At 38.4% G+C, this 72,089-nt stretch overlaps 1 protein-coding gene and 1 long non-coding RNA gene across 3 annotated transcripts; one reads left to right on the top strand and one right to left on the bottom strand.

Moving 5' to 3' along the window:
• Positions 1 to 12,874: 12,874 nt before the first annotated feature.
• LOC120323335 lies at positions 12,875 to 14,330 on the bottom strand. The gene is made up of 3 exons (XR_005563675.1): positions 13,550 to 14,330; positions 13,409 to 13,467; positions 12,875 to 13,256 (listed from the first exon to the last, which is right to left on the bottom strand). It is a non-coding gene; the product is annotated as an uncharacterized LOC120323335 (long non-coding RNA).
• On the top strand, positions 14,040 to 54,484 carry LRIG3 (leucine rich repeats and immunoglobulin like domains 3). 2 transcript variants are annotated; one of them, XM_039381709.1, is made up of 19 exons: positions 14,040 to 14,465; positions 21,575 to 21,646; positions 21,914 to 21,988; positions 34,571 to 34,705; positions 35,336 to 35,479; positions 36,717 to 36,860; positions 37,176 to 37,319; positions 37,737 to 37,880; positions 39,142 to 39,258; positions 39,925 to 39,996; positions 40,360 to 40,431; positions 42,986 to 43,149; positions 45,863 to 46,183; positions 46,728 to 47,009; positions 47,474 to 47,926; positions 48,130 to 48,288; positions 49,365 to 49,508; positions 49,594 to 49,869; positions 52,269 to 54,484. In XM_039381709.1, the coding sequence occupies exons 1-19, from the start codon at positions 14,284 to 14,286 to the stop codon at positions 52,511 to 52,513; spliced, it is 3,345 nt and encodes a 1,114-aa protein (XP_039237643.1). In that variant the 5' UTR covers positions 14,040 to 14,283; the 3' UTR covers positions 52,514 to 54,484. The 2 variants fall into 2 exon arrangements, with proteins under 2 accessions (XP_039237643.1, XP_027586521.1); XM_027730720.2 differs by having other exon boundaries at positions 39,178 to 39,258.
• The last annotated feature ends 17,605 nt before the right edge of the window (positions 54,485 to 72,089 follow it).

Consider the following 72,089-nt stretch of genomic DNA (forward strand, 5'->3'; position numbering starts at 1 on the left):
AACAGTGTTGTCCTTGATTATCTTAAAGCAGAGATAAACTCTCTTTGTCTTTTTTTCTGAGAGTGACTTCATTTTATTCATCACTTTAAGTATGTTTTTCTTTTTTTTTTTTCCCTTTTAGTTTTTTGGAGAGAAAGGCAGGAAGGAAAGGAGGGAGAGGAGGACATCAGTAGTTCCCTTTCCAGATAATTTTGCAAATACAGATTTTACTTTTCTGTACATAAAATTTTGATGAACTTGTAACATCCATTTTGCCTGATGCTAAGACAGTCCTTTCTGCTTATGTAAGGGAGAAAACTGAGACTTACTGGATTTGTCTACAGACATCTATAGTCTTTCCATGACCTTATGCCTCTTCACTCTGTGGAAGCTTCTACCTTTGGATAACACAGTGTTTTGGAGATGGAAAGCAGGAGAGGGAATCCATCCGCTTTCAAGAGTCACAAGAGCTTCCCCTGACGACCTCTAACATTTCCAGTTGGAAATCCAAATAAGAGTTTATGACTGCTTCAAAACATGAGGCTCAGATAACTTCGATTTCACTCTACTTGGCTGCAAACCAGAGCTGCTGGCCTCCTTAGCATACGGCAGCCAGTAAGACTAGGGTCTAAACTGGACACTAGCTTTTCTCATTCCTGTGAATTAAAGAATCACAAAATAATTCCCTATGTCTAGACACAAACAAAGCACAATCTTCTATTGTTATTGAAACTTGACAACGTTATTCCAAGAATACTCACGCCTCCACAAGCAATGTGATTCTCAGAGAGCTCTATGTCACTGCTCTGTAAGACCTGATTTATTATACACAGGTATGAGGTAATTACCCTATTTATTACTTATTATTTTATTATGTGTTTATTTTGGAGAGGCAATAAACTATCTGCAATTCGGTTTGCAACCATTACAAAGCTCTTTTTTTAAGCTGTTTTATACCTTTGACTTGTTTTGGCTTGAAAATTACCACATTCATTCTGCAGGCAATGAGGAATGAGTCTTGTTTAGTTTGAAAAAAATATGTTTAGCATTTCAGTTACTGAATTTCAACTCAGAAACAGCACAGGAAGTTACTTTTCTCACTTATTTCATTAAGAAGGTAAAATATATGTTTTGTCCAGCTTTGACAAGTTTTCTATGAAATCAAAAGCCTTACTCCAACCATGAATTCCATCCTTTCAAAAGTCTGAGAAGTCACAAAATCTGCATGAAGTAAATGGGCATCTGGCAATTCACAGTTCATCCTTCAGGCTCAGGTTTATGATCGGTTTTCTATTTCTTTCACAGGCATTGTCCACTGTCTGACAGATAGGCTATTTGGTCATAAAACAAGGAAATAAACTAGTTAGAACTAAGCACTGCAAGTTCCTTACTGGTACCCATTGTTGTATTTGAATTGTGGGGTTTGGTTTTATGCTTGTTTGTTCATTTGTTTAGGTGTTTGTTTGATTTGGTTTGTTTTTTTTATAAATTATTCTCTTATGAAAAGTTTGTGTGTTCTATTTTTCTTTATTTAAATGCAAAACTTTATTCCCCTAAATGAAGTGTTCCCTTTTTGGTGGTAGAGTGTTGAAAAGTGAAACATTTGATTAATATATTCCTTGGTAATTTCCCACCAGCATAACCAGAGATAGGATTGCTTTTCATAATAATCTTTTCCCTCAATAACTCTTACCAGAAGTACCCTTTAAACCTATCACAGCTGAGCTCTTGCAGTCCTCAAGTGCAATTGGTTTTATTACGGTTCCTTCAAATGCAGTGGTTTTAATTATATTTTGCTATATTCCTTAAGGGGAAAAAATTAGAAATTTAAGCTTTTAAAAATTCTAATAGCAAGAATCATCCCATTGTGTTTCAAAATTTTCTGAGTCTAATTTCCTCCTATTTCCTTTCAATAACTTGTAATCATCCTAAATTAATTTTAAAATTAAATAACATCTAAAAAGTGTTAAAAGGGATTTTTTTCCCTCCTTTCTTAAGCAATAAACATCTTGAGATTTCACAACAGGTCTCTCAATTGTTTCGTTAAAACACGTCTTTATTACCTCTTTCAGCTAACACAAAAAGGTGGAAGTATTTCGCCATACTAAAAGCTTCTTTCTGTGCCGAGTCGGAGGAATAAACAAACTTGAATTTGCCAGTGATGCTCTTAAAAAGTAATTACCAAGGGGCTTTCTAGAAGGATTAGTGTCCTCTAATATGCTGATCAATCAGCTTTTGAACAGTGAATTTGTAAAATCAAAAGTAGTTAATATCTGAAGCGTGTTTAATTGTACGAACTGAATTTTTTTTAGAAAGGAAAAAGTGCTTGGTAACACCTTTATTGCCTACCTATTCTCTCTGGCCGGACACTTAATTTAGTGGGTTTTTTATCCTGCCAGGAACGGGCAAAAAACATCCCATGGACTCCAGGGAGAGCGCGGCCGGACTCTTTCGGCCCCCGACGACGCCTCAGGGACCGCGACATCGCTCAGTGCGCGGGCCAGACCCGCGGAACCGCACCCGCCCCGCACTGCCCCGGGCACCGCAGTGGCCCCGCGCCGGGGAATTAAGAGCTAATCGGCCTCCTCTTTCATCTCCAATTAGTGCTATGCATTGGAAATGGCTCCTGAAAGTTCCTCAATCGAAGGAAACCTCAAAAAGCAAACAAATAGCAGAAAAACACCTTTTTAAAAGCTCAGTTAGAATTATTATTCAGTGTAACATAGGAATGACCTCCCTCTTTTCTAAAAGCAAACCTAATAATTTGCAAAGGCTTCTTAAGAGGATTGTCACACCCACATCTTCATAGGAAGTTAATGAAAGGAAAATGTCAAATGTCCCGTTGGGTGAAACGGGATCGAACCTTTCCTCTGTGCTGCGGGTCAGCTAAGCAGTGCACTTCCCTGGTCTGCCGCTTGTACACCTACTTTTGTCTTAATTTTCTTGCATTCTAAGTAGTCTCCTTTATTGTAATCTGATTTCAAAGTTCACTTCTCTATATGTATTGATTTAACATTTTGTACAATTAAACTTCAGAAAACACCGTGCTTACCTCTTTCGTGACTTTAGATATGGGAGTAGTCTGCTGGAATTAAAAGACCACTCACACTCCTGAAATTAAACAGGTTTACAATTATTTGCAGAACAGAGGCCTAAATTACCTCATCTGTATTTCTAATATCTACAAGTTTCATTTATTGTTTGCTGTTATCCATTGTGTTTACAGTCTTTACCAATTATAGATAAACATAAAGCACTTTTTTTTTCTTGTTCTTTAAGGTCAAAAATGAAAACAAGGAATACAAGCCTTGACATCAGGAGTTGGATTTTGGTGATTGTTGTGGGCCCCTTCCAACTCAGGATATTCTATGATTCCATGATCCTACAGGACATTTTTCTCCAGTGTTTATCCAGACCTTTGTTTGTCTTTCCTGAAGTTTCCAGCTGAAAATTTGATCTGTGACAGATCAATTACAAAAAAAAAATAAAAAATCAGATTTAGTGATGCAATGCATTGAGCGCTCTATTTAATTTCCCAGAAGGGACCAAATATGTTCCCAAAATAATTCACCAAATCCATGGCATCTGTAGAACTATGTTAAGGTCACTCTAAGATAACATAAGGCAACACTGTACTATTAACTGTGGGGCAGAACAGAATCTTTCTGATGGCAGAGAAATGCCAAGCCTTTTCTTTCATGTAGAGAAATGCCAGCCTCTTTAAAACCATGCAGTAAAACACCCATTAGGCTCAGTGTTATCCTCCTTACTTGATGGTTGTTTTGGTTTTCTTTTGTACGTATGGCAATAACATATATTCCAAGTTTAGCATCAAAGACACTCAAAGCTGCAGTTGTATAACAGTTTGGTGAGTTTGGAAGAGTGACGCAAAGGTTCCTCATCTGGGAACTCCTAATGCCTCAGCAAAGGGGATGTTTCTATCAACACAGCAAATCACAGAAATCCGTGGGGTGCAGCAGGATTTGCAAGTTTTCCTGCCAGGGTGTTGAGCCTGAGGCTGACAGAGAGTCTCAGCTGGAGGTGGCACTATCTGTGCTTGGAACCTATTGTACTTCTGACAAAAACACATGCAGTACATGAAGTTAAATATCATATGCACAGAAAGTTAAAGAATATATAAAATATACTTATCTGTATATATGAATTTACAGGTGTAATACAAAAATGGGGGTCTGAGCACTAACTGCAACATTCAAATCAAAAAAGGAGGACAAAATCGTGCATTAAAGAACTGTAGTGTGCATGTAAACTTTGTGGCTTCAGACTAGCTTTAGACAGCATCAGAAATGGAAGAACTTAAAGTATAAGCACTGATCCACGCTGTTGGGTTTGCTTTCAACTATTTTTCAGTTTTTGAGGCCCTATACGTTACTTGCTGGTATTATGAATGTCTGCCAGGCTTATGAAAATGAGCTCATTTTTTTTGTACTGCAGGTTTCATAATCATTAATATCAGACCTGCGCATTATTAGAGTAAATGGAAGTGCACATTGAAGACAGATCAGGTGTGAATACACAATTGCATTCCGCCAAACTGGACAGTATGATGCTTAATGCTATCTTTAGGATCCTATACTAGCTTTGTTTGAAAAACAGATAGATCCATTCTGATTCTGCATAAAGTTAAACCAGGGAAGACAACATTTGAGACAGTAAAGCTTCAAAGTCTAAGATGCCTATGGAAAAAATATTTAATTTATTTGAAGAGGCAGAGTGAGGTTTTTTAAGTTCTAGGGACTGCAATGTTCCTAGACTCAGACTTGGTGCCCAAACACTGCATTTACCACCACATTAAATGAGATTCTTCAGGTCACAATGAATTTGAAATGCTCTTTTCAGTGGTAACAACCACTTGAGGTGCACCCAGGACCCTTAATGCCTTGCCACTTGTTTCCCGGTTCATATTATGGTACCTGGCATCATTTGTGGGGTCAAATGACAAACCAAACAAATGAACAGAGTCAGGTTAAAAATAACTCCAACAAAAAAGTAATGATCTAGCTTCCTCTAAGGCACCACAAGCAGCTGTGCTCACACCGTGGAAAGGGTGGTTGGGGCAGGTCTGAGCAGGCAGTGTGCTGGGTGGGAAAATCTGGGCTGCTTGAAAAAACGGTGTGAGGAACTATTCACAGGGATATTCTGTCTGCTCTACACTACCTCATCCTCCCCACTTGAAAAATTGTCCATGGGTACAGAAAGGTCCTCAGGCCACAGACAAAACGCTATTCAGGCACAGCTGATGTGCTGAAGGAGTAGTGCTGGAGACAGCTTAGGGAAACAGGCTCAGAATTCTCACAGCTATAATGACTTTCCCCACTGACTGCAGTCAGGTCAGCTTTGTCACAGGTCGCACACTCAGACCCTCGTTCATGAAGGGGTCTTGGTCAGTAAGGGTTCTCACCATTCATCCTTCTGGGCTTTCTGTTCTGTGTCCAAACCTCCTTCTTAAATACATGCTCAAGTGCTCTTCTAAATCAGGTAATGTCACAATAGTCTGTTTCAGCTCTGGAGTTCAGTGTATGCTACTAAATAAAGATGATTACAACAAAGCATTGTTTGCATTTGCAATGTAGTCAGTAGTAGCTTCTTCGGTAGAATTATTCATTTCTGTGAACTGCTCTTACATATATTATAATTAATTATAAACTTAATTTTAAAACATCTGTTTAGGAAAATTAAATTAGAGAATGAAGTATTTGGAAAGCATAAGAGTAAGTTTAAGACATCTAAAACGCAGAAGAAGTCAGGCAGCTACACTTAAAAATTTAAAAAAAAATCTACTACTTCATATTTGTCTGTTGCCATTTATTAGACAGTGCCATATTTTCAAAAGTCATGTAGGAGATTATGGTTTTAGTTTTAACTCTGCTCTCTTCTTGTGATCTTATTTTAACATACTTTATGGTTTACTTTATATGAAATGCAGTCATGTGTAAAAAGCACATTTATTTATAATTTATGAGATTAAATTATATATGAACTGAAATATACACAAGGCTAAATTTCTTGGCTAGATTTCTTTTGATACTATTTTTAAATAGTATTATTTTACTAATAAGATGCAAGTCCAAGGGTTTAATATTGCCCAGGAGAATTACAGTCTCTGAGGCACATATTGCTCACAGCTGCAGTGAAATATCCATCACTGAAGATTTCAGCACTTTTAATTCCATCTCAGTGACATCAGTGGGATAACTGAAATATTACTTACATGTGGTACTCGGTAAGGGTATGGAGGATTTTATCGAAATTCTAGAAAAGTAATTTTGTGTTTATCATTAGCAGTTTTTCCTAACAAAAATTCAGAACAAAAAATATTAGTATGGATAATGTGGTGTATTTGCGGTGATTTTTTTTTCATTACGATTAAAATAAGATGTAATTTTCCCAAAGTTTAAAATGATCAGCAAATCTCTTCCTGTTTACTTTAGTTTTTAGTTTCTTTTTTTTCTCCCCCCCCCCAAAATTGGGAAATTTCTACTGTAGCAGTAGCTTAGCCAACCTTACAGAGACTTTGTTTATTATGTCACTCAAAAGATAACTCAATTATTGAGTGTCTGCAATTCAGTGAAAGCCATGATTTCTTAATCACCACTGCCAGACTTGAGCCCAGCCTGATCATGCATGTGGTAGTACTGCTTTGATTTTGACACTGTACATGTGGGCCAAGACATGTAATACCCCACACTGTGGCACTGTGTCTTCTTATCCACCTAGGATGTGGTAGGATGTTGACATTCTTGTTGATGTCTCTCTAGAAAGTTGCTTTTTCTAATGCTGAGGTCAGTACACTCTGAAGAGAATTGTACACTGAGCTATTTGCCTTGTAGCAATGCTAATGCATTGCAGTCTTTTATCCTATTTATTTCCTCTTCATAAGCTGAGCAGCAACAGAGAATACAACTGCAAGGAGAGTCCCTGAAACAGAAGTTTCTTGTTTGGAGATGACAGCACACAACCAGGAAAGTATTTCAAGAGTCAACATGTGCAACTCTCTGCACTGCTGACTATTTCCTTTGATAGATTGGAGAGGCTGGTGAAAGGGAGAAATGACTAAGAGGAGAAGACTAGGCTTCAAACCTAGGAGGGAAAACAACAAAGGAAAAACTTCACAACTGACAACATTGTGGAAATGCGTGCTGTGGAAAGCTTACCTTATCAGAAAACCCACTTGAAAAAGTTACTGACGGTCAAAAGAAGTGCCATGACCATTAGGAAATGGACAAACCTCAGCTTCCCAGTGGCAGCTAACAGGGCTATTTGGAAGGTGACATCTGTGTTTCAGAGACTTCCCATACCGTGTTGCCTGAATGTCAGAGATATAAAAGAGGCCACAGAAAGTTTTGCTTGGATAAGGTTCCCCAAAAGTGTCAGAGCCATGAACAGGATTCATACCAGTATCCCTTGCAGTTTCTCCTGATTCCATACTAACAAGATCAAAGCAAAGAGTGTGTTGCAGACCATTGTTCATCAGTCTGGCCAGCTGGTGCACAGGGCTGGTGTTGCTTGCAACTCCTGCTGGGCTGTAGCTGGCACACAGCCCATCCAGATCTGCACGCTGTATTTGCTGCTGTCGGATCCAGCCTGCTCCTTTGATACTCCCGCTTGGAAAGTCAGACTTTATTGGCAAACATAGCTATTGCAAGTAACCACTCGAGCAGCTCTGGAAGTGGGGCAATGTGTGTTTGGCCAACTTCTTACTGGGATAGTGCTTGTTTATTTTGTTTCATATAATAATTAGGAAAGAGCAAGAGGCAGCAGACAGCAGAAGCGGGGGAGCAAGTCCAGACGACACTACAGTCTACTATGACTCACTGGTTTCCCAATGATGGCAATGGGATAGCTTTGTGCAAAATCTCAAGTGTTGCTTGCTGTGTTGCGACACTAGGTGTTCATTTTGTGAGAGCTGGAAACTGTCCTCCTGAGCTTGCTACCAACTTTCTGTAGCTCTCTCCACTCCTTCCTTTTATATCTGACCTCCAAGTGGGATATAATACTTCATCTCTGCGCTCACCAGAACATTATTTCTTTCTCTTACGTAGAAGACTCCAACTGGTATACCTGAAAATGCCTTCTATGATGTTTCATTGTTGACGCATATTTAGTTTGTGATGCATTATTAGATCTTTCTCCACATGGTCCTCATTTTGTATTTGTACATGATACTTATGCATAGCACTCACATTTCCCCTTTGCTTTACTGAATCTTGTAAGATTTAATTTGTTAATAAATCCTTAGTAGAACTCGTTACATCAGCGGAAAACAAAGCAAACTATAACAGGGCTATAATAAAATTAAAAACTACAATTCATATTTATGATAAACTTTGCAGTGATATTTAAGACACCTATGATAGAAAAAAATTTTAGAAACATGCTTCTATATTTTTCTATTAATTTATTTAATATGTATATTTGAAGGCACAGATTGAGAATCATCTGGAAATCCAGGGTCTAGCCTAAACTAGTCAAAAGGCTCTTTCTAGTCAACCAAGAAGGAGAAAATCGTCCAGAGACTGATTCATTCTAAATGCTTTGATTGCCCAGTTTAGAAAGGTAGTAATCACTCCTTGGATGTTTCTTTCTCCACTGACTACAGAAGAAGCCAAGACAACTGCTTTAGAATAGATATCAAACTTCCAAATTGCTAAAATTACACAAGATGAGTCCCAGCTGCAGCTCATTCTCCCCCTGGAACAGACAATCAGACAATAAATTCCTCAAAGATTTAAGGCCTGACTCCCATTGATTTCTCACAGTGAGATTCTTTAAGAAGTTGACTTCAATGAGTTACACACCTAAATGTGGTGAATACTTTACATGGGGGCCGCAAAACATTGACAAAAATCTTACCAAATTGGCCTCTGACTATTTAAGCAGATAACAACCTTCAAGCACTTTCTCCTCTGGTAGAAATTTTGATCCCCGTTGCAGAAAGGAACATATGTTTGAGTTTAACAGTACCATAACCCCCACCCCAAGGAAGTGGAGGAGGGGAACACTGAGGACATTACTGTCTGGGAGAGCCACTGCTAGGTTCGACAGAGCAGCTCTTTCAGATTCCCTTTTTGGCTACTTCTTGATCTTTCTTACCACAAAACGTTTGCTTATTTAAAACCCCCCAACAAACTAAAAGAACGGGTAGAACAGACCTGGCAGGTGTTTTATTACAGTAGCACCATCCTGACATTACATCTACTTATTTTTATTCAAATTGACAACATTTCAATTTGAGTGTTCCTTAATGACATAAAACTAAGTCTTCTTTTTCCCTCTTTGAAGTTACATCATTGTAGATGTTGACTGTTTAATTGTCCTTGCAATCATGCACTAACTTCCCACTTAGCCCCAGCAGGACATGACTTGAACACATTAACAATCTTCACTAATGTGGACTGCCTTAGGATGTTTTAAGTTTATTTGTAATGGAGGCAAACACTCACTGTTTGGATGAATTCTATAAAAGCTGAACATATTCTGCCCTAGGCAAAGTTTTCAGAAAGAGTTCATATGGTTTTTCTGTTTGTAATCAGTGCATTCAATTATGCATAATTTGGTTTTCATGGTTTCACTGTTGGATCACATAAAGTCAAGTATAATTACTACCAAAAATAAATTTCTGTATGCACCTTGGAATATTCACTATGGACTTACGACACATTGGTAGGAGATTCACAATTACTGGGAAATTATTTAAGAATATTTTATTGTTTTCCTCAAATACAAGTGAAATTGCAATTGTTAATCAGAGGGATTGAAATAAATGGTCATGAAGTCTTAGTGCTATTATAAATTAAAATTAAAATTAATATCAATTGCCATACCAAATGGGTAGAAGAAAAGGAGGGTGGGAAAGCTCTGCATTTAGACTAATTTCCATGAAAAATATTCCATGATATTGGATGGGATTGTTCTTTACACACAAAGCAAAGAAGTGAAAAGGGTCTTCTGCATTCAATAAGGAGTTTTTGTGGGACTCTCTAGTAACTTCCAGACAGGCGCCTGAGGCAAAACTTCCTTTTGCCTATTGCAGGTTATTTAATGTATGCAAGCAGCCTCCACAAAAAGCATGTCCTGCTCCACTTTTGTTTTTTAAGCAGGATGGGTCTCACTAGTTCATCTCTCCCTCCAGCTGTGGCTTTAGTAAGAAGTTTTGCTAGCGTTAAGGTTTTTTTTTACTGGACTATATTGGAGAACTTGCAATAGGGAGTGATGATCTTGAGAGGATGGCCTCTTCACTTCCTTCTCCCAGACAGCCTTAAACATCTTCTTTGACTAGAAATAAAATGGAACTGTGAAAGTTTAGGAATAAATAGACAGGACGTTAATTCTGCCAATACTCCTACAAGATCATTTACTGGTAGGAAAGTCAATAAATGGGCCACTATTTTCTACATCACTCTATCAGAACCAAGATGTGTCAGAGTATAAGCAATGTCATTCTCCTTTGCTTCTGCTTTTTGCTGCTGAATACTAACAAAATGACTTTATTTACCCATGAAAAGTAGAAAATCCAAAATGAATACTAGACATAGAATTGGATTACGACATGATCCAGGAGTACAAGGGAAGACTTTTAATTCCTGAAGTGGCCTTAATGGACAAAATCATTTAGTAAATGTAACTGTTCACTCCTTTTGACCTTCTGACATAAATTCTGCAGATTTAGCTATAAGTACATACAGCAATATATAACTGTCTGATGTAGTGGCTTGAGACTCCTTTAAAAACTGAATAAAAAACTGTATTTAGATTAATCAAATTCTTACTTGTGTTATAAAAGATATTCTAATTTAAACTCAGAAAATGTATAGTATCTTAATTTGGTTTTGCTTAACTTAGCAATTAGTAAATTATTTTTAATAATCTGCTAAATTGAGTCTGATTTAGGGTTGAACTTTTCTGGAGGTAGGTTACTTGAAAGCAGTCCCTGATTTCAGTGCGTTAATGATATGCAAAAAAATCATATTTAGATTGCTTCTGGGTGTGTCTTTTGCCTGAAGTGAATACATATTTTAAACAGCATATGTTTGGACTTGAATCCATAAACCTGTGTTTATCTGATTTAAAATAATCAGAGACTGAAAATGATACCATTAGAATCAAGCCCTAACATCCCAAAGAATGGTCTACAGATCTCTACACAACCTCCTTTGCTCCACTCCCAACTCACCCAGACTACTATGCTTGGTAATCTTGTGGAGGAAATTAATCTCGTTAGCCAAAGAGAGAGCTTGAGGGTCTAGTTTTACAAGAATTTTTCTGTGCAGCCATGCTTCCCCCTCCTCAACATCATCCCTTCAGGCTGCCATGGAAAGGGCCTGCCTTTGCATAACCGCCTTCCTTGTGCAGCTACATGGAAAACTGGAGGATGAGGAAATTACTCCAACTCAGAATTAAAGTGTGTGTGTGTGTGTGTGTGCGTGCGCACAGTGTTTTTATTTTTTAAGGGAGTTCAGTCAAATCAGTCCCCTAAAACTGTTGAATGTGCATTTACACTAATGCTAATGCCAAACAAGGGTCGGCAGACATCCCTTGCTACGTGTGGAGATAACCAGGTAGAGGAATGGGAGACCTTTCATTTAGATATAAGCTTACTTAAGACAGGTATAGGCTAGCCAAACCTGTGAAGGAGGGATTTGTATTTGCTCATGTACAGTCACAGTGCACTCTCAACCTAAAACCAATGATAAAGAGACCCCTGGGATTGGGGACTGCCAGCCCTTACAGTGTTCATATGAGATGCAGAATCAGTCCCTGAGACTTCTGAAGAGAGCAAATTTCCCTGTGGGAAGAAAGACTTTCTGTCATGGACTCTGAAGTGCAGCATATAAGCATTTTAGGATTCATAATACATAATCAATTTAAAAATGTTTTATTGAGTATTTTGAGAAAAGAAGCTGCAAAGACAAATGGATTTTCTGAATTTATTTACCTTGCTTAATTTAAAACAGCTTCATATATTACTAGCACTAAATATGCATTAGGTTTTTCTAAGGCACAGTATTCCCTGCCTGCATGAGTGGTTTTCAAAATCACAAAACCAGAAGTTCCTGCCCTTTTTATCTTTTTTTTTTCTACCTTTGTTTCTCAGATTCTCTTGTTTCATGGTTCACATATGCACTGCATATATTATTGACTGCTATGATAAAATAAGTTCAAAATACTTTGTTTCTAATTTTTCTTTTCCTTGGATGTTAAAACTGGCAGCTTAATGACTCTGTTGCCACCTACTAGTCAATCACTGCCCTTGCCAAACTCAAGATAAGACAAGCTCACTTTCTCCAGATAATTGAGGCCCTTTGCTGTGCACTCTACGAACCGTAGTACAAGGCTTAGTTACCTCAAATCCTTTTTAATTTTAGTAGATTGTTCAATAATCACCCAGAGCAACATAAACATGAAGATCTTCCTCTTGAATTTTTGATCACTTTGCAAAAGTGGCAAGTATGACATATCTTACCTAAATATGAACAAAACATATTCAAGTGTCTCTGTACCTTGGTGTAATGGTGTGAAACACCTGGACAGCTAGAACTTTAGAAAGAGAAGGAAGCTTTCCCATTGACTTTGATGGGAACAAATACAGACGAATGAGAGATAGCTTCAAAAATCTGAATTTGCCACTGTCCTACTGTCTGTTTAGAATAGTTCAGTGTTTCACAGGCTTTGTTGATCTAATGTCACCCTAATATTTTCCAAAGGAAGAAGGCTGCAAAAGTCATCGAAATATTGACATGTCAATGCTGCCAGGACAGTTTTCATTCACAACAAATAAATGAGAAGAACTTGTAAAGATATACTAATTAATTTTTATCCTGTATTTTGTTTCTTTACTTGCTTGCTTTTATAGCAAAAAGAAAAAAGTGTAGGAAAAAAGTGTGCTCCTTCAGTATTTGTTTGTTTTCCCACAATAATTTCCTTAAGGAACGCTAGTGGTCAACGGAGCACAAGCTGACAAAACACTGCACAGCTCTGCACATCCTATGCACCTGGAACAGTTGTGTCAAGAGTGACATGTGAATGTTCGTAGTTACTCAGGACTTGCTTGCTTGGCTTGCAAATTCATGATTCCTGACTGAAATGTAGTTTTGTTTCTTTAACAAAATCCCTGTGTCCTTAGATACGCATGGAAACAATAAAAACAGGGACAAAGTTTCAGCCTTACAGATCTTGCTATCGGAGCTGTAAGACTTTGAAGGTTCAGGTTCACAGTGTCTAAGACGTCTACAATCTTTCAGGTGAAACATACAAACCTGGGAAGGAAAGAACAGTGTCCGTGAGCAGTTTGATGGCTGCTGCTATGGAATAGGGGTGTGTGAAGCCTACAGTAATTGAATCCATTGTAGGGTCCAGCCTTACATATGGAACTTGAACAATAGGTATTTACTTAAATTACATAGATTACCTCAGAGATGTGGAATCTGTACGCCCTGCCCACTCCCCTGAACCTTTGGAGCTGGGATCCTGTGGGGAACATAATGGGCTTAATTATGGTGTCTGGACTAGCCATGTAGGACCCAGAAGGCAGGAGTTAACCTCACCTCACCTTTTACATGCCAGTGACCCCAGGCTTGGCTGGGAACCCTCTGGGGCCTCTGGAGCAGCTTTTGGATTACCACGACATGCGCTAACTGGCGCGACGGCAAAGGGAAATCCCGCACGAGGAAGACCACGGTACCCGTGCCTTCTCACCACGGCCCGTGCGCCGTGGCTGCCGCTCTAAGCACTCAGGGCCCGCTGCCCGCTCCCGCCCGCCCACGGACAGGCCGGGGACAGCAGCAAGGTCCCACCGTAGTACCCGCCGTGATGCGAGGCCGGCCATGTGCCGCCGCCCGGCGCAGGCCGGGAGTGCCGCTGCCACGGCCGCGAAGCTGCGGGGCGCCACGCCAGCCCAGGCCTGGCACCCGCTCTCCCAGCCCCCGCTCCGCGGGGCCCGGCCGCGGCGGAGCGGGCAGGGGCTGCGGCTGTCACATGGCAGGGGGAGGGGGCTGCGGCGGGGCGGGCGGTGCTCGGGGCTCCCGCGGAGGCGGGCTGAGGCGGCGGAAAGTTTGCAGAGTGGCTGGCGGCGGTGGCGGCGCTGCGGCCCCCTCCCGCTTTCTGTCTTTACTTTTTTTACAGCGCCCCCCGCTCCCACCGCCTCCCGCCCTCGGTGGCCACTCCGGGGTATGAGCGGGAGCAGCCACCCGCACTGAGAAGCAGGAGGTCGCGTCGCGCCCCGCTCCGCTCTGTCAGTGGGGGAACGCCAGGGACGGGAGCGCGGGCAGCGGCTCTGAGCCCGCCATGCCCCGCCGGCCCCGCGGGGCGCCCGCCGCTCTCCCGGCGCTGCTGCTACTGCTGCTGGGCGGCGGCGCCGCCTCCGCCCGCTGCCCCGCACCCTGCCGCTGCGCCGGGCACCTCGTCGCTTGCAGCCGCCTGGAGCCGAGCCGGCTGCCCGAGCAGCTGCCGCGGGGGGCGGTGCAGCTGTGAGTATCGGGGCGGCGGGCACCGCGGGGGGCTGAAGGCGCCGTCCCGCGCCCGTCCGACCGCCATATTCTGCCCCCGGGGCCGCGGTCCGGTCCGCGGGCGGGCTTTGAGCGGCAGCGCGGTGTCGTGGCGGCCGCGAGGTGCGGGAGGGGCAGCGCCGGGGGCCGCGGCCGGGCTGTCAACGGGCGCGGCGAGGGCGGCGGCGGCCGCAGCAGGACAGCGTCCCTGGGGCGGGCTGCGGTCCCGGGACGCGGTGGCGATAAGCGCCTGGGCGAAATGGGGCCCGGGAGCGCTGTTCAGTGTCGGAGAGAGCGAGGAAAAAGTTCTGTTGACTTTCTTGGAGAGCGTTCAATAATCATCAGGCTAACACTGATTTGTGTGTCGGGAAAGCTGCTATCGCGTTTCCTCGTGTAGCTCTTCGCCCCTGTAGTTTTGGCTCTAGCGATGGTGCGCGCACCGGAGCGCGCCCGCTCGGCCAGCGCCGCGGAGCGACCCAACCCAGGTGACAGCTGCGGAAATCTATTTCTAGTGAAAAACTTTTATGGAAAAAGCATAAATTATGTCAGCTTTCTAAAAGCCCGAAAATAGCTGAGGGACTTGTCACATTTGTTTTTAATCCCTTGTCACTGAATGATCTTCCATATTAGTCGTATTAATTTTCGATTACATTTTCAAAGCAGATTGAGATAAGGGCTTTAAAGTAAACAGGAAGACTTTCAATTAGTTGTGGCTAATTCTGTTCAATTGCCTTGTCTGGAGGTCATGCTGCTTTACTCATGAAATGTGGATGGCTGTATTGACACCATATGGAACTGAACACAGACATGGCTCTGGGAGTTGAATATTTCCAGGACTGGCGTAGGAAAGTGTGAGAGGAAAGAAAACTTTTTTTTTGTTGGCTTATGTGATTGAAGCTTATGGATCAAACACTGGATCTGCTTTACATTCAACAACTGGTTTTGCTTCCTGTTATATTTCATCCTCCTGTTCTTTTGAACTATTTCAGGATGCTCACAAGCTTTCTGACAAAACCTAAGGCTTTTTTTGATATTAAGCTAAGCTTCATAGTTTAGTTTCTTAGCTTAGTTTACTTTAGTGCTATTAAGTTAAAATCCACGTGTGGTAAACAAAAAAACAAGGGGAAAAATAACAACACTTTCGTTTTTTAGACTTGCCTTAAAAAACATTTTGCATTAGCAGTAATTCAAATTTGTCTTTTCCACTTATGTTCCCGAGAGACAATAAAATGCGTTGCAGGGCTTTTTTGTTAGCACAAGAGAGATTTTTCTAATTAGAATTCCCTTGGTAGTGTAAATTGTCCTTATGTAAGTTCACATTCCTTTAAAAGTGTGAGAAAATAAGTTCTGCTTGTATAAATAAGCTTTGGCCTGTTGTAAGAAACCCTGCTGTAAGAAACCCTGCTGTGATTACTCAGTGGACAGCTGTGTCACTTGCTTTTAAACTCACAGGAGTACATCTTTTAGGTGTCACCAAACCATGTGGTCTGACCGCTTTTGTGTAAATATTTCTTTTGATTGTGTCAAATGCCTTAGAAGTATCCAGCTTTCTTCCTTCCCCTCTTAATAAGAGAACACGGAAGAGTGTGGCGTTGCCTGTTACCTCCAGCTACCCCAGAACTTCGAGCTGGGATTGTGCAATCTGTAAGGTTCATGCGTTCATCTTTACATATGCAAAAAAGGTTTGACTACTCTAGATTATTGTTGCAACATTACAAATTGTAAAAGACTGTTTATGAATTTTATTGCTATATGTTTACTGTGTTTTCCATGGAAGTCCATAGCAGGTATAGCCAAAGGCTAGTAGTTTAATTGCAGGCTTTCCAATCCTCTTGAGAAAACAACTATTACCCCGTGTTCTCAACATACGCAGGTGAGGTCTTCCAAGCAGCAGTGAAAGCTCTTCTACCTGAGAAGGTCTAGACCTATGTTATGCTTTACACCTTCCTTTGCCCATCTGTCTTAACCATCTTGCCCAGATAGTTAGCAGGTTTTTGAAACTCTTGTTTCATTCTTTCATGCCTTTTGTGTTCAAATCCCCTGTTGAAATAAAATAAAAGTGACCTCACAGTGGGCAAGGAGGGAAATAAAAAAAATAGACCCTGAGTTCTGTCCTCTTCTTTTTGATCATAAGTATGAGTCTACTGCTTTGTACAGAAGTGGCTTCACAGTGGGGTGTAAACAGGCCAACTTTACTGTGATTTTAACCAAAAATACCATATTCTGTTACCCTGCTTTTGTGGGAGATAACAGTCTACTGAAAACTCATAAACATTTTTAATGGCTTTGTGTACAAATAGTTTTGAATTTAGATTTACATTTAATTCCAGGATGTGTGTCCCAAGATTGTAAGAATGTGGCTTTGTTAGAGCTGGTGTAGCAGAGCTGGAAGAGGAGGGATGGAGGGGAAGAAAAGTGTTGAGCGTTGGCCAGTGTCTCCCAGGTGTGCAAACTCCTGCTGGCATTGCTGTACCCTTCACCAGGTTCACTGAGGAATGCTGAAACTGTTGGTGGGATAAGAGGGAAAGTCTGAAAGATGGTTTTCACTTGTGTTTATATTACATCTTTAGTATTTATATTTTATAAATCCTCTAGTGGTCTACCAGAACTGCCAGAAAAAAGGCCGTATGGTTTTCACAGCTGTTTTTCAATATTTTCCAGACTAAAACTTGAACATAGCAGGCTGATTTATGAGTCACTTTGGATCAGTGTCTTAAAACAGCTACAGCCTGGCTTTTTGTTTTTCAGCTCTGCTGATTTCTGCTGAATTAGCAGCTCTATAGGCCCCAGTGGGACTGATTAAGGAGCTGTTGCTGGATTTGCATTTTAAAATTTGACTTGGGGCTCAGGTTTCTGAGTTCTCTAAGGAAGATGATAATTTGACTAAGTGTTTTATATTAAGTTAGAGTCTAAAAGTTATATCTCTAAAATGTGTGAAGAAGCACTTGCTCTCTCTCTCCCTCTTTGCATTAGGCCTTCCTTTCAGTTTTTGATCAAACAGATGTGGTTCAGAGTTACATTTCAGCTAATGCTGAGACTTGTGACTTATGAAAGATGGTCATGCAAACAAAATGGAACATAGAAAATAGTTTCTTTCATAGGACAGGTTCTTAAAGGGCCTCCAAAACTGTGGCATGCTTTTTCAATTGGGGCAATTCTACTTAAATGTCCAATCACTTTTATTAGAACTCTGAAGTGAAGTACAGGTATATATGCTTATTATTTTTATAAATAATTTCTTAATATAAATCTGGTTTCTAAAGTTTCAGAGTGCATTCTTTATATCTTTAATGACTTCTGAAATTCTAGCAGCAAAAGTAATCACAGAGGAAATTTTCTCCCCACTTGTAATGTGATTTTAACAGACAAGGAAAATTTAGAAATGGAAAAAAGACATAGTAATAGTGTTTTAACATTGTCAGTTCCATTTCTATGAAGGAAAAATACTGCTTAATTTTCCAACTTTTTCGTCCTACTTGTTTTAAGATATGTTGAGAAATGCATTGAACTGAAATGTACTTGTAGCTTTGCAACAGAGATGATAGATTTTTATATTTAAAAAATGTCTCCAGTCCAGTGCTTATAAGTTTGAGAAACTTCTGCAGGCTTAAGCTTCACTTAGAACGTTAGTAAAAGGCAAATATTTTAACTCTTGGTTCACTTCCAGCCACTCTGATTTAACTTAAAATGTGACTTGCAAAGCTTTTTTCTTTTCCAGAAGTTTCTCATGCCAGTAGTACTAAAATAATGTTTAATAAAATATTGATAATTCATATTCTATCCAACTATGGGTGGACAAGCATGTATACAGCTTTATGAAACAGGCAGTTCAATATTGTCTGGAGGGCTGGTGTTTTTTTGTTGTTCTTTTTCTTCAGGTTTTTTTTTTTTTTGCAACTCATATTTGACAACCTGCTGTAAGTAAACCAGGCATGAAGAATTTGTATGTATGTATTTTTTTAAAGTAGATGCTACTTGGAAAATATGAATGTATCTTTAGTGTTAAAAAAACAAACACAAAAAAAGTAGTTTGAAACTTAGTGTAAGTTACACTCCTTGATAGACTCCAGATGGATGTGAGCTTGAGCTATGAGTGAAAGTGTCTGGCTCCAGTGTGGTGATCATGCACAGCAGTGGTTGTAATTGCAGGATTTTTATAGTTTAAGGACTCTGCCAGATTTTTTTTTTTTTTAACATGTTATAACTCCAGCAGAACAAATCTACTCACGTCTGTTACTGTCTGGTAGGTCCTTTAGGCAAACATGCTTTAAATAAACCTTTTGCAGGGTTTTTAGATGAAATGAAGAAAGCAGGTTTTTAGCACTAATGTTGAAAGGTCTTTGGTGAAATAATTACTGATTCTTAAGTCTTGTCTGAAGCATGAAGAACAGTAACATATTGGGCACTAACAGCCATAACTTAACTGAATTTCATCTGTTTATTCACATAGTTCTTATAATCCCTACAGATTAAAGCCAAATATTGAATTAAGTTTAAGGGTAAAATTTGTCTCTACTCTGCTTTAAAGAACTAAGTTAGATTCCCGTATAGATCTTTGTAACAGCATATTTTTTCAGTATTTACACTTAAAAATGCAGTATGAGAATTTCAAATCTGTGCAGTTAATGCCTTCAGATGTTAAACAAAGGGATTTTTCTCCATTCTATGGCTAGGAGAATGTTTACACTAGATTGTTAAGCAGTGAAAGATGCAATCCTCTAGCTTAAGTGTGGTTAACCTAATTTACAGGAGAACTCAAAATCATAATGGTGAAGTTAACATTTGTGGGTTTTAGGAAATGTTGACACTGTATTGGTTTTCCATCCTTAAGAGGAAAATCTGTAGGGATTTAGACACCTGGAAGAAGGCACAGATTTTATATTAGGTACTTGAGTCCAGAGCTGAGTCTTTGAAAACATCCCCTCTGTGGCCACCTGAAGGTGGTGGAGGATGTTCTCTTTCTCTAGGTGGCTCTCCTCCAGCCTTCAGCCTCATTTTTTTGTGCAGGAAAATGCTGTTTGCACCTGCGGGTCTGCCCTATGCACGCTCCTGTGCAGCCCTGGTTTGGGAAATGCAGCATGTTTTTTGTGTCTGCCCACGGCCCTGAGCCAGGTGCTGCTGCCACAGCTCAGCAGCCCACTAGGCCTGGTGCAGTTGGCTGGCTCAGAGCACACCTCGTAACTGAATATTGGTGGTACACTCGTAATACCCATACGTACCTGGGATTATTTTTTATATTTGAGTTTTATTACTACTGGTTTTCTAACCACCAACTGCAGGGGAGGACAAAAGTGACAAATCTATCCTGGTAATGTTGAACAAATCAGCTGGGGGAGACTAAAACACAGTTTTACTATCCATATGTGCTGTACGTGCCTGACTGGGTTGCAGCGTTACAGCTGTGTTTCAGGATATGCAATGGTGGGTGCAGAGAAATGAGTTTTCTGGGTCTGCAGTCGTGTAGGACTTAGTCACAGAGCGGAACACCAGAAGAGACATTGAGCTTGGCTTAATTTAAGCTAGTTTTGGTCTGTGTGCATCAAGGATATGCTGTTCATCAGGTTTCTTCACTTCCAGAACTGTAGAGGGAGAGTAGACACATCCATGGCAGTCAGGCCTGTGTTTGGCATGCTCAGTACAGATGACTGTACTGAGTCATCTTGCTTGGAAAAAGTAAGGAATCCTGTAGTTTACTCATAGGTTCAACTTGAAATACACTTCATGCCTGTGCGGCTTGATGAGAACCCCAGGCATGTTGGATGACTGTTGAGTGCTTAATTAGCACAGAGAAAAGTGTCATGAAATGTGAGAAACTTCTTTTTCAAAAGACTGCTTTTTAAAGCACCTTTTACCCATTCACTGCTGAGGTGTGCTGATTCATTTCTTTTTATGCCTGCATTACAACACTCACTGGAGTTTAAGAATTCCTTAAAAATAATGTAGTTTTTGTTTGCTGGCTTGGATAAATGCAGTGTTTTAACATGCGAGAAATGCTTGCAGAGGGCTGGAGTGATAGAAATGAGGTAGTGACAGTCTGTAGTAAGGGGGCAGGGAAGTGCATGTTTTGGTGGATGAGTGACTGAGAAGGGGGAGGCCTTCAACAGAGCTGGTCTTGGTTAGATCAGTTGTGAGACTGTACTGCTTGTGCAGGTGTTTATAGACGTGCAAGTTTGTTCTGTAGTTGGCTCTGCATTTTACTGTGTGATCCCTCATTTCTTTGATATTTCCAGTACTTCTGAGTAAAAATTTCTTAATTCTCTATTGTGTGGTGTCAAATGTTTGAGAGCACATATGGCAAATATGTACCTGGCTTGTTTTGCAGCACACTGCAAAGGTGCTAACAAGATTTTTTTATGAATTGCATCAAAAGATATTTGGAATCTTCAATACAAAGTGGCACAAGCTAAGTGCTTGAGCTGCTTCTTCAAGTGTAGTTAAGTGTGGTAATAATATCACTATTATATAGACATCTTAAAACTCAGAACTGGCTCTTCCTATGTCTGTTTTCTTCTGATACTACTGAAGATCTCCATTAAATTTGGTTATGTAGAAATGGTGTCCTGAATTGTGTGAAAGCATGAAAATACAGTTTAGATTTATGGATAGTCCTCATTATGTATTTGTGATCTGTCTGTTGCTGTAAAGAAGGGAGTGAGAAGAGTAAATGGTACAAATGTTATGATTAGCCGAAGGAATAAGGCTGCAATGACTACTGGTTTATGAATTTTCCTTGTTCAAACAACAGAGGTTGTTTTAGCCAGACCTCTTGTGAAGGGATGCAGGAGGGGGGTTGTCGGTGTGTATGACTCAGAATCTTAAGATGTTTTTCATGGGTCTTACATTCCAATGAACAGTTCTAAATTGTTCAGAGATAGAGAAATTTCTTTTGACACTGCTGGCAATTATCAAGGTATTTGCACTTACTTATGCCGTGTATACTCAAACGAGTTTCTATTCTGATTTTACTAATATAAAAATATCTTGTTACGTACTTGTAGACAAGTGATAACATTATTTGGATTGAAACAGTATTGCTTTACCCGATATTGTATGGCAAAACTGACAGGCTGTTTGTTTTTGTAACCTCATAGGGACTTAAGTCACAACAAATTATCTTCAATCAAGACCAGTCTCTTGGATCACCTTCATAGTCTTCAGGAAGTGTAAGTTAATTTGTCTTAATTAAAAACCAAACCAAAACAAAAACCTCCAACCAAAAATACCTAACCTTTATTTGTGTATGCTAATTGTATAGCTATTTCTCTAGGGATAGTTGGTTAAACAACAAAGATGTTTGCTCTTCTGATATTTTACATTAAGTGAAACTGGAATTATTTTTAATTTTGAGGTGACACAGTTCAGCAATTTAGCAAATTCAATGTACATACTTTTGATTAACATTAAAACTAACCCTTTTGTAATATTAATAGGAAGCTGAACTACAATGAACTGGAGATCATTCCAGATCTGGGACCAGTCTCTGCGAATATAACTCTTCTGTCTTTGTAAGTAGATCTTACTCTTGTCCCTGGTTAGTGGAACTAACTCTGCAGAGTTCATAGAAATTCGTGCATTACAGAGATTAAAGTGAAATAATTGGAAATAGAGCAGCTTGTGGTTAGGAAGTTGATTATGTCATATTATTTAGCAGATTGTTTAAAATGTGTATAATTGAGCTTAATCCTGGTAGTTTTTGTGCTTCTCTCAGATACAAAGACTGCATTAGAATTAATTTATGTTGTGGTAGTGCCCAGAAGCCTCAGTCCTGTTGCACTAGGCACTGTACAAACATCAGTAATCGTTATACAAACTTGTACAATGCAGTCTTTAAAACAAGAGTTATACTCTATCATTATGCATCTTGGCTGAGATCCTCGTGTGTTAAATCATGGTAGAATTCCATTAATTTCAGTGGGCAACACAGGGAAATCCCCTCGAGACAGCTTCAGGACAAGTATCTAGGTTAGAAGATGTTTTGCCAATGTCTCAAAAATGTCTTTCTGAGCCCATTTTAATGTGTGGCATGTTTTTTTATGGCTGCAGTTAATACATATAATTGTGGCACACAATTGTGTCCATGTTCATTGTTTATTTGAAAGAAATGGGTAGGTCAGTTGACATAGTAACATTTGTAATACGAGTATAAAGTTACACAAGGCATATAGGGCCTGTAACCAAAAAAGTTGATTTTAAACGAAATCTTAATCCTGAAGTTTTCACTTGAAATTAGTTGTTTGTTTTTTTTTCTGTGATCTAGTTTCAGTATGAACTTGTAGAAAAATAGTTACTATCATACTGTTAATTAGAAAAAAAAGAAAAGAAGTGTTTTTCATGTGTGTGATTTGCATTTTACCGATGAGAATCTAAAGTGTCTGAAGCTGTCAATATGTAGCCCTCTGGCCAAATCCTGTCCTTGAATACAAATTGCAAGTTACCTTGCTTGAAGAAGCCTGAAGGGTTAAAACAATACAGTAAATTTTGGAAGGATGTTCAGTTAATTAAATTGATCACTATTCAATTGCTTACATCTGGTGATTTATAGGGGTTTGTTGTTACTCTAGGCCCAGGTCAGCTAAGTCAGCTGGTGCAGCCGCTGTGTCTGGACTGCTCTGTTTGAATAAGAACTAAGTGACATTTGATACTGATGTGGTTTCTTACAGATCAAAATCTGAAAAAAATGAAAGAAAAAGCAGATGGTTTCTGACAAATAAGTGTTGCATTTAAGCACATCTTTTATTTTGCAGTACCATTGACATTATTTTTACACTGACATAACATTCTGTACTTTAAGCATCTAAATGATCTAAAGAATATATACTTTTTTTGCCGCCTTGCTAAGGTTCTTTTTACCACAAGGCTAGAAATATTAACATAATAAAGTGGTTTATATCCTCCTGTTTTACTTCTGATGAATACAAAGTTGAGAATTTATCTTAACGTCTCCTTTAATTCTTCTCATGGAAACCTAACAAGTTTAGATGAACCTAAAATCGTCTTCTGCCGCTGTGCAAAAATTTTTGTATTCCTTTGAGAGAATTATCAGGCACTGCTGAATTGGTTATTTCATATCTTTAGGTCCCTGGCTTGGTTCATTTACTCAGGTGGTCAAACATGGAAAGATCTTCATTAGATCTGCTCTGTACTGTATATGCTGACGCGTAAGAGGGGGAAAAAAGGTATTTCTAGAAGTGTTATCATACTACCAATGCAGTTAAAGTTGGTCTGGTTGGGTGTTAGCTTGTTCTCGCTCTAATTCTTTGTGTGGAAAAGGAGATTACTGAATATAACTGTGCTACAGCTGAGATTTAATGACTATTCTATGACTACATCAGAGATTCCTTGAGATTAATGTGGTAGAAATTAAGTATTTAAATATTATATGTTAACTTATGAATGTCGATGTACAATAGTTAATTGTTCTGTATGAAAACAGATGAACATAAAACATAAAATTAAAGTGGTATTGTTCAGAAATAAAGCATCTTGTTTGTTTTGCGAAAGTTTTCTTTAAAACATGGAATAGAATCACAGAATCTTTTAAGTTGAAAAAGACCTTTAAAATCATCGAGTCCAACTATTAACCCAGCGCTGCTAAGTCCACCACTAAACCATGTCTGTAAATGCCACATCTGCACATCTTTTAAATGTCTCCCGGGATGGTGACTTAACCCCTTTCCTAGGTAGCATGTTACAGTGCTTGAGAACCCTTACTATGATGAAATTTTTCCTAATTTCAATCTAAACCTCCCCTGGCACAACTTGAGGCCATTTCCTCCTGTCCTATCACTTGTTACTTCAGAGACCGACCCCCACCTTGCTATAACCTCCTTTCAGGTAGTTGTAGAGAGTAATAAGATCTCTCTTGAGCCTCCTTTTCTCACTGGTTAGATGTTATATATTAAATCTCATTTTACAGAAAATAATATAAATGAAGAGAAATAAACATACAGCAGTTGTCTAGCATAAAAATACATGTAATATAGTGGTAGCATAGAAGGACAAATATTCAATATAATGATACTTTTTTTGGTAAAAGTGAAAAAATATGTTCATTTATTTTTTTCTGTGGTGGATGTTATTTGAAAGGGGTTGAATCAAACTAAATTAATATATCTAAGTCATGCAAAGACAACACATAGGGAACAATTAGAATATAATTTTTAGAACCACTCTTCAAAGAAACATCTAATGACTGTCTCCAGGATTTTAAACTTCTATGTGAAAGGAGCTTGTGGAGACTTTCCAGAGCAAACCACTGTTTCCTTGTTGCATCTTTGTTCTGACTTTCAAATAATAGCAGAAAAGAGGATGCTAGTTTCCTTTTGAAACTTGATTTGATTACATGTCTTATGAGATATGTATATGTTGGTTCATTAGTGTCAGTTGAAAAACCAGTTGTTTTTTATCAAGGAGTCTTCAAGGAATGCTGTGAAAGTGGTGCCCTCTTTTCTTGCCAATATCTTTATTGTAGAAGAAGCTCTCTCCCAAGAGTTTTATTTTACTTCTTTATAATTGTCACTCAGCTAGGGAACCTTAAAATTTTACCTGTTCTGCAAGAATTTTCTTGCCCTGCAGAGAAAATTATACTGTTGATATGTTTGCATAATAATGTGGGTATCTCCACACAGCTGTGTATATCTAAATTCTCGGAGCAGTATAAACAAGCATAGGTGGATTATCATGTTAGTGTAGTTTCCATTTCTGGAGCTGCCTCATTTCTACCTACCTAATTCATATATACCTAATGGAGATATTTACATACTAATGAATTATTCAAGGTAAACCCAGAGCAGCAGATGTTCCCGGTCTCATGGTCCCAGTTGTCTGTGACATGAAACAACAATGCCAGTATTTTGTTTTTACAGATGCCAGTTGAGAGTTGACCATCATGGGAGAGAAAAGTATCAGGCAGGCATACATCCCCTCACCACCCTGGGAAGACCTTATGTCAGTGTGAGCGAGTATACAAGCATATTCAGGCACACTCTTATTACATGGCTGGAGATGCATCTATGATTTTATTCATGTGATGAATATGTATCTTGTCACATGGAATAGGAGAGCTTGTGAACCTCCTGGGAATCTGGAAACTCCTGTGAGCTATATGGCTGGTACTTTGGGCTAAATCTAGTCAGGAGGCCTTATGTTGTGAAGCTGTGTTGGCCTGCCTGACATAAACAAATACAATATGTTTCAGAGAAAGCAAAGAGTAGGATTCATATTCCCTACCCTAATTTCTTGAAAGTTTGACTTTGTAAGTATGAATTACTGTCAATCCTCTTAGAGTAGTGTAGGTGTATTTATCTATCCCTAGAAGAAAAATGTTAGATGTTTTCTAATTTGTGTTCCTGAAGTGCATATAAAACCAGTTAAATAATGTAGAATTACTTTAAATGATTGTAGTAGAAAATTGTTCATTTGTGGGAAAAAACAATTTACTTTTTACCATTTCAAGACAGGTGGATTGCTTTTGTGTCAGGTATTAAAATGGGCACTAATGCCCTCATTGCAGGAGAACAAGCAAAGATTCTGAATTGGTTTTCCATTCTAATGACATTCCTTATCCAAGATATATCAGTCCTCTCCTATTTATCCTGAAAATTGGCCCAAATAGGTGATGTTGATACATGAGAAAAAAAACAGTATTGCATTTTAGGTCTATCACAGTTGTAGTTTTGTGCCCAGGTTGAATCCAGAAATTGAGAGAAACCAAGTAATATATATATAAAATAGCCTTGTATAGAAGTCCTGCTTGGTGTTTAACTAACAACTACCATTTGCATGGGGGTTTTTCTGAAAGTGTTACCTACTTTTAGTGTTATTAGTGCTTTATAAGGAAGAAAGATATTGGTTTGCAAATTATGTGATGCTGTTTAAAGTTTGTTCAAGGATATGTGGTTTAAATAAGAAACCCATGCTACTTGCAGAATTTTTAAAAATATGTAGTTGTAGGCTCCATCCAACATCATCAATGCACCGTATCCATGAGTAATGTGGAAAATGGAAGGCAGAAGTGACTTTGAAGAGACAGAACAGCTTTGAGTATTAAAGTATCCTGACTCTCTAACTGGATTTTATTGTTCTAATAAAAATGCATGTGTAGAACTAATTTTAAAGACACGTTTCTTATTACCCGTGTCCAGACTATGTTAATGTAGTAATCGTTTTGCTGTCTGTAGAGACTAGATAAGCTGTACATAGCCAAGTCTATAGTGCACATAGTGAAATTCCAGCATTAGACTAGTTTTCAACAATGGAGTGTTTTAAACTTGTGATTTTAGATTTTATTGGATAGAAAATATTTAAAGGCACTAGCATATATGGTGCAGGTGATTTAAATGAAAATAACCTTGTGGCTTTTGTTGTAAAGACTGATCATGTTAGTCTAGAACACAAAGAAATATTTGGTCTTTTTAAAACCAGACTAGAAAATGCAAAATTCACAGTGCAGAAGTTAAAGGGAGCATGGATGATTCACAATTCAGGAATGTTTTTCAAGTTTTATGTTAATGTGTGGTTTGTATTAGGTTTCTACTTCACTTTTTTTTTCAGAATGTGAAATCTTGTGTTCATAAGAGAATTAGAGAGTATGCAACATGGTAGAGGTTCTGCTGAGGAAACCCTCTAACCCCATCTGTACAGGAAGCCTTTAAAGCAGTGGCCATTCACTTTTGAGTTTTGATATAGTGAAAAGAGCTACCAAAATCGAGGCAGATTCTTGAAATGTGTCCAGATGTTTGTTAGGTGATGGACTGAATCCACAAGCCCCTTTGCTGAGGGTTTTCTACAGCCTTTGGTTTGCAATGTCTTTCTGTAGATATGTGCTGACTTTAAATTCATCATCTGAAGACATGTTTTGTGTTCTGGATGTTTAAAAAGGTAAATGAACAAAAAGTATTAACCGAAAAGATAGGTCAGGAGATAAAAATAGGACAAAAGGACTGTAAAGTAGCCAGTCCTGGGTGACTGCAGGGATCACAAGTTTTCATAGTAAGCAAAATTGTTTCAACTTTACATGTAGCCTGATCAACCACTGAGCAGCCACTACAAAATCAGTCTGATTACTTATCTAACTTTATGTAGAAACATAGTTACTGGAGAAAAGTGGCAATTAATCATTGATTCTATTTAGAAGAGATTTTTTTTTTTAATATTGTATGTTCATTTCTGTTTAAAATGTGGAAAAGTATATTTATATATGTTATGTTATAATGAGCATTGTAAATCAGACTTCAGATAGTCATTTTGAGAAGTACAATTCGACTAATTGAAGCAAACATGCAAAATCTACTATGCATTTGTCCCAGCTGGCAATTTGGAAAAAAGAGTAATAGTTTGCACTGTGAAGGGCCCTCTGTAAAGACAGAAGTTATTTTCACAGTCCACGTGTGCAAGGTTGTTTGGAATAGGGGTAGATATGAGAAGTCTACCTCTTTGTCATCTCACAGTAGTCTGGGCGTGGAAGCTGTGTGCAAAATCCAGGAGAACGCTGTCTCAGTTTGCGTTTAGAAAGCTACAGTCACAAGAAAGATGTTTAGATGGAACTCCTGAAAATGAAAGCTTACATTCAGTAGAAGTGGATGTCAGAGAAAGTGGTATTGTGTGTTTATAAAGCTAGCATACTAAACTGAAGTCTGGCTCCCATATTAAGAAAACGTTGGTCAAATATTTTACATCCTTGTCATCTCTTCAGCTACCACTTTATTATGGGAAATATTAAGATTTGGATGCTGCCTGGAAGAGTTTGTTTTGAAGAAGGATTGAAAGAAAGGATAGAGGAATGCCAGACTGGGCTTCTTGGAGAATGTCCCGAAAATGAGAGTGGTGGTAAACCATGTGTGACTTAGGCTGAAGTTGTGAGCAAAAAGCTAGAGTGAAGAAACTTACTGGAATTAGTTCTTGCAATCTTTGACATTTGGTGTGGAGACTTAAGAGGAAGTAAAGGAAAGAATTTGAAAAGGAACCTTTCTTAGTCAGACTTACAGACATGGAAAGTCAATTTTTATGGCAGCAATTTAGGCCCTGTGATGGGAAGGGGAAGAAGTGTGTAGAAACCTAGTTTGTTGTAGTAAAAATATAAAGTAGTGAGAGTCTAGATGAATGCTTTTGCAATGAAAATGGAAAAGAATGCAAATTTTACGATGTATTTCCAGTGGAAAAGTCTGTCATGATTTTCTGATCACAGTGTTAAAGAAAATGATGAATTAAAAAGAATAGTAATGGACCAGAAAAATAGAGAACACTGTTCTGGTGTGACAAAATGGAAGAATGGTATGAATTCTACCAAGAAAGAGGTACAAGTTGTAGGACATAGAGTAGGGAAAATACAGGAAGTGAGAACGAAGCTAAGAGGTCAGGCATAAGTATTTGGATTGTATTTTAGAGGACCGGTATGTGGTGATTGCAGTAGAGCAGTGAAATGACTTGTGCCTTGAATGAAAGGATAGGAGAACATTCCTTACTTGTATTAACAGTTGAGGTTAGGGGGTAGGTCTAGAAGAGTGTGCAGTCTAAAGTGCCTAGACTTTGGTCTGCATCCTCCAAAAGGGAAGTTGGCTCTGTAGCCATAAAGTAAAGGTGTTTTTACTTAGCGACTCTATTAGAGTCTATTATAGCGACTCTATTAGATTAGAAAGATGATTTATAATACTGGAGGGACACTATGCTGGGTTTAATCTAGGTCATACTTAAAATTGTCCAAGACTTTAGCATTAGCTAACAGTCACAGAGTACACCAAATCTGCAGTAGGCTATTATTCCTGTTTCCAGTTCATGCCAAAATAGTTATGCCTGCATTGCTTTTGTTTACAGTTGTTAAAATAAAGGAATGAACTTATACATTCACTTGCCCACCACACACTAAGGTCATCGTGATTATTTTGGAAAAGCCAGAAAACTGAATGGGAAACAGACTTCAGGATGTTAAGAGAGTTTGGAAGGAAAGTTTTATTAGGTTCGTATTGGTATGATGAAATGAGAATTGCTATGGAAGTATCATGTGTTTGAAAGTTTGGGTTTGTCTTATTTTTGATGATGGAAACATCTCCAATCACAGAGTTGTTTCAGTCTGCATCTTTCTCTTTCCCTTTTCCCAGTTTGTTTGATTTGGGAATCAATAAATCTTTGGTTTCAAGTTTTGGACAGGGTATCAGTAACCTACAGAGTTCTGAGTTTTCATTTTCTACTTTATACCTGCATACCAAAAAACCCACAAAATGTAAAAGCAGAGACTTGCTGACATCTGCATTGAAAGAACAACTAGAGGCAGGGATCATGAAATGAAGGAGACCTTTAAAAGGAAGTACAACCTCTTGCCTCAAGAAGCTTGTGTGTGAAAGATGCATCAGACTTGTAGACCTACCAGTAGAACTGGAAGTGAGCCAGAATTCTGGTTCCATTTCTGACAGCTTTATCTTGGAGAAAAACAGTATCACTTGAAATATTTCTATGTTTAACAGTTGCAAAGATTAAAAAAACCCTAGATTTTCTTAATTCAGTGTGGTTAAGTATCTTAATGGTGAGATAAGCATGTAGTCTCATTAGGTATTCAAGATAACCTCAGTTGGTTAAAACTTGGTGCTAATAACACTGAGGTCGTTGGTTCAATCCCCTGTATGGGTCATTCACTTAAGAGTTGGACTCAATGATCCTTGTGAGTCCCTTCCAACTCAGAATAACCTGTGATATCAGGGGCTTTTTGATAAGAATAGTGTTCAGCTTGAAACCATAATTTCAGTATTTAAATGATGTAATTGTTAATTACAGTTGGGCTAATTTTAGTAGTCAAGTGAGTAGAAATTGAAGAAAAAAAGAACCTTTTTGCTCTTTATTCTTGTAGTAGTTACTGAGACTCTTCTGGTCTGTGCTCCTTAAAATTGTCCAGTCTTAGGCTAAAAGCCACAAAACATATGTATTCCAACACTTTCAATTACAGTCTTGATCTTTCACCTTTAGTACCTTTTTTTTTAATCTTTTTGCTTAAACTTGCTTCTGCTCAGTGTGTTGACATCATTGTTTCTTACAGGAGTTTGGAGTTTGGGAGGGCAGGAGTGGGAGTACAGGAAACAATAGATGATATGCCAGGAGGCATGTGATGTCAGTCAGTGAGTGGAGGGAAGAATAAATGAAACAACCACAAAAATTTAAAGGGAGGCTGTGAGCTGTAGTGGCACGTAATGGAGACCACTGGGAACATTCTTGGATGTGGACAGTCAGGTCTGCTTTGCTTGTGCTCTGATAAGGCTGCCTCCAAAGTAGCTCTATTCTGGAAGTCATGCAAACGCAAAATGGTCAAACTAAACATCTGTGAACCCCAGTGTCTTGGATTCAGCACTGCTCAGAAAGATACATCTAACCCTAGCAGAGTGCTTTTTTTTCTCTTTACCTAGCCTCTTAGTCTCCAGCAAGAGACTACTGTGATTTCATTTGTTTGAGATTCAGATTCAGTATATCTTGCCTCTCAAAGCTTAGTTGAGGGACAGGAGGTACTGTATTAGTCCAGAATCACATAGATGTTAAAACACTTGTTTTACATCTTACAGTTTTGAAGAACAGTCTGCACAAACATAGTTCTCCAAAATTGTCTTTCTAGACAACTTGTTTATTCCAGATTGCTCCACCTCGATGCTTCTACACATTTTCCCTGTCAGGATGATACTACTAAGGTTTTCAAAGCACAGCAGATCAGGATCTATCTGGAAGAAAGAGTTATGCTGAGGTGGAAGTACAAGAGTGTTATTTTTATTCTGAGATTTCAAATAGAAACAAAAGATAGGACGTGAGGTCCTAATCTGTTCATGAGTTGCGTTTTCCATGTTACAGGATCAGAGTTATAAAGCTTACGCAGTATTTCTCTGAGGTAGAAAACATTTCATACTGGCAACCTTTATCAAGAGATAGTCATACTATCTCAGATCTTAAAAAAACTGGTTTTTTTTTTCAGCACTTAAGAACTTTTATGTCTAAAAGGTACTAACTAGATCCTCAACAAAATGGTTACAGAAGTTTACGTTCTGCTTTGTATTTCCCCAGAGGCAAGGAAAGTACAGTCAATATATCAGATATGTTGTAGCCGTTGTTTATATAGAGTGAATCTTGAGATCATGATTGATAGGGCTCTTTTATATGTTTTGGCCTAGTGGTGTGGTAAAGTTATAAATACTGAGAGGCAAAGCTAAGGTTTTTCATACCTGTAATGAAAAACTGATATTCTGTCTGAGGCTGGTATTCGCACAGGCCTAGGTAAAAGTAATTAAATCAGGCTGTATGCACTCACGGGTCATTGGCTTGTGGGGTTTTTTTGCTCCAAGTCAGGGTATAGGCACTCAAATAGCAAAAGGCATGTTCAAATTCATGCAGATATTTTTGGTGGGTTTATCTGCATTGCTTGATGCTCCTGCTGCTTTAGCTGTAACAGGAGAAGTTGAAAGGAAGCTGCAGCATGTTGCTGTTCCCTGCACATGAAGAAATAGTTATCAAATTGCTACAGGTCTACTTCTGGGGGAATTTGATGTGCTGCTTCTCTTGTTGCAGAGGATCTCTGTTTCTCTAATTTCCCTTTAATGTCTGTGAAATGAAGCCAATGGGCTGTGTGCAACTCCTTTTGTCTGAGCACAGCAATAACAGCATTTCTCTGGAAAGGTTTTGTTTTGGGGTTTCTTCCCCCCAACCTCCTCTCAGTGAACAAATTGTTATGTCATTATGCTGACATACTATTTCTTTCTATCTTGACAATTAGATAGGCTTGTGTTTTCAAACATCTCCTTCTTGACTAACTGTAATGGTGATTTGGCAGTTATGAGGAAGATGATATGTCGTTTTTATTCGATTTGCTTAAGTGATGATTATAAAGAAAAATTAAATTAGAGTTGAAGTTTTCCATTTTAACTAAAGTTGGGCCTTAAAGTAGAACTACTTGGATGTCTTCAGTGCTGAATAACCTCCTTCCATGTGTGAATGATCACTCTTAAATATTTTTAAGAGAAGCTGGACGAGGCTATTGGAGCAATAGGGAGTGAACCATTGAGCTATTTTGGAATTGAGTAACTTCTACAAATATGAGTAAGCAGGAAGGTGCAGTGAGGGCTGGTTTGTTTTTGTTTTAAGATGGACTAGGACTTCAATGTGTAGTGCAGTTTCAGTGAACAAAAGAAGTTGCTTTTCTTTCCACAGTATGGCCTTACCATCTCCGATAAAGAAAAATGTTCCCTGAAACAAAGGGTTGTTTTTTGTGTAACCTGGTCTGTGTCAGGTAATTTGCCAGTTAGTGTAAGTGCTAATCTGAAGGTTGTGTATGAGTTTTATTCGGTTCCATTAGGTCCAACTAAACTTTGTAATACAGGAGCTATTATCCTGCCAGTTGTGAGGAATTTCTGTTTTATGGAGCAGTGCTGACACAAAGACAGCACTGTGCAAGCCGTCTTATAACTGAACACTTTCACACTGCAATTTAGGAGGCGTGCAGTTCAGGAAATTGCTGGCTTCTGCTGGAGCACACTTTTACTGCAAGGAAAATTTTATTCGTCACTCAAGTAATTGGCAGTTTTAATACCTTGATAGTAATTACCTTATAAACAAACTAATGCATAATGGCAAGGCTCTGTGACCTGTTATCTAACTCACAGTCTTATTTGGCCAGTGGAACTGACACATGGTGGTGGTGTTTGTTGTTTTTTATTAAAGTAATTTGTTTCCATTTGTTATAAATACTTTCAGCTAAGAGTTAAAAAAATGCAGTGTACCTCTGCAGACAGCCTGAGGAATGAAACATGATACAAGCTCAGCATTGGAGGGGCTGCAAGATCACTTACCCATTCCCACATGTGGTCAGAGGGCCCATTAATCTAACTTCTGGTTCAGTTTCTGAGTTAAGAATTTTTTGTCTTGAGCAGTAGTCCCCCCACACCCTTTGAATACGTGTGTGGCTTACTATTTGATCCAGAGCAAGTATTTCCAACAAAGGCAAACATCTCCCAGAATCAACATTCTTGTTGATAGTTTTACTGAAAGTGCTTTTGCGTACAATCTCTAGGAGCTGGGGAAGCTCCGAAATTTTGATAGTTCATCATACAAGGTACAGGATATACCACAGCTAAACTGACTTGAACTTCCCAGTGTAACAAGGGTCATTTCAGGTAACGTTTGTTTAATTGGTCATGGTCTGCCCTCACCTATGTACTGTTAGCTCCCCCAAAATAACCCTGTTAACGTTGCTGATATGCATGTATGATTCTGTACCTGCAGCTGAGATGGAAAAACTGGTAGATTGCTGGGTATGAACCGGAAGTATGGTCGCTGGAAAAAGTACATGCCAGTGGAAGTGAAAGAAGGGGTGTTCCTTATAGCAGACTAGGATATCCCTGTCTTTAAACAGTTGCAGCCTTCTTGTTGTTGAATTGGATGTGATGCTTAGCGGAAGTTTGACCAGACATGAAGTCCGTAACCCCTGTAATGAGCTCTAATAAGTAGAAATCTTGTTCTTTGCCAATTCACTAGAAAAATCTATAGGATGAAATACTAGGTCTAATTACACAATTATAGAATGTTTTTCAGAAGGGGTGCACTGTCATCCATCTTTTCTGTTCTAGCTCTGCTTTTTTTCTGAAAATTCAGCCTTGACTTTCATGCCAAGGGAGTTTTCAAGAAACCCGAAGCACTATGTCTAGCTCCTATGATATTAATTTGCTTAAAATAGAAAACAACTCTAATTTCATTTCATTACAGTACTGTGACGTACTGTTCCATGCAAATACCAGGTATTTCTACTGTTCAGAAAGAGATGATTATAAGGTTTTGCATCTTGTTTTAAAAGCAATGATTTGTAGTCATTGGATTATATTGCAATTTTTTTGTTGTTTACTGGGATTATATTTTAAGAAATATTAATGAACACTTAGAGTATTCCAGTTTGTGATTTTTAGATGGCTAAAAATTAGTGTTATGTATAGAGAACATAGTTTATTAGTTGTATGTAACAAGAAATTATTTTCAAGTAGGGGAATTAAGAACTAACTCTTGTCAGGGTTGTGTAGTTAACATATGTTTACTCTGGAAATGACAGTCTTTTGCCTACTGCCCTTAAATTTCAGGACCAGTAACAAGATTGCCAATGTTTTGTCTGAACATCTGAAGCCATTTCAGAGTCTAGAAACTTTGGACTTGAGCAACAACAACATATCAGAACTAAAAATGTCATCATTTCCATCATTACACCTCAAGTATCTGTAAGTGAAACTTAGTATTATTTCATTTTTCTTTCAGGTTACTTTCAAAAAAACTTGTTTGAAAACTTAGATTGGCAGCTGTTTGTTAAGGTACTCAGATCTTTTAATTAAACAGACATTAAATATTGCTATTTTCACCTGTTCAGCTTAATATCAGCTACTATCTTGAATATGTGAGTTGTTACAGTAAGATGTTTTTGTTCATAAAAAAAGCAAAGGCCATTATCCTGAGATGAAACAAATAGATGTATCTTGAGAGAAATAGTTATGTAACAAAATGAATTTAAGTTCCCCATGGCTAGGCTAGTTTGAAGTTACATGAAGTTTGATAGACTTTGTGAATCTTTCTTAGGAATAATGGAATGCCGGAGCTATACTGAATGAGAATAAAGTAATGGTATTGCAACATATTATCTTCCTCTAGTATCACACTCCTGCAGATTAGAGCAGGGGTGGTGGTGAAATAGTATTTGACTATAGAATAAGCTGTCGAACTCTAATTAATATGATAAACAAAATTCCATTTATAAATGAGTAAGCACTGCAAGAGCTTTGTGTCTCACTACTTGGTATTAAGAATTTAATAAATAACTATAATAATTAAATAACTTCTAGGCATTATTTCAACAGATATCTTAACAATAATCGAATAACCTCCATGGAGCCTGGTACCTTTGATAACTTGTCTACCACACTTCAAGTATTGAAACTGAACAGGAACAAAATTTCAGCAATCCCTCAGAAGATGTTTAAACTCTCCCATCTGCAGCACCTGTAAGTGCAAACTACAATTGACTAATTGTTTTCAGGTTTTCCAAAGCACTGGCAGTGCTTGAACTTTAGCCTTTAACTTAACCAGAGGCACAGTGAGACAGATACAAAAAATATATTACTACAACCCTTTGTAACTGCAGCACTGTAGTGAACAAAACTAGTCTTATATGTTGGTGAGATGTGAGTAGTCTTTGTGTTTAAAATTGTTTGCCTATTAAAAGAAAAAAAACCCAAAAGGCTGGGGAAGGGGTAATAGCGATATTCCTGTAAAAAAGCCTGGGGAAAATAGTAAGTGAAGTAAACTTTTATAGTTCACTGCAGCAGTCATTTACTTTTGTTCTTTCATGGTGAAATGAAGGAAATTCACTTGCTTTCAGAAGGTATGACTATAAGCAATATGCTTGAGTAAATAGACCTTCAGCTTCATTGATACAATGCTGTCTATAAATGTTTTATCAAATAAATAATGAAGTTATTTAATAAAGTTACTTAATATGAAAGAGACTGGGGAATTTTTTTTAAATAAAAACTTACAAAGTGTCCAGGAAATGGACAAGAGGATGGGCTACACTTTGCAAATACTGGATAATTAATTCCCATATCAGATAGTCAAGAGTTAAAAATTACAAATTCTCTTAGGTTAACCTTGAAAGTGCAAGGTCATAAGAACACTGCAAAGGCTGTGTGTAGTGGCAGAAGGGTGAGTGCCAAGACCGTTTGAGAAAGAGGGAAGGTGTTTTTGTGTAACTAGTTGTGGAGAAGGAGGAAGAAATGTTTAATGAGTGCTTGGCTCCAGATTAAGAAAGAGAGGGGTCACTGGTGACATTAATTTTTGCCTAGTTATCACAACTAAATTGTTAAGTTTTTCTTTCTGATGGATTATTGGTTGCAATTACAAGCTAACCTTAACAGCTCTACTCCGGGATAAACACCAGGAACTTGCTTTCACTTTTAAATTTGTGAACAGGCTTTACCATGACATTCTAGGTCTACAGGGATTCTTGAAGTCTGAAAATCAAGGAACTACCAAGTACTTGTCCTCAGTATCAAAAAGGCAGAACAGTATTAGCATGGTTAAACATAATGGATTGCAATAAAATTTTTGATCTTTATTACTTCTTGTCTGTTTTATGTGCAAGAAAAGCATTTAAATAAGGTTCTTTTCCAGAGAGGGAAGAAAGGTTCTTGGCTTGCAGGTAAAATTACTGTGCTGTAACTGTAAATTTTATTGATGCAGGGAGCTGAATCGCAACAAAATTAGAAAAATAGATGGGCTTACTTTCCAAGGACTTCCAGCTTTGAAATCATTAAAGCTGCAGAGAAATGGAGTTACGAGGCTCATGGATGGTGCTTTCTGGGGATTGACCAACATGGAAGTCTTGTAAGTATCAAACTTCTGCTGGGAGGTTCTGCTGATAACATATAAGTAGAATTACACAAAATTAATAGAATTTCCTGGTAAAATTTAGAGATGTCTTTGAATTAAATTGTTTTGGTGTGATTTGAAAAACAGCAATCAGTCAGTAGTCAGTGTGTAGGGCAGCACATTCTGAATGCATGTATACAATTCTAGATGTAAATAGAGGCTGCAGCTATCTAGCCAGTGTCATGAAGTCAGATGTGGACCTGTGGCAAAGCATGCCCGCTGCTGAGTTTCTGAACCTTATGTCTTTTGTCTGTTTGTGTGTGTTTGTAGGCAGCTGGACCATAACAACTTAACAGAGGTAACCAAAGGCTGGCTTTATGGCTTGCTGATGCTGCAGCAACTCCATCTCAGTCAAAATGCCATCAGCAGGATCAGTCCTGATGCCTGGGAATTTTGCCAAAAACTCAGTGAGCTGTGAGTAGCTTTATTCTATTCCAGTTTTGAAAGCCGGGTACATGTCAAAGCATGAGATTCTTACTACTGATCTGTGAATTTTTCATAACAGAGTTTCCAAGGTGACAACAACTTTTCTGTATGAGAGAGTTATATTTTGTTGAAAGAAGTTGTAGTCAACTGTGACTGCTTTATTTCACTGTGGGAGTTGTACGAAAGCTGTAACAGTCACTTTCAAATGAAAGAAATTCATTCTGCAGTAATTTGTGAATTGTTTGAAACAATGCACAAGAGTGTGGTCAAAAATGGTGTAGTAGTTTTGTGATAACTGTAAGGGGAAAAGATGTGCTCCTCCCAAAAATTCACCTGGGTTGATCTGAGTTAAATAAGCACTGCAGTTGAACATTAAAATGTTTTTTTCCCCCCTTAAATTTGCAGAGATTTGACATTCAATCAATTAGCAAGGTTAGATGATTCAAGCTTCATTGGTTTAAGCGTGCTGGTTGGACTATACATTGGAAACAACAAAGTAAATTACATTGCTGATTGTGCCTTCAGGGGACTTTCCAGTCTACAGATTTTGTAAGTTGACAAACTCAATTTGTAAGGTTAAAAACCTTAAGAAAAACCCTCAGCATTTACAGTTAGTTCTTTTCCTTGTGAAATATACAGGAACCTTTTGTTACCTTCCCCTTATCAGCGTATGTTTCTCTTACAGTAGGATTTATTTTCAGAATAGTTCGTCTTTTGTTAAGGCTGTGCACAATGGATTGTGGTAATTATTATATGAATTTTCAGTAGCATTATTATGGGAAAGACCTGTCTCCATTTGAAGGCAGTGAGCAGCACTGCTACCCACAGCTTTAGGGATCTGAATCATAGTTGTGTCTTAAATAAATCAACATTTTCCCTCATAGTACAAATAAGAAGACAAAACTCAAACTGTATTATTATGGATGCTGATGCTTATCTTGACTGGACAATTGCTCTAAGCATTTGAGCATGTTTTGAAATCTTCCCCTTTCTTAAAGGAAGGGGAAGAACAAAGTAAACTAATCTAAATATATTCTACTTTGTTAAAATTGTCCCATTGCGTACAATTGACCCATCTGTTGGCCAGATGAGCAAAATGATTGCCTTTCCCTCTAGGTTTTTAAAAGGATGCTAACACTTTACTTCCAGGGGTTTGCTGACATACTGATACTTTGGGGGTCTAGCACAGATGTATTTCAAAGGGATGTATGCTATGTTTTTTTAAGAATACAGGGAGTTGTAGATCATAAAGAGAGGAAGTCAGAATTTTGAGTTGTCTAGGAATTGTTAGGCTTTTCCTCCTAGATTTTTCTTTCTCCTCTAGTCCTACCCTGTTGATTCTTTGCTGACACACCACTCTGTACACAAATCTCTAATCTCTTTATCCTTCATAGATAACTGAATGTTGTGGATGTTTTGGGATGTAGAAATGATTCTCTGGGTGTTCTCTGGGTGTTAATACTATGAACTTAAAAAGACATGAATGTGTTTTGGGCATGATCCCTTCCCTTCCTATGATGCTCCTTCTCTTATAATAGTCCTGTATCTGAATAGCCTTGGAGGGGAATGTGGGTTTGTTTGCTAATGATTCTGAAAACTTTTGAGTTTGTGATCTTTTTAACTATCAGTCGGAAAAGTACTAAGAATCAGTCTCTCAGTAAAAATTGAAATAGTTAGTCAGGAAAAGTTTCTCTTAAAAAAACACAAAAAATGACTAAACAAAAAAACAGCCTACCAGAAAGCTATTTTAGAATTTTTTTTTTAATAAAATGTGCTGTCAAAGAATTATATACCTTGTTCTTTTTAATAGCTTTTGTGGTTTGATTTCCCCATCCCTCTTAAACAGGGATCTGAAAAACAATGAAATATCCTGGACTATTGAAGATATGAATGGTGCTTTCTCTGGCCTAGATAAACTTAGGAAGCTGTGAGTATTGCTACGATATTTGTATATCATCATTCCTTAAAAAAATTCGCTTAGCTTGTGTGTGTTTCAGGGTACAAGCCCAACACTTAATGATGTTATGTTTTCCATAGCTGAGATGATTTTTTTTCTCCCTTACCATTTTATTCTATATAAGATGTTCCTTTTCTATAAAAGAAACTTCAGATTTTTCAAGTCAAACTAATCTGAAATATTTTAATTATTATTACTACTTCCGGAAATATTTATCAAAGAATGAGGCTTTCCCATAATACAAAATAATAAATATATCCTATGACAAAGGCATAGTGACAGAGATAGTATTTGATAAAGTAATGCAGCATCCAATGGAGGTGACTTCATTTCATTGAGATTTTCAAATGCAGATCTGTGAAATAAAAAGATGTTTATATGTATATATTTAGAATAATGCATGTCACTTAACTGTACACCTTAAATGTCTTCTAAAATTATGGTAAAATCTAGATATTTATTCAAGGTAAATAAATTAATATCTTTTAGATTTGAGAGATTTTGCTGCATTGGACATGGCTTAATAGTGAATATTAGTCACGGTTTGGAAACAAATGCCAAACCCACAATTATTCAGCTCAAAAATAATCTTGATTTAATTTCATCTTCTTTGCATTATGTGCTTAAATTTTTTAGGATGCTCCAAGGAAACAGGATTAGATCCATTACAAAGAAAGCATTTTCTGGTTTGGATGCACTTGAACACTTGTAAGTAGTAGAAATTGACATTTAACCCAAAATTGGAAAAAAATAATTTTGATACTAATTGAAATAAAAATGGGACTAACAAGCTTTACTTGTGACTTTGGATGAAATACAATTACCATGGTTGCTGCTGTGATCTTTAGAAGGTTCTTCAGTTTTGGAGTTATGCTGAGTATTTTGGAATTAATGCAAAAAGTGTTGTATATTAAGTGTGCTATAAAACTCCTTAGCTGTGTCTCGTTCACTTTAGAGCTTGAGGATCCTTTGTATATCACTAGAATAGCAATCTATTCCTTGAGTCTTAAATATATTCAGTTTAATAAATTACTACTTTCCTCTAATGTTATTTTTCTTTTGTTTTCCTAGAGATCTAAGTAACAATGCAATTATGTCAGTTCAAGGAAATGCATTTTCACAAATGAAGAAACTCAAAGAATTGTAAGTTTCTATCAAAAGGCATCACCTCTATTAAATATATATATATATATAAATATATAAATAAAAGCCTTGTAAGATGTCACCTAATGCAGTGATAAAGTTGTGCTGTAATCTATCTGAAGTCACATAAAAAGTTTGTCAGTGTTTTGGGTTCTTTTATTTTTTTATATGATGGGTGTATTTAAGTGAGAGAGTGTGGGATAGGAGGCATTTGTTTTCTGCTACATTTGGTGTCTGTAAAAAGTCCTTATTTTAAATTGACTGATCTCTGATGGGTTTTAAATAAGGAAGACTGATGTAATATGCTATAAGATCAGCAGTGCTATCATTGAGCTAAAGCTTACTGGACCAGTGAAATACAGTGCTGCAATTCTTTTGTAAAGACCTGGTTGTCAGTGCTTGTAATTGGGTCCTTCTGTCCTATAGTAGCAAAGGGACAGATCTTCAGAGAAGTAGCGAAGCGGTCACTGGGAAAAATGTATTCTTCTAGTGAGGATTTTCTTTTTGTCCTCTTACCATTTTTTTCTATTGATCAATACGGAACAACATTGTCACTGCTCCCTGTGTTTTAAGCGCAGCTAATTCTTCCTCTTGCATATATATCTTGTGTCTCCTCTATTATTATCAGCATTATCTAGTCAAACCTGTTGGCCTGAACTGCTCTGTAGATAATCTGTCAGCAAACTAAAGAATAACAAAAAGATGCTGCTCTCATGAGTAGAAACTGCTTGAAGCTCGTCTGGAGCTTTTCATTTGTGTTCTTCAGACTCCTATCGAGTATCATTGGGAGCTGGCTCTCTGTTCATCTTACAGAATTACTCCATGTTGAGTGCCATAGAGAAAGTAGCAAGGAACCTTGCATATTTCATAGACTCAGAGAACAGCCCAGGTTGGAAGGTACCTAAAAGGGTCATCTGGTCCTACCTTTCCTTGAAAAGGGTGGCTAGATGAGGTTATCTAGAACCATGTCCAGTTGTGTCTTGAAAGCCTCCAGTCCTGGGCACTCCACCAGGTCACATGTTGTTCCAGTGTATGATTGTTCACACTGTAAAATATTTTTTTCTTGTATCTAGACAGTATTTGGTTCATTTGAAATTCAGTTGAATGTTACCCATATTGTGCTGTAGCTGCTCTAGAAAACAGAAGCCATGGTTCTACCCGTAGCCAGGGGTTTTCTGCCTTTCCTCTTCCTTGAGTTGGACCTGGTTGTATTTCTTGATTAGTTTGCTGAACTCACTCAGCCAGCTTCAAGGCAGTTGCTAGTTTGGCACAGGAGAACTGGGAGCACAGTGCTGACAGTTAGGAATTGATATAGATGATTTGAAGAGTGATCAAATGTGATAGAAAGACAGGCTAACACTGCTCCAGGAGGTGTAAGATGCTGTAAGATACTAGACTGTAAACAACTTCAGTGAAATAACTATTGAAGAGTTGTTGGTGTTGTTTTTCCTGTACTTTTCTTGAAACACCTGGTAGACAGATTATGTCTGAGGAAGATACAGACAGATGGTAGAAAGTAGTTTCCCACAAGTGAGATTATTTAGTATAACTTCATATCTGATAGTTTTATTCTGAGGCCCTAGAGGAAAATAATATGACAGATACCTACCTACTTCATCAGGATAGCAAAAAAATTGTGGTTTGTCTGCTCATAAAAATAACAAGAATGATTCTAAAACTTAAGTGAAAGATGACCTGTTTCATCTCAATGTAAACTGGTGAGCTGGCATCCCTAGGTTTTTATGCAGTGCTAATGTGAAAAAGAGCACAGAGACACTCTTCCTTTTCTTCAAGAAAAAAAAAATCAAGAATTACTATGTCTTCATTTATCTTTAAAGCTGTATATCTCCCTGGATCCATAAATTATTTTTGCTTTTCTTTCAAGAACAGGTGAGATTTGAAGAGAGGTATTTTACTACTGAATGTGGTTTTTTAATATGTTTTTTTAAGGGTGATTTTGAGTTTTCAGCCAAAAACGAGAACTCTTCCTGCTTGAACTCCTGATTCTAGATGCTTACCAGAATATTTCTTTGCTTTTTTATTTTTTCACTGTGTGAGTGTAGATATTCCCACAGGTTAGGTAAGTTCTGCACAAGTTATTTCAACAAGTTACTATTCTCTGTCTCCCCACTCCCCTTTTTAAATATCTTTGCCAAGATAAATTCTGACTGAAAGGGAAATGACAGAATGAAGCTGTCTCAGATGTTGACTTCCAGAGTGCCTGCCTTCTGCACTGTTCTCCTGCATGCCCATTCCAGGTGTCCTACTGCTGACTGTACTTTTGTACCTGATACAGCACAAATATGCCTGTTTGCCTGTACTCATATTTGTAGCAGAAGCTGGGAGTTCAGGATAACGTGTCTGTTTTGTAGAATGTAGGAGTCATGACAATAGTGTCACTACACTTGAGCTGAACAATATTGCTGTCTTTTCTCTTGTGATACATGTGTTTAGCCTCAAAATTTATTTTGTTACTAATGTGTGCTCATATAGATACGTAATACAAATAGAAAAAACAAACAAACCGACTTTGAGTGTAACTGCTTTCTCTCAGGCACTTCAACACATCGAGTCTCTTGTGTGACTGCCAGTTAAAATGGCTACCACAGTGGATGTCAGAGAACAGCTTCCAGAGCTTTGTAAATGCCAGTTGTGCCCATCCTCAACTGCTAAAAGGGAGAAGTATTTTTGCTGTCAGCCTGGATGGGTTTGTCTGTGGTAAGTATAGCCTCTATTTCTCATTCCATAGAAAAATTTTGCTGTATGCTTAGTTTTTGTTGTAGTTTCTTCGATATGTTTTGATTTCTATAATAAAATGGAGAGGATTTGATATTTATTAACATTTTTTTCTGTTCCCAAACTGTGATGTAGATGCTCAAAACTTGTAGCTTTGTACAAGTTGGGGAGTGACAGTCTTTTGGCTTTTATTTTATGTACAGCTTGCTTACATAGTACGTAGCATAATGTACAAGGGAAAGCTCAATAGTTCGTGGTGATATATGTGTGTGCCTCCATTTACACTGTTGATATTTTGTATTTCAGTTTACCAGATAGTAAATGCTAGTAAAATATTTTTACTTGAGAATTTGAGGTGATAGTATCTGCCTTAAAAATGAAAGTTTTCTGTGTGTGTTTAGTAGCATTCATTATTCACCTGTATGTTGTGTTCTCTATTTAAAGCAAAGTGAAGCTGAGTATTCAGAGTAAAGATGTGTGTTTAGGTACTCTGATACATAAAACGGGAACTGCAAAAATATTAGGAAATTAAAAGCTAACTGGATTTCTTGTATTTTTGTTGAATACATTTTTTTTACTAAAAAGGATTCAAACTTTGTATTCTTCATAGACAAAACAGTAACTATCTTCTCAATAATTTTCCTCTCATAACAAATATAACTACTTAATTTTTACTGTTGCTGCTCATATCCTTTTTTCAGTGGGAAAGCAGGTACGGAGTATAAAATAGTATACAAAAATGTTGTTTTCTCTCTTTCTATTAGCAGTCAAATATTTAATAAATAATGAGTAGGTGCTGGCTACTGCTGAAAGGAGAAGTTGACAGTGCAGAAAATTACAGATTACTTGGTGGTTAAAGGAGTATATATGAAATATACATCCTTATTTATGAGAAACTCATTCTGTCAAAAAATTAAATTGGGAATTTAAATATATAACTTTTATTTGTTAAACCAGGGGCTTTAACAAATTGTGACCTTTCTTTTAGCTGCTGAATGCCATTTTTAATTAACTCATTTCAAACCCTTTAAGATGTATTAGCAAAAGGGAATGTACTAATAGTTGTTATATTTAATACTTAATGTAATTGTCAGAAGTAACTAAAATCTCTTAATGCAATCAAATAAGTGATTCACTTAAATCTTTAAAGTGTACCATCACTAGACATTTGGGTGTACACTCCTTGCCTTACGAGTTTACAATGACTGCTTTTACTTTTATAGAATTTTTAAGAGAAGTGTATTGACTCCTGTGTGAAATTAAAATGTGGGTATAAATGTGTGTCTCTGTGATACATTCATCCAAATACACATTCAAATAGTTCTTTTCTGACAAAACACAGTGCCTGTATTATCCTGGTGTGTTCTTCTGTATTCTGTACTGTATGCTTATTTGAGTGACCTTTTTATCCCCCCCTTCCTGTCGAATAATTAAGATTAAAATATATTCTCCTGTCCTCTCACAAGGCTAATTTAAGTATTTACAGAGCTTTACTTTAGTTATCTCTGTGCAAAGTCAGTGAAAGTATCAAATTAATTCTCAAATTGTATAGTTTGTCATGGAGGACTTAAGGCATGGGTATGAGGCATGAAAAACAAATGGCCTTGGAGATTCTTAAGGTCCTTGCTTAGAGTCCCAGATTCACGTTGCCCTGTCACTGGAGCACAGCTTCAGACCCGCGTATCTTTTGCAGGCAGCTCAAGGCTAGGCTATCTGCACATCTTATTTTCTTTTGTAACACACAGCGTGAAAGTTCTTTTAAGAAATAACACTTTGACCTTGATACGTGATTCCCAAACAAATGAGATGTAAGGAGACAAGGGGCTAGATAAAAATGGACTCTTGTGCAGGGAGGAGTATTTGGGGCACAGGCCTTTTCCTGCAGTTCCTGTGAAGTTTTTCAGGAGATTGGAGACATCTTGAAAATTGGGAATATGCTAAGGCTTTTGCTTTTGGGAGACCAGGCATCTAATTGCCCACTCCTTTTATACATGCAGTGTACATACAATCGAATAAATAATTCAGAAGGCAATAAATTCTGTAAACTCACAGCATGTCACTTTGAAGGTAACTTTTCAATGGTAAAGAGACCTCCAGAAATTAATGTCTTGAAGTTCTTGTGTGCTGTCCTGCTTAAGGGATCTTTATCCTTTTTGGACCAAACAGCCACAGATCACTGAAACACTGGCTTTTGTACACGATTTTTTGTTTATGGGTTTGGGTAAAACCCTTGACTATAACTTACAGTTTCTGATGGCAGAAGAACTGTGCTTTCAATAAAGAAAAACCCACAGCAGCCTCAGGTGTTGTAAATATGAAGGGTAGGCTTCTTGACTGATGTTGGGAATAGTTCTTATGGATGTCAGGGGGTAGTTCTTCCATCTTCAGGGCTGCTATTAAACAAACTATACACGTAGTCTGATTTTAAATGTGCTTTTTTTTCAATGAGAGATGGCTTGGCACAATAAACTCATAAAATATGGCATCTTTAGTCATAAAATATGGCATCTTCACTAGCTAAGGCTAGTGAAGTTTAAAACGAAAGCATTGTGTATCCATTTTATAAACAGTTATCTGACTCCTCTCTCAAACCTATAAAACAAGGCTTACAAACTCTTTCTGAAAAGAGTCCTCAGGCCTCACCTTTATTTTTTTTTTCTCTTGCCCTGTGTTACTTTTTCTCCCTTCTGTGCAGATGATTTTCCTAAACCACAGATCACCGTACAGCCAGAAACCCAGTCAGCAATCAAAGGCTCCAATTTGAGTTTTGTGTGTTCGGCAGCCAGCAGCAGTGATTCCCCAATGACTTTTGCATGGAAGAAAGACAATGAATTACTGCAAGATGCTGAAATGGAGAATTATGCACACCTCCGGGCACAGGGCGGTGAAGTGATGGAGTACACTACCATCCTTCGACTGCGCAACGTTGAGTTCAGTAATGAAGGGAAATACCAGTGTGTTATTTCAAATCACTTTGGTTCATCTTACTCTGTGAAAGCCAAACTTACAGTAAACAGTAAGTATGTTACTTTTTGCTTGTGGCCTTAAAAGTAGAATGATTTTAATCAAGATATGTAAACACAGTTTTTCCATTCTCATCATCTGCATCTTTTAAGAGATCCCTTAATATGCTGAGATTATTTCTTAAAATACATCTACTTCTAAGATCAGACCATTCAGCTTTACATCTGGTCCCATTGTGTTGAAGCATAGTATAGGAAAAAACAAGTAACAAGATTCATAGTAAATCTTATAGATAGACAAAATCTATCTTACAAGATGGAAAAAACATTAATCCTGTCTTCACAGGAGGTAAGTGTATGCTTTGTTTCAAGGTGCTGCGGAAAGGTCATGTAGGAGGCTGTTTGCAGAAATGAGATTTGGATCTAGGGGGTCTCACATACTTCACAGTTCCCTCCGTTTCTCTCTGCTGGATACTGATAAATTTAGGTTGTGTGCTTCTCTGGCATTTTTAGGCCAACAAAGGGTGTTAAGAAAATGTGCAAAAAAGAAAACGTATGTTTCATGTATTCATTTTGGTATCACTAACTTTTCTTTAGTGCTACCTTCATTTACAAAGATCCCCATGGACTTAACCATTCGAGCTGGAGCAATGGCACGTTTGGAATGTGCTGCAATTGGGCATCCTGTCCCACAGATTGCTTGGCAGAAAGATGGTGGAACAGATTTTCCTGCAGCGCGCAAGAGGCGCATGCATGTCATGCCTGAAGATGATGTATTCTTTATTGTTGATGTAAAGATTGAGGACACAGGTGTTTATAGCTGTACAGCTCAAAACACTGCTGGAAGCATTTCAGCTAATGCAACATTAACAGTACTAGGTAAGATATTGGCAATCCTTAATAGCGTAATCACTATTGTGATGCAAAATAATAAAAGTTAGTTATGTTAGTTAGTTAGTTATGAGTGTCTTCACAGCTCATATGCTGGGGGGGAGTAGGGCAAAGGGGCTTCTATTTGCATTCAGAGACAGTAGATTTTGTTTAACTTTTGATTTTGTTACATTTTGTTAATCATTTTTATTCTAGTTCTCTGCAGCCTTAAGCGTGTATGATTTGGCCTTTTTACCTTCTGAGGTAATCAAGCATTTAGGGCCGATCAGTTGACAAGTAAATTGTAGGCTCTAAAGTCAGAGTCCTTGAGTTTTTTCTGAGAATCAGAATAAGCTTCATTAGGCCTTACTGATGCATTTAATTTAGCTTTTCCTCTTGAGCTCTGAAGGAAAGGGACATGTTCTCATTTTTGCAAGGTCATTTAGGATATAAGGCTTGTACTTTCTTTTCAGAAACACCATCATTTTTGCGGCCTTTGATGGATCGAACTGTAACAAAAGGGGAAACTGCAGTCTTGCAGTGTATTGCTGGTGGGAGTCCTCCACCCCGACTGAACTGGACTAAGGATGACAGCCCTCTCGTGGTAACAGAAAGACATTTCTTTGCTGCAGGCAATCAGTTACTAATTATTGTGGATACAGATGTAGAAGATGCTGGAAAATACACCTGTGAAATGTCTAATACGCTTGGGACAGAACGCGGCAACATCCGTCTTAATGTAATTCCTACTCCCACTTGTGATTCTCCTCAAAATGTTGCCCCATCACTTGATGATGATGGATGGGCCACAGTTGGCATTGTGATCATAGCTGTGGTTTGCTGTGTGGTGGGCACTTCCTTGGTGTGGGTAATCATCATCTACCACACAAGAAGGAGGAATGAAGATTGCAGCATCACAAATACAGGTGTGTAAACTGAAGGTTTGCCTTGGAAAGGAAAAAAAATGTTTGTGGTTGCTTCGCAAAGACTTTATTGTAGGAACGTTTGAGTGCTTTGACTCAGAAGAGTGTATTACTTGTTACTTTCAGTGCTTTGCTGACAAATTTATAAGTACTTCTACAAACTGAAGTATGCTGATGGCTTTTGTATGTGTTTTGCATCCCCACAGATGAAACAAATTTACCTGCTGACATTCCCAGTTACCTGTCATCCCAGGGGACACTAGCTGAAAGGCAGGATGGATATGGCTCATCTGAAAATGGCAGTCATCATCAGTTCCTCACTTCTTCTGTGGGAGGGTATTTCTTGCAGCAGAGAGACAGTAATGGTAGGTATAAAATGCTAAGCAGATTTTCTATGTTGCTTGAGTAGCTGTAGTTTTGCTATTGTCTTTCTGACTAGTAGAAATAACACTAAAGAAGCGTCTTTACTGAAGTTTGAGGATGTGAAATTTATTGCTTAATATTGCTTCAAAAAGATAATAACAGGAACTCGGATCTTTTCATCCAAATAACGTTATGGCTTTTATTAAATTATGAAGTTTTTCTCTAATCTCAAGGGTAAATTTAAACTGATGATCACATTTCCAAAAGAAGTGTCCAAAGCAACAGCTTGTCTTCAGCTCTTACAGCTTGAAAAGGATCCTTTAATGGAATGTGGGCATATGTGATAATACCAGTGTAACTTTAGTTTAACTCTTTAAACTTGCCAGTTAGAAAAGTCATTAGGGTCAGAGTCAAGAGATTTAAAGTGACTGCAAATTACCTTATGCTGCAGTACTTGGTATTTATACATCTGACGCCTGAAAATCTAGTGTAACATACGTGCATTAGGGAGGAAAAGGCACTTTGCTGGGAAGAGGTAGGGATTGAGATACAATCGGGAGTTGGAACAGGTGGCAATGAAGTGGTGGTGAGATAGTGCTACAATTGTAGGGTAGTGAGAGGAGCAACCTCTTTGTGGGCCAAGAACCACAGACCATGTCCACACCTTCAGGAACATTTTAACTGAAAATCTCTATAGCTGTTCAAGCAGCCAGTGACTCCTTCAGATTCTTCCACCCAGGACTTTTGTGTTGACAGTCTGGGCTCCAAAAGGTATCTGTGAGACAGAGCATAACCTGGCTTCCAGTGCTTTAGAAGTCGTCCCTGGCTTTGATCCCTGTGATGGGTTTGGTTTTGTTATTTAGGGGTTGTATCATGAAGCAAAGTGTGACACATTCTCTGTTAAGCTAATTAATTGAACACTTGCTGGAATTAGAATTCTCATCAAAAGGTTAGGTTGAACCTAATCAAGCTCTAAAATACACTATGAAATGCAGTTGAACACATGGGGTTCTTAAAGAAACTGTAAGCCGAAGATTCAGAAAAGATTTTATACTGACATGTCAATTTTATTTTTAAGGCATTTGCCATCTAGATAACAGCAGTGAAACAGACTTGGAGGGTGTTGCAGATCCATTCCTATGCCACTATCTGGGGACTTCAGGGACTTTGTATTTAAAAGGAAACACATATAGTTCTGATGCATTTGAAGCATACAATGCAAGTAAGTTGGCGGGGGGAAGTTTTAGTCCTAATTCAATCTTGTGTTATGATGAATCTGTATGAAAACAATTTTTCATTTTCTTTAGGTTGCAACCCTGACCAAAGAACGGCATGCTTGGATCCTTATGAGTCTGGATATTTAAGGAAAAAGGAATGCTATCAATACTTGCCTCCACTGGATGATCCCTTTGACCAGTGTGTTGGCATTATCGGGATGCAGGCTGCAAGTAGCAGATTGATTAATTCTATTTATACTCAAAATGAAGGAACTGGATTAAAAAGCAAAAGTCTGAACTTGGACGCATTTGATTTAAACAGAAGTTTGGAACCCTCATCTGTTATGAGTAACAGCACTTTCATGGGTATGTTCTAGCTGTTGTTTTTTATTCAAGCTTGCTGTCTTGCTTCCTCCTTACAACACTAAGCAAAACTGATTTCTCAGCTTTTTCTTTCCCAAATGTTTTAAACTGAGGAACAGAGGAGTGGTTATAGTAAAACTGTGTGATGAGAATATTTAGGTTACTGGGATGTCTTAACAGCTCACACTTACATGAAAGTCTCATCAGTGATGTGATTCTTATCTTCTGTCTTAATATAGATGGCAAATTTCTGTAAATGTTAGGATACATAACAGGCAAAGGGTATGCAAGGTCTCAGGAGGGCTCAGGGCAGGTGGGGAGACTTGAACTTGTATGAGTATGTATCATGTAACATAGGGAGCCAGAACTATTTACCCTTCAAAGTAAGGCACTATGTAAAAATGCTCTCTCTACCCCCCTTTGTCCTTTTCTCATGGTTTGTATGACAAAAAAGAGTTCCCAAAGTTTAGTTCAGGGTTTACAATTTTAATCCAGATTGCAGGAAGAGATGGGGGGAAGGAGAAAAACTTTACCTTTGAAGCTTCTTAAGTTTTTGATATTGGTTGGGCTGGTTGGTTTAAAATGCATATAAAACCACATACTGCTCTCATCCTTGTGATATCTTTACACCAAGCACAGCCCTGGTACCGTGGATTGTTTCCCGGCTGGTGTGTCAGCATTGGCTGATCAAGGCCTGGGTCTCATGGCTCTGCAAGGGGACCTGGGGGAATGTGCATCACTGGGCTCTTTGTTCTCAGGGGGTGGGGAGGGAGGCACAACCTCTGAAGTTTTCCCCCTTCGAAAGCCAGATGTTTGAACTATAAAATGTTGCAGATGCCAGGACATGTGGCAGAGGCCCTGCGACTACACGTGGCCGGCCCCCTGGCTGCCTGCCACTATTACTGTGGTGGGACTGTGTGGATAGGGCTCCTGCAGGAAGTAGTTCAGCTGTACATTCGTATACCCCGGAGTTAATGCCATATCAAGGGCACATAGTCCTCTTTTTGCCCTAAAAATCTATACAGAGCTACTCTTTTCATCAGTTCTCTTAGGCTACTACCCCGCTTAAGTTGCATCATCACTGCCTTGGATGCTTTTTAATCATTAGCACTCTTGCCTCAAAGAACCTATGGCTAGATCTCGGAGGTGGTGACTGTGGAAGAAGTTGTGATAGATTTCTTGTCCTTAGTTGTGAATCCACTTTTTTAGCATTGTCTTCAAATTCAACTCCCCTTTTGCTTATACAATCACAATGAAGAAGACAACTGGAATTAACTTTACTGTCAATGCATGAATCAGGAAGTTCATAGCTTGGATTTTGGTTTTTAAGATAGGACTCATTTGTAGCTTTGCTGTTGTGAGGAACATCCTTTCGTATTGTATTAGGTTAAAATTGCTCTACAAATCATTGATGCAAATGTGGATCTTGTCCAATTCCATTTTTAGTAACTTCTCAGGTGACAGTTTTACTTAAAACCCTTGCTTCTAGCCCCTAAGCAAAAGCAAAAGTGTGGTGGTTTGGGTTCAAAATTTATTAAAGATAGTAGTGTTAAGTTATTAATAAAAACTCAAGTTCTTCAAAATCAGCCTGTGGCATGTTTTCCTCTAAAAATAAGTCTTTTGAGCGTCTCTTACAGACGCTGATTTGCGATAGCTGTATCAATGAAAAAAAGAGAAGGCCCTTCTTGCAGAGGTGTTGATGCTAATTATTTTCTGACTAGTAAATCCAGATAATTATTTATAAAGATTGAACTGAAATGCTGAATTCTCGTTGGGTTACAACTGTTCTCTTTACCCACAAATGGCTAGATGATCAGTTATGAATGGAGCGTGTGGCTAGCTGGACTTTTATTATTAATGAGACATGCTAGCCAGAAAAAGATTTCTTTAGCATTTGGATTGCACTGTGGGATGATGTTGCGTAACGCAATACAGGTCAGGAGTTAAATTTTTTTAAAAACCTGTTTTATTTTTTCTGAACTACATGGCAGACGGTATGTGCCATTCGTTCACTGAAGAACAAAACAGGGAGACTGCTGTGACCTTTGCATTGGAAAGTGTCTTGCGTTTGCAGTTTGGTCTGCGTTCCCACCTCCTCCCTCACCACCCTCTCCAAATTAAAATGGGTATGGAAGTAGTCATGAAAACAAAAGAAAGAAAGTTGTGGGTGGCTATACAATTGCTTTGGAAATGTTTTTAATGTCTCAGATGGCGGAGTCTTGCTTTATGCTTGTGATCACATTGATGTTTTCTTTTAAGGGGTAAAACAACAGTGAAGTAAAATTTCACTATGGTGAACTTTTTCTGTCAATCTTTGGCTTGCATTCCAACATGCAGCCCTTGGTGAGGCACAAAGCTGTTAGCATCGGTATTTCTGTACTCACTCTTTTACTGTCTTTCAGGAACATTTGGAAAGCCTTTATGGAGGCCTCAGCTGGACACTCTTTCAAGTTGTAGGCAGCCAGCAAATTGCCAACCAAAAACCTCCCGTAATAATCATCATGCCTCACTGGACTTTGATGCAGAGGCAGATGAAGAGGGAAAGGAAAGGACAGATTCTAGAGGAGAAAATAGCTTTTATACTTGCAAACAATCATTTGAAAACTTTAGGACTTCTACTTTCCAATCCTGTGATTTGGATACATAGCTCTTTTTGGACTTGCTATTGATTTCTGGAACCAAAGAAATACTTTGACATACTACTACCTCAGTATGAAACTTTATTTAAAAAGAGACTAAGGAAAAGAAGAAGGAAAGAAAGAAACCACATGATGCTATGAATTCTGAAGAAAAAAATGTATTTTTATTCCAATAAAGCATAATTGCCAAAGTGCTCTTCGTTTGTTGTACTGAAAAAACATTCCTTATAAAAATACTATATTTGTAATTATTTTATAGCTTTTTTAATGCAAATATATTTTGTAAATTAATGGTGTAAATAATACAGCACATGTATTTCTATGTCAGACTTCATTTTATTGAAATGAGCAGTAAGCATTCTAATTTTTTACTGTTACTTGTACCTTTTTACAAATGGAAACTCCATGCTGTTTGCAGGTATCATGCATCTTATTTGCACATTACTTTTAATAAAATCTGCTGCTGTGTGGTCTCTGACCCACATTAGTGTATGAAGAATGAACAGTGTGAATTACGTTTCTAGACAGTGTTTTCTGATGCATGTTTGCACCTTTGTTTGACCTAAACTTGTACCTTTAGATTTACTGTGTAAAATATGTTCATCTTCAAAGAGTTGGTGTGGTCCTGCCATGGCTGCTGGAAAAGTGGCTTGAAGCTATTTCAACCAAAATAAGTATGCAAGTCTTTTCCACTTAGCGAATTTCCACTGTGCGCACACGCTCCCAGTTTTCGTGCACACAAGGCTGTAGTACTGCCAGTTTTTCCATGCCTGTGTTGTAGTGTGCCTGCATTTGTTGGAGGATATACACAGTAGATGCACAAATTCATATCAAGCTATTCAGTAGAAGAAGAAAAAAGGCACTGTATATCTACCTGGTAACACTGCTCTTTTCTGAGCGGGTTAGTGTTCAGTGTTTGCCAAATATGCAGTGCATGCCTGAGTCTTTGCTTTCCCATACCCTTTCTCCCTCCTTTTTTGCTTCTACGACCACTCCACGCCCAACATGAGAAGGCAATCCAAGTACAAGATAATGTTTACTTTGGTTTAATTTGTGCTTCTGTTCCTTACTTGGCTGCCTTTCTCTGGTTATAAATGAGATCTGTGGTCGGTCAAGTTGAACAATTGTGAATTCTTGCTGGATTATATTTACAGTAATGAACACAATATCTTCAACTCTAAGAAGTTGGAGAAAGAGGATTGCTTATTATAACATAGTAATTAAAACTAAGTGAAAACACTCTATTTTGGTTTTCTGTGTATGGATACCTACTATTTTAAAAATCTGTGAATCTTGTTGTCATCACTCCATTAGAACAGTGAGATTCTAAAGTGGTTACTATAGGAGATTGGCTTTTTAAATCTGTCTGCTTTGAAGGTGCAAACTTACATGGTTGCCAGATATCTTCTTTTAAACTAAATTAAATGCAGCTGTTAAAGTAGGCCATCACAGGCATCATGGCTAAAGCTCGAGCAAAGATTTCATTGCCTGGTGTAGCTGAGTTAAGGGCTTTTAGTTGTAGCCAGAAACCTGGTACCCAGATTGCAATGCAATTTCCCTTTACTTTAGGCACCAGTATTAGAGACAGGAAGTTAATCCATCCTTGGTTGCTGGTGGTCTAAGTGTACAGAGTGGATTTTGCGTGCTTTAGTTGATTATATTGCCAGATTTTTTGACTTATTGTTAATTTGTCTTCATTGCTGCCAGATGTGCTGATGTGCTGACAGACATTGATATGGGTGTTTGATTATAATTAAGTGCATTTGAAAGAGATTAATTTTTCGTGGGTTAAACAAAAGCTATAAGTCAATAAGGCAAGAAATCTTAAATTTTATTCACTCGATAGCTCTCCTTTTGCTCCCCCTCAACCCCCTTCCCCACTGACCCCTTTTTTAGGGAGAGAAGAGCTGGGGGCTGTAATAAGCTCGTGTTTGTAACCAAACATCGCCTTTTTGACATATTAAAAAGCAACAAAGTTATAAAAGGTAAGTACATTTTTCATTCCAGAGTTAATGTTTATCCTTAATAACTCCATCATAAAAAACAAGCCTTAAATTTATTTTCTGTAGTGGGGGAGGGTTGAGAAAAATGGCAATACCATTTATTACTTTTTCATCTTCCTTGAAAAGATCCTAATCTTCCAAAGGCTTGGATCTCTGTACCTAAATAAATGTTCAGGGTCAATGAATTTTAAATGCTTTCTATCAAATTTCATTTAGCAACCTAAACATACAAATGACTTAAACTTTTATTTGATGCCTTAAGTACCCATAAATGGAAGTGAAAGCTCCAAAGTCCTCTTTTCTACCAGCCAGTTTTTGTGTTTAATTAATGGATTGTGCTTAAATAGAGTGGTAATCTGTAAATTTCAAGATAGTTGCAATATCTTAATAGTTCTTTTAAGGCCACTGATGTAACCAAACATCTGTTTTAAAGGCTTGCAAGTTCACTTGCCTTCGTTCTCTTCCTCCCCCCTTTCTTTTTCCCCTCTGAAGATTCAGATGTTAGGGAGTTGGGAGTTGGATGTTTACACAGCTGAAAGCTAAATTTTAAGTTGATGTGATGGGAAAATAAGTTGCAGCCAACAGTAAGTAAATCTTATACTGCATCTCAGAGTCTTAGAATGAGAAACAAGTGTTGCTGAATGACAGACATTTTGCAGTTTCATGACCAGCAGCAATTGAAATCTTGTCATGGACTCAAAACTTGTAGAATGTTCTTTAAAGGCAGTATGCTCTTAATGCTTTACACAACAGAATGTTTTGCTTGTTGAACTCATGCAAGCAACTGCTGAGGTACAGTTTCTGCAAACCCTGAATAATAATTTTAAAAATTTTAGATAAATAGAGTTACTCATTTACCAGAATCTCTCTGGAGCAAGCATTTCAAAACAGTAACCTAAATGGTGTGCATAACACTGGTAGATACCTGCATACTGGAGGCTGTTACTGTTTCAAAGACAAAACCTTACAGAGTGCTACAGTATTTCAGCACCAAATGCTTTAATTTAGAGTTCTTTACTTCAGTGTAAATGGATCTTGACAAATGGCAAAGAGCTAGGCCCGAAGTTTCTGCCAGAGAATATTGCCACTTCTCCAACCGAGGACTCATTAGTGTCACCAAACATTTCAGTTTCAGGGATCTCTTGAACACTTAAGCCTTATTCCTTGAGCTGCTTCAAAGAAGCTTAAAACCAAGAGGTAGATTTGCGCTGCAAAAATTTGTGTTCTGCCAGCCTTACAGGCCAGGACCGTAATTGAGGATTGTGTTGCTTTTTGAATATAAATATAAGTAGAAATTGTACTAGCTACTTGTAAGACTTCTTGTTGCAGATGTGATACATCTCAGAGAATTACACTTACAGATTTTTGCCTTTTTTTCTCACTTTGTGTATTGCTTTGTCATAGAGAACGTGACTGACTACTTGGATGTCAGTTTACCAGCCTTATGTAATTATTTTATTAAGAAAATAAGGGGAGAAAAGAGCCTCAGCCTGTTTAGTGAAGGGAAGAAGCCAATGTATAACAAGATGCAGTTCTTGTATGTAACCATTTTACTCCAATGAAGAACTTACTAGATACCTTACTTTATTATATCTCAGGGAAGTGTTACTTATAGCAGTGAATAAAAGCAGTAGTATCTTTGCTCACTAATGTGTGGCAAAAGGTGCTTCTCATGGTTTTTGTGCTAAAGTATTTAGGGGTCAGTAGTTCCACTGAAATAACATATGTGCACACCCTATCACTTACCAAAGGGCACTTGTAGCCTCTCCTGTTTCCCAGGCTGCTCTTTTTCTCAGCTCAATACTGCTCCCATGTCCTCAGGGGACCTTCTTGATAACCTACACTATTCTGCTTCCAGTTTCTCTGCTTGTCCTATCACTGTGGTGTCAGGCTAGGACAAATGGATTCGGTTTACAGAGTATAGTGCAGTTGCAGGCAGTAAGGAGAGGTTGGATGCTAGAAGAGAGAAGGGGAATTGTGGCTAACCACAGCATTAGGAAGATTTTGGTACAAATGTGCAGTAAATTCATAATTGAGGAGGCAGAAATAAAATATTTACAATCAAATACGTGCATTCTTGTCCTCTTTACAATGCTTTTTGTATATTTAATTCCACTCATCCTCTGCTTTAAAATGCCAAAAGCAGCTGTGCACCAAAGAGCACATCATCTGGAGAGTTACGCCTTACTGCATCTAAAATGTCCTTTTCTGTAGGCAAGAAACAAGATCCATTTGTTATTCTGTGTTTCTGTTCAAGTCTAAATACTGCTGGTGCAGTGCATAGTTTCCCAGAGTCACGGGGTCCACTGTGTCAGAATGCGTGTGATCAGTGTGACTCAAGAATGACATGGGACAGCAGGACCTGGGAGTGAAGTTGGTAGCATTGACTTTACTGCTTGTAAAACAAATTTAGGCTTTGTGACTTGAGCTCAGAATTTTATTTCCCACACTACAGAGAACAGAACCGTAAATTACTCTAGATTCAGGACTACTGATAGCACTTCTGCATGATCCCTTTTCCTCAGCCCTCAACAAGAGCTTTTGTATTATTCCTGTTCAGTTTGGCTGTTGACTGTGGGCTGTTCACCAGCAAGTGTAGTGCAGGAGTTTGCAATCTGAGCACCTCTATATACTATGTTCTGAAATGAATGGTGACTAATTTTAAGCCCTGTGAATTTCAAATATGCCACTGGAAATGATATAATACACTCTCATTTGCCATAGCAATGTGCAGCCTGCTTATTTTCAGGACTTCCTTTGTAGATGTGCATGGAGAAGCTATGATTTATGATTTGGGTCTGCTGCTGGATTATCAAAATCCAGGTATTGATTATAGAACCGTTTGAAATAACTTCTTGATCAGTGAGTCTTCAACTTCTTTTATGGCTAAATGATGAAAAACCACATCCATTCCTGTCCAGTTAAAGAAACTACCTTTGACACTCTTCCTGATGTTCAGCCTACTTATTTTAGAAATAACAAAAGACTGTAATGGAGTAATTGACATTGATGTCCTTGGGTTTTGTTTATGCTTCCAGTTTGCTTTGCTATAACATGGAGAATTCAGGGCTCCAACCTCTGTTCAAATGGTGAGGTTTCATACTGAGTTTCGTAGATGTGCCAGCACTGGACAGCCCTATCTAATTCTGTCCTGCTGCTAACATGCTGGCACAGCAATATAGGGAAGTAGGCAAAGCTACTGTAAGGCAGAACTACAGAGATACTGTAAAGTGAATGCAGGGGAGGAAGGCTGGGGTTCCTGTAATATCTTAGGGGGGTTTTGAATAATCCCCTTGTTCCAAGGGAATAACTTGTGCAGGTTTTAACATTTACTCCTCTTAACACAGTTCAATAAGCTTATCAAGGAGTTAGAGCTGCCACACTATTAGCCCTTGAATGGGGCAACTGTGCATTTTCTGCAGGACACAGAGTATGTTGGGGGTTTGGAATTGCTTTTCAATCTCATTGTGATTCTAGACTCTTAGAAGTAACCAGAAAGACTTAGTCCTTCATTTGGCATCTGGAGGTCCCTCATGACCTGCATTACAGCATATAGAAAAATTTTGCAGACTATTGACTAACCAGAGAGCTCACACAAAAAATATTTGATCCACTGGTACCACATAATAATTGTTAACACTTCTCCAAATGAGGCTTTTGTTCTGTGGATTTTTAGTAGCTGTGACTGACTAGCACAGCAATGAAGAAGCTACTATTTGAGTAAGTGGTAGAAGACATATATAATCAAGCCAGCTCTTATAACTGAAACTAGCCCCTCTCCTAGCTTAAAATAAACTGTATTTGTTCTGCTACCTGCTGCAGGTCGTTACACCAACAGCATTAGGAAAGCATCAGCGCTACAGCAGCCAGCTGCCCATAGCCAGGCTTCTGCCACAAACTGATCGAATTCTGCATTAGTGTAAAGTTCTTTCTCTATTAACCTTCCCTTAGGAAAGGGGAAACACGACCTCCATCGTAGTTAGCTTACACAGCCTTCCATGTAAGCCAAAGAATGGAAAGTGTCAGGGGTGCTAGGGGTGCTTGCAGCAGCATCATACGTATTTGCTATTAGCAGGGAAAAGTTAGTCTGCTCTCAGATTTTGGCAAGGGGACAAAAACCTATGTCTAAAAATGTACTTAGAATGAATTAAATTTCACGCAACTGTGACCACACAGTAGGTAAAGTAGTAAAATGGTGGTGATGATGGAAAATATGACTCATCATAAAGTTGCATTAACAATGAATAAAATTATCCTTTAACATAAACTGAGGTTCTTAAGTGCCTTGTTTTAAAAATGTGTTTGTTTGTTTATTGCTCTGTAGCTTGTAACAACTGTGTTATTTCACCTACCAGCACACTCCAGCAGTTTTGTCTGAAATAGCATTTTCACTCAAAGTAGGGGTTTTTTTTAAGAAAAGAGAAGATGAAATCAAAAAACAACTCTGAGACACTGAGTCACTGCACTTGTTTTACTAAGTGGCTTGAATCAGAACATGAAAAAAAACCTGAAAAATAGAAATGCTTTGAATTTTCACTTTGAAATGACCTGTCTCAAATTTTATTTTTTTTTTAATTTTCCCTTTTCCATTTGGAACTGGAACATAGAGTGCCCTTTGAGTTATCAGGGCAGCACAGACCAGGCACACAGCCAGAGAGGGTAGAACTCTTGCTTGTTCTTCCCTGCTGCACATCCCTTTTCCCAAATCCATTTGATCTGAGTTTAGCAGGTCCCTGTGGATTGATTCTCACTGCTGCCAGAGCATGTTTCTTTTCTTGATTTCTTCTTAGAAATACTGACTCAACAAGTTTCTATAATCATAAAGCGTCAGGCTCTGTATTTTTCTGTGTGATTAGAAATGTTCTGTTTTCTGTATGCTTTGAGAACTGTAGGAAGCTGGTCCCTACACTTTCTGTGTAACCCAAGGTGGGTTCTGAACAAGCACCGAGCAGCCTCTCAGACTTGCTGCTCTTGACGTGGGAGCTGCAGTGGCAGCCTTGCTCTCCAGGTGACTCCTACCCCAGGGATGCCTTGCTCCAGCAGATCTCAAGCAGCACCTCAGATTAAGGAGCTGTGTGAGCAACACCCAAATCATCTCCCTTGTTAAACTCATCATGGCTAGGCTTCGCGAATGAAGATTTGAGAAGGATTCTATCCATGCTTGCTGCAAGCACACTGATGGCTAAAAAGGCCAATGCGAGATAGACAAGTCCAGTTACAAAAGGCACAGCAGAAAGTCTTCTTAGGTAGTATTGGCAAGACACGGTTCTTTCTGCGTTCTCTTTTCTCCTCAAGAATAATTCTGTGTGTGTTCTCAAGCAGCAGCCTGTTAAACTGAAGTGCAAATAAAAGGCTGTAGCTCCTTCATGGAGCTATCTCTCAAACAAGGCAGCTGCAGAAACTTCTTAGAGTCTATAATGTTTGATCAATGACATTTACTTTTAAAAAAAAACAACTTAAACAATACTGTATTGCTGGATAATGGAAGTCATATTCAGCATTCCCAAATATCATCAGCTATCTTTCTTGCTTTCTTCAACATCTTGCTGCCTTGCAGAGAAATTGTTTGATAAGCAAACAGAAGAGCAAGTTATTGTAGGTGCAGAGGCTGAGGAAAGGGATCTGGGAAAGACATTCCTACCTCTTTCCTCTGCCAAACCTTTCCAGCTCTTCAATACTGGACCTCTTTTCTCCTCACAAAACGATCTTAAATGGAGAAGTAGGGATTTATTCATGTAGCTCATAGCAATTACAAGGTAACTATTATATAAATTTGGTGGGATTTTTTTCCTTTTTTTTTTTAATGGGGTCTTTCGCAAAGGAGTTTTGAGCATATGTTGGCTTCCTGCTCAAGCGTCATATATTCCTTAGAAAAAAAAAAGAAAAGGGTCTGCTTTTTTTAAGGCCAAGTGTTTTATATAGCTAAGTTAAGACATGCCTGAAAAGGCTGTGGTTATTCTCCCGTCTGAGCTTATTTCTTATTTTCTGCCCTCCTGTTTGTAACATTTAGCACATAACACTTTAAACATGCTGCTTATTTCTGTGTTTTCTGGTTGTGTATCTCCTACCACCATTAGTTTCTTTGGAACACTGAATTCAAAAGTGGACATTGCTTTCCTCCTCTTCCTCAAGTATTCTTGCAGATGTTGCTGTAAATCAATTGTAGGGCTCACACAGCATTTGGCTGCCTGACAAATGTGCCATAATAACACAGCTCAGTAAAATGTGGAATTTCTGAGGTACTGCTTGTAACTTTCTCAATACTGTTGTAAATTCCTGTCCGTGTTAGCACAGGTGGAAACATAATCATAAATAATTTGCGCGTGTGTGTGTGTGTGCCTGTGTGCACATGTGTGAGTTGAGGGTGGGTAGTAGGGGTTGCATGTACTTATTCTTTTTAAAGCATAGGTGGTTCTCCTAGGTGGTTCACCACTTCCATGATTTAATTCAGCTACTTGAAGCAAATTAAAAAAAGAAATACTCTCATTTAAATCAAAATAATCTTGCTAACAAAGTTTTAGAGAGAGAATGTGTGCACACAAATTGAAGCAAGGAGGCTGTGGTGGCTGTAGGTAGGAGCCAGCCCTAGGAAGCCATGACAAGCTTAACAGCAGCCCTTCAGGTAATGATTACAGAGCTATTTCAGGAACCCACCATGAGCTTCTGCTTCTGAGAGGTCTAAGCTGAGCTACTCTTTGTCTTCAAGAGAAATCAGCAGTGAACTGGAATGCTGTGCTGATAGTTTGCAGTGCTGGGTAGGGATGGGAATGTGCGTTGTCCCAAGATCTCAACAAATTAGGAGACCTCTACAAATTAAAGGCCTGGGCAATCAGCAACCATATGAAGTTCAACAAGGGGAAGTGCTGGATTCTGCACCTTGGGTGGGGCAACCCTGGATGTTTGTACAGACTGGGGAATGAGATGCTGGAAAGCAGTGCCATGACAGGGGGCCTGGGGGTCCTGATCAATGGCAAGTTGAACATGAGTCAGCAGTGCCCTGGCAGCCAGGAGGGCCAACTGTGTTCTGGGGGGCATCAGGCAAAGCATCACCAGCTGGTTGAAGGAGGGGATTGTCCTGTTCTGCTCTGCACTGATGTGGCCTTACCTTGAATGTTGTTTGCAGTTTTGGGCACTGCAATATAAGAAAGGGATGGGCACTGATCTCTTCTCTGTGTGACTATTGACAGGACCAGGACCCAAGGGAAGTGCCTGAAGTTGTGTCAGGGGAGGTTTAGGTTGGATATGGCAAAAAGGATCTTACCCCAGAGGGTGTTTAGGCACTGGAATGGGCTCCCCAGAGAAGTGGTCACAGCATCAAACCTGAGAAAGTTCAAGAAGCATTTGGACAATAGTCTCAGGCACATGGTGTCTAGATTCTTCAGGCAGGGCTAAGAGTTGGACTCGATGATCCTTGTGGGTCCTGCTCTGCTCTGCACTGGTACAACCTCATCTTGAATATTGTGTGCAGTTTTGGGCACCACAATACAAGAAAGTTATTAAATGTTAGAGAGTGTCCAAAAGAGGGCAATGAAGATGGTTTCTGTGATCTTTTTCTGTTTTGTTTTGTGATCAATTCCAAGAGGCAAGATGTTTGGATATGTTTAGGAATTCAGCTAATCCTACTGAATGGTCCATGCTGACAAGGCAGCCCCCATCCAGCCTGCCTGGCTGTGTCAATCATGCTGCCTCCTTGGTGGGAACTAGCTTTTCACCTGAATACATGCTGAGCCTGGAAAGGAGTTAGATCATCCTTTCCCCAAAAATAAGTAGTGTCTGACTGTTTCCTTTGAATCCATGAGTGTAAGAATACTCAGAAGTTGTTACACAATAGCTGAGGGCAAAACATTTGGAGGAATCTTAGAATTTAATGAGCGGTTCTTCTGAACTACCTGGGAGGAAAGCCAGGGAGAAAATCTGAGAACACTGATTTTAGAAGTATTGCCTCTTCTTACATTGAATGGTAAGAAGTATAACTGCTTAGCAACCAAATAATAAGGTCACCATTGAAACCTCTTTTCTAAGCTATTATGTCAATCATCACAACGGAAACATGATTTTAATACCAACTTACACTACATAATAATATTTATAGAGCACAGGTATGGTGACTAACGAGCTGCAGACAAAGCTAGTGTTAAAAGAATGTTTTCGCAGTTACAGACTTTAAGATCAGGTGTTTCTAAGGTAAAAATGAGTATTTGGCCTTGTCAATGTCTTCATGTACATTCTGTCTTTAGCTACTTGGAAACAAAAAATTTCCTAAATCTGGTCATGTATGTATATTGTGTTTTCACTTCTTGTATTTCAGATACAGTCCACCCACTGAATGCAACAAGATTTTCAACAGATAAAGATTATTAAAATTTAAAATTTGTGGAATAAATCAGGTATCTTAATTGAAAAACTAAAGAGAAAGTATTTGATTTTTTCCCCCTGGTTTATCATTATTTGTGTTTATACCAGCATTTACCAAAAAGAGCATGTTTAAACTTAGGTTCTCTTATCTATCAAAGTATTTGATTTTAGGAAAAACTTGTAATTCTATTCTCAACAGACTTCAAAATCTGCCTACTTTTAAAAATTATTACCCTGCATGTTGCAAAATGGCATACTTAAAAACTAGATACTGTAGAACTTAAAACAGAATTATCCAAAAGGTGATCAAATATAGTAATTTCCCTTAAGTGGTGAAGTGGTGGCTTCTTGTTACTGCTGCTGTTCTCTGGGCTCTTTTTTATGTCAATGCTGAGAAGCCACACAAGACTAGCTTCCACCTGGTGAGACTCCTGCCTTGAACCTCAAGCTTTCACAGAAAAGTCAAGGGCTACAGTATGAACATGATGTTGTGGGGTAGCTTGTTTCTTTTTTTTTAGGAGCTTAGAGTCAATAGATGTTGAGGGGAGCAAATATAGGAAAATAGAGAGAGACTGACTAGAGAGAAGTGTGTGGGAGGGATGTAAGAAGTGGACCATGTAAAATGCATGAACTGGGAGGAACAGGGATGATTAACTACATAAAAACTCAAAGTCCAAACAAATCAGCAGAAAGAGTCTGACTGGCTCCTCTCTGCAGCTGTCACTGTAGCCTGGAGATTGGGTAGAGCAAGAAGGAGAAGAGAAAGTTGGACATTTGTCCTGCTGCCACAAAGAGGGTCTGCTCTGCACGTTTTGAGCTATTTGGAACAAAGTTAAATTGGTTTGTTCTGTCAGAGATCATCACATAAACTACTTTCACTGTCTTATATTAGCACCACTCAACCCACACTCCTTAAAGACACATCTTCAGGTGCACCATTAAAAGCCCACGCTGTGCAGTCTGGTGAGTTCAGAGGAGGCTTTAACTCATATAAGCAGATACATGTGGTAGTTACGACTCAGGTTCTTCCTGATTCCTTTTAGCCTCTGGTAACTGTCTTGGTTTCTTGTAGGCTCAATGGATAAGTGATAAGTATCTCAGGAGACGGAGATGCTTTTACCTACATGTCTTGGAAACCCATCTGAGGAGGAGCTGCACTGCTGTTCAAGGCTGCCCACACTTCTGCTGACAACCTCAGACAACAGATTAAATTGAAAGACTTGTGGCCAGGTAGGGGTAGGTCAGTGCATCTTGTGATATGACAATATTTGTTCCTCACTAGGAATGAAAAAAAACCAGTTCAGCTGACTTCAGAAAGCTCCAAACAGGGTTTATAAAAGCTGCAAACAAAAAAACCCCAGATATTTAACAGATATTTAATTGTAATCTGTGGTGCATCGGATATTGAAGCTGAGATCATTAACATGGCTTTAACATTAACCTTTTCTGCCGACTTTAAACGCTCATAGGAATGGAAGACAAGAGGACTAGGCATAGTCAGAGTTTGGTCTGTTTTGCCAATACTATGACAAATAAATTATTGCAGAAAGTGTTCCTCTGGAAAAGCCATCTGGGTTTCCTCCTTCAATCCACTTAGAAAGGTCTGCTAAAACCTGCTTGCTCACTAAGGTAGGAATCTCTTTCTAATTTGCAGCCCAAGTTTACTCAGATTACGTATTGGCTCTTTGGAATAACAGCTTTCAGTTGCTGAAGGTGGATGGAACAGTACCCAATATGGAGATTCTAATGTTTTTATAAAGACCAAGCATATTCCTTCTCAACCTTTCTCTTGCTGGGCTCAAAAAGCCAAATTTCTGTACTTTCCTTTGAATATCCCTTGCCTTTTCTTTAATCAGTTGTACCCATTTTGGGCATCTGTTTCTTCTAAATTTATAAATCTAACCAAAGATCACTGTAAATAAACAATGAAAATAATTTGAAAAATTAGCTTTATTCAAAACTTTGAGTTAAATATTGACTCTTCCCCAAGAGAAGGAAGAAAAGAGTGAATCTAGGTATATCCTTCATGTTTAATTAAAGACCCCTTGTGGAGTCCACTAAACCTATAATGTAGCCCCACCAAATTCTGCAGACTACAAGAGCTAATGTAGCTCCAGGAAGGAAGAAATCAATTTCTGTTGAGCAGAATCACAAAAAGATTCTGTCTTGTTCTAAAACAAGTCAAGTTACAATGAGTGCAAGTTGGCCTGGTGGGAAGTCAGTGGTAATATTTCTATTTAAATTAGGATTTTATTAGTGTTCTAGCAGTTAAATATAGGACAATTGCAGGGGCTGTTTACAGTGAAAGTGTTTGGATCTTTCTATTAAAATGATCTAATCTTTCATTAGTGCAGCAAGCAATCGATTGGCACTTACAACTAATGGAAATAAATCAATTTGATCAACATTCAAAATGTGTCACTTCTCATAAACCTGTTTTTTAATGAAAAGCAAGAACATATTCTGGCACTTCAGTTTGTCTGATCTCCATTCTGACTGCAATGAATGTTAGTTGTTTAACATTGAATAATTTTAACTACACTGTACCAATTTATATTTCTAGATTTAAACTTGAAATGACATATACAGAAGAAAGCAGTGAAAGAAAAAAAGCAAAGCCTCAACTTTCCTGAGAAAGTAACTAAGCAAATGAAGTCATACTCAGACCATCTACATGTCCAGCATTGTTGATGCTCACTTCAATACTTAGTGGTCTTGTTTTCCTTGCTTATCTCCCTTTTGCTTTCTGAGCGTAAACTGAGATAAACTGTGAAAGAAACATGGCCTTTTATAAATTTATAATTGCCTGAATTATAAACTTCATGTGGGAATGGTTACCTTGCTGCTATGCTCAGATATTTATGAAATGCCTCTCTCTCTGTCTGTGTCCTGACACGAAGACCAAGCAGGAGAAGCAGGTTATTCTTCGAAAGGGTCATTCCTTCAGTAAGCAGAGACAGCCCCACAGCCGTCTGCAGAGATTTCCCCAGTGACGGGTTATTTCACCCCTCAAGTCCAGCTTTGGGCACCAGATGCTTATTTTTTCCTGTGATTCCTCACACTCCTCACGATTTCACAAATAGGGCAGGTGGCTTTGCTATGCAGGATGAATCTGCATTAGCTCAATAGGTGCTTACTTCTAACTTCACTTTTGGTTTGACTTTTGCTTTTGTGTATTTGCTGAAGGATTTTGCCCTTATGTATTGTGCAGCCAGCATCATCTAAAGAGAATTAGTTTTCTTACAACAGAATGCTTAGTTCCCCATTAATACTTCCTTAATGGAAAAGGTTGTTCAAACCCCTCATCAGCTGAGCACAAAAGCACCTAGAGACAGAAGAAAATGTACAAATTAAAAAGCAAATTTAAGTCTTTTACCTTTTTCATGCATCCTATCATTCCTGAAACACTTGGCAAGAGTGCTTTAAGGGTAGCATCGTCATCCACACCTTGAAGAGACTGGCTGAGCCCATGGCCTAGACAAGCCTTTGGAAATGCCTGTGTTTCTCTAATGGCAATGAAATGTACTTATGACAGAGACCTAGGAAAACATCTTGGTTAGCAAGAATCACTTCTGGGCTTTTGCTTTGCATTGCTCTTCTCATGATGAAGAGACTACTTTATCACTAACAAATATTCAAAAATGTATTCACATATGAGATTCTAACAGCTAGGATTTTACTATTAAAGTGGGCGAAGAAGAACTTGTTTAAGCACCCAAATGTGAATACAGGCAGAATTTTTATCATACACCCCCCAAAGACCTTGACTAGTTATGACTTCACATAACTAGTGCAATACGATTTGGGAATGCAAATCCTTTAAAAAATTGACAAGATTTTTTACAGAAAAAAAAATACAGAAAAAAAGTCATAGTTTTAGAACTGGAAAACAGCTACAAAACCATTTAATATATCCGGGGGAACATTTATTCAAGACAAAATAAATCAGATTACCTGAAATAATTACATCCAAAGACCTAATATATTCAGTCTGATTATGAATCCTGAGAGGTGAGGGCAAAGAACACGAAGAATTATAACAACACAGTAAATTAAATACAATTTACTGCGTTGTTATAAAATGGTCCCTTATATAGGTATTTTGTAAGTTTGAATGGGAAAATGATATTTTGCAGCTGGAAAACTCTTATAACTTTATACTACCAGACAGATAAATAAACAAAAGATAAGATGTCTTTTAAGGTACAGAATGGAAAAGAGATTAACAATTTTTTTCCAACAAAAATATTGTACAGTATTGATAAAATCCTGAAAAAATTGTTGACCTCCTCAAATAGGTGCAGGCTGAAAAAAGTAATTTTATTTTTCTTTCTTTGTTCTAAGTTTGAATCTTTCAATTTTAGTTTCTCATAGTGAAATTTTAAGGTGCTTCCCAAGCGACATCTTCAAGTTTCCACAAATGTCCAAACGTCATTATCAGTTTGTCTCACAAACCAGAAATATCTGATATTCTGATAAATCAAAAGCCTGTCTGTCATGTATTAGAAAGATTCACTCCATAAACTTGTACAGCAAAATGAGATTTCCACACTGGGACCCTACAGAATGATGAGAATATCTTTATATATCTTTATTGTCTTAATATCTCAGTTTCCCTGTTCAGACCTTTTTTTTTTTTTTTTTTTTTTTTTTTTTTTTTTTTTTTTTTTTTTTTTTTTTTTTTTTTTTTTGAGTGAATCAACCATTTCCTTTTGTGATTAAATTCAGATATGTTTCTGGGGACAACTCTGTTCAAGGCTGTTCCCAGTGGTCAGATAGGGAAGGAGTAGCAGTAGTCCCCCTACAGAACCTTTTCACATGCCTTCAAATCAAGGTCCAGGGCTCACAACATATGCCCTTGGCATTGCAAAGTACAATCATTGGTTTTACAGACAGTAACACAGTCCTTACATAATTTCAGGGCATTATATGTTGAAAAAAAGATGGAGGGAGGGGAGAAGAAAGAGAGAGAGAATGAGAAAGAGAGAGAAAGACAGAAAGGTTGATTTGAAAAAGCTCCAGAAATAATGATGTCTTAAACTCACAGAGATGCCAAATTGAGCCTGGATGTGACCCAAGCTTATAGCTATTCTGAAGAGCTTCTGCCAGGGCTTTGTCCTGAGCAGCATGCACACAAGCCACACCGTGTCACTTGATCTAGAGCCAGGCATTGGTCCCATGGGTGGATGGCTCTGATGACTGTGTGGTGCAAAACAAGTACCGACATCTCACAAGCTGCAATTTAGGTCTTCGGCTGCTTGAATTCACAGCCTGGTCCCAATTAGGGCATCAGTCTCCATGTGCAGGCAGGGAAGAAGGAGATGCTCTAAGCATCTATCAGTTTGGGATTATTTGGGGGGTGTTTATATCTGTTTCCACTTATTGAACAGACCTCTAAAGAAAGTATATGATTATATTTTATTCCTAATAAAGTTGTGGCTATGATCTTTATTTCCATAACAAAGACTTCTATTCAAATATGAAATGAGAAAAGAGAGGGAGAAGATTGTGAAATATCTCTAGGGAAAAAAAAGACAGGCTGTCCCAGCTGAGTCCCCTCTCAACTCCTTGTGCACTCCCAGTCTCCTTGCTAGTGGATGGGGTTAGAAGCAGAAAAGGTTTGGATGATGTGAAAGCGCTGCTCAGCAGTAACTAAATCATCAGTGTGTTACCAACAGCGTTTCAGCCACAAATCTAAAACGTATTGCCCCATTAAAACTACTATGAAGAAAGTTAACTGTGTCCCAGCCAAAACCAGTACAGGAGGAAAAGGTAGACATCATAACTGGGGAATATTTTTAAATTACCTGATACCATCCTTTTTTACTTATTTTTAAATGCCTTTCCTGTTTTATTCCATTGCAAGTTACTTAGAAGACATGCAATATGGCATCTTGCCCTTGGTAAAATCAACTATCTTTAGGGTGAGGATTTTACCTAGGAAATTTAAGGAAAAAAAATTGCATTAACATATAGAAAAAATTTTTATAGGTAAACCTGTAAGTATTTTAACCTACTCAGTGACTTCACATAACTAGTGCAATACGATTTGGGAATGCAAATCCTTTTAAAAATTGACAAGATTTTTTTCAGAAAAAAAAATACAGAAAAAAAGTCATAGTTTTAAAACTGGAAAACAGCTACAAAACCATTTAATATATCCGGGGGAACATTTATTCAAGACAAAATAAATCAGATTACCTGAAATAATTGCATCCAAGAAATAATTTGACTAGCTCTCCATTTAACGTGACAGTAATTTGACCAAAAAAAAAAAGGCAAAACAATGTCATGTCTGGGCTAGAATCTTCTGTTTATTCTTCCTTCCTTGTTAAAAATCTCACAGATAATTTTTATTGGTAGCAATTTGGTGTTAGTGGATAAACAAAAATTTATTACTAGATTCACGCCATATTACTTCTTCAACTTGCAGAAACCTATTTCTTTCATCGATAAAACACTTTTTAATTTATCACCTCTTGAGAGCACTTAAGCAACTGTGGTTCAATTAAACCAGTGTTCAGTCTCTCTGCCTGTATTTCACACTTGGCTGATAAAAGAAAAAGATGGAGTACATTATAACTGTTGATGGACTATAGCTTGGTTCTGGTTTTAACCTTTAAGTCTTTAGCAATCACCTTAATTTTACATGTATGTGTGGAGTGCTGAGCTGATAAACGAAAGCTACAAGTACAATTCACACACAGAAAGTAGAAACATGTTTTAACGTTTTGTCTGTTTATGTAGTGAATTTATAGCTTGTGGCTTTTTCAGTCCTAGAGAGCAAATTTCCGCCCTTACATGCATAACAGGGATGTCACGAGCAGTACTAGTGCAATCTCTCGTAAACTGGAATAGTCACCAATGCTATTTTAAGGGATTTTTATAGGGATTCAGTCTTTCATCCATTTCTGTTTGCTTCTCAAACTCCCGTGGCAGACTTTCTGGCAATAATGTAATTTCAGCTTGTAATGTCAACTTATGTCATGGTTTGACCAGCCCTCTGCCCTGGACCTGAAAGATGGGTAGCTCCAGGAGTGGATTTCTGGTGCTGAGCCAATCGGAAGCTTGATAACACCTTTGCAAAATGACGTATTTTTACAGGACCAGAAAAGAAGGTGTTGGTACAGTTGGAATTAGAAGCCATGACGTAGAGAGAGAGAGAGAAGATTTTCCAGTGGGGACCGGGAGCTTTTTCCCCCCGGCCAGGTGCGGCACAGCAGCCGAGCAGAGCCCCTCACTGAGACTTTGTTGCGCAGAAAGAATTAGAGACTGCGGGGGTGACCGAGGGGGAACCCCGAATTCAGGGGGGGTGATCGTGAAGTAGAGATCAGAAGAATTTCAGAGAGCGAGAGAAAAGCTGCCTGGAGCAGCACAGCATGTCACGGAACCAGACCCTGAGTTTGCAGCAGCCAAAGCAGCCAAAGCAGCAGCAACAGCAACAAGATGGAGCAGAGAGAGTAGCCTGCGTCCAGGAGCTGAACAAACAGAGAGAGAGAAGCCAGCTGGAAATGTTCTTGGGGTAGGGACTGAGCCAAAACCCCCAGAACCCTTGACCCGGGAAGGGGTAGATCCTGCTTGAAGAGGGATCCCCCAAAACTCCTTGTGGAAGGAACATCCACCGAGCAGAGAATAAAGACTTAAAGCTTTAACTCCCTGTACTCCGTGGTGATGACATGGTGACACGAGTGTTCCCTCGAAAGCCCATGGTAAACCCTCGGTAGCGTAGCTGAGTGGCTAGAGGCGGGGGCAGAGACTCCCTGCATTCCGATGAGAGAGAGAGAAAGAGATTTTCCAGCTACTACAAACTGGAGCTGTGGCCCTGAGAGTGAAAGAGAAACTTGTGCTCCTCGACTTTATGGGGGCAGAAGGCGAGATTTTGTAAATACATGGTTTTGTCGTCATAGGAGAATTAGTCATGATTGTTGTATATATTATTTTTTAGTTTTTATTCTGTTAGCAATAAATTTTGATATTGTTTCCCCATGCTGAGTCTGTTGCCTGTCTGAAAACTTCTCTCAAACTTTGAGCAAATTTGTAGAGGGTTTGAAAATTGATCCTGGGTCAAACCACGGCAACTTGTCAGAAAAAGGAAAATAGTCTTTAAAAATTATGCTGGTGAGGAATCTGAATCAGATAACTCTATACTGGTTTGTCCAAGGTCACATGGAAATTTAGAGCCAAAAAAAACATTTTTTTCCTCTCTTTTTTTTTTTTTTTAATTTTATGTGTGTATGTATGTTTTGGGCAAGTCTGAATTTGAATCCAGAGGGAAAACACAAAATTTCAGAGGCACGTAGTTCAGCTGAGGGAATGAAGGATACAAAGATGATAAACCCCAATCCTTTAAAACGGAAAAGGAAGAAAAAATAACATGATTGCACTGTTTTCAGTCTCTATTTAATCTCCTGTATGGTTCTTAGAGGAAAGCTTTGAAATAAAGAAAGGAACTCAGAACACAGAATGGGTTGGTAGATAATGAAAGTTACTTGAGATACTTACCCTGCTGTCTTTCACAGGCTCACATGAATGGAGAGCAAACAGCTCAACAGCTCTTGAAGCTGTTAGATTACAGGGGTTCACAAGGCAAAATGTAGTTTTTGGTTTTCTCTTTATTAATCAATTTGTGCAAAAGGTAGTTTTCAGGGACACTCTCTCACAAGTACAGCTACCAAGATATCTCCTTGGAATCAAAACATGAAAGCTTACCAATATGAACATATCTGCATGAGGCTCCTGTACTTACTAAATACTCCTGCACAGCCTACAGAAAAAGTTGGGTGAATTTAAAGAGTGCAAAATGTTCTTGTAAAGATAGGTTTAAATGATTGTGAAAACAGTTAAGTTGGAACTGGTGGAATATTTTCATTTAAAATTTTATTTGGCATAGAATGCCTTTCAAAAAAACTTCAGGGTTTTTTTTTGTGTCAGAAAAACTGACTTTTTGATATTTTTTCCACTTTTACAAATATATTTTCTGTAAATGTAGAAAGAAATTTTATAGGAATCATACTGGGTTTGTTGTTAAGGAATCAAATTCTTTTTTCTCCACAAATTCATTGTGTTCAGCAGGTAGTGGTGAGGATGATGACACAAAAGCATGGCTGAGCAGTGAAGTGAAGGTGGGAAGCAGTAGGACCTGGGGAAGCTGCAGTATTCTCACAGAGATTTCTAGTAGGAATTTGTCTTGAAGACAATGCCGGAATTAAACACCGAAAATGATTTA

The sequence above is a fragment of the Pipra filicauda genome, unplaced genomic scaffold (assembly GCF_003945595.2).
Source record: "Pipra filicauda isolate LSUMZ 115617 unplaced genomic scaffold, ASM394559v2 scaffold237_size1200389_pilon, whole genome shotgun sequence".
NCBI classification, from domain to species: domain Eukaryota; kingdom Metazoa; phylum Chordata; class Aves; order Passeriformes; family Pipridae; genus Pipra; species Pipra filicauda.

What these genes read in the sequence shown, in the direction of transcription:
- LRIG3 (XM_039381709.1), top strand. Translation starts at nt 14,284, where the DNA reads ATGCCCCGCCGGCCCCGCGGGGCGCCCGCCGCTCTCCCGGCGCTGCTG. An exon ending in CTTCATAGTCTTCAGGAAGT is followed by an intron (nt 21,647 to 21,913) that starts GTAAGTTAATTT and finishes TAATATTAATAG; the next exon opens with GAAGCTGAACTACAATGAAC. An exon ending in TTGCAGCATCACAAATACAG is followed by an intron (nt 47,927 to 48,129) that starts GTGTGTAAACTG and finishes GCATCCCCACAG; the next exon opens with ATGAAACAAATTTACCTGCT.